Raw genomic sequence first — 60,948 nt, 5'->3', positions numbered from 1 at the left:
ATTAAAGGATCAAAATGAACTCCATCTAAATGCAGAGGAAACACTGCAATATTGATTTGCTCTGAGTTTTATCCTTCTCTTACCCAGCACATCTAAATGGAAAATAAAGCAGTCAGGGACTGCTAGAGGGATTCACATGGCTGGAGACAGAACAAGAGAACTGCAGTGCTCCCAAGGAATAAACTCCAGCATCGCCACCGTGAGGTTTCTCACAGTGGGAAGGACCAGTCTGTGAATGAGGGTTGTATGTCAGTTTCTGTGACCCCCTCCTGTCCTGAAATTACCGATGTTTACAAACAACGCTCACGGAATGTCAATATTGGTGCTTAAACAAAACCAAATCACTACGCGAGAAGAAACAAAGTAAACACGAAACAAAGCACCGCTGGAAACAGCGATCGTCGGTATCAGCGCCCACACCACCAGGAGACCTGGAGGGAGACAAAGGGGTGAAGTCTCCTCCTCTCTCTGTTACACAAACACCCTCACACCAGCACCGCGCTACAAGGTGAGGAGCAGGGCCACAAAGGAGACTTCCACAAACTCAGAGCCTGGCTGGGATCATTCCGGGAGGTCCCCGTGTCCCCCACCCCGTCCTGCTGCCCCTCAGTGCGCCCCTCCCGGGACTAACTCAGCTGAGGAGAATCACCCCCCTGGACGCGGGGTTAACCCATTCCTGACAGCCTTTCGGTGCCTCCAGCACCAGCCCGACCCGGCGCCTCTCGGACAAAGCCGGCTCGATGCGAAGGGCACCAAAACGCGCCGACCTCAAGGGCTGCAACAATTACCTCAGGACGCACACGGGAAGGGGGGGGGCACAAACCGGCGGGGTCTGGCGGGAACGCCCCGCGCCTCAGCACCGCTCCGTGGAGTGAGAGACGGGCGAGCCCCCCTCGGCCACGCTCCCGCCCCTCAGCGGCGCGATGGCGGCCCGCCCCCGGCCACTGTCCCTGCCTCCTCGGGGAGGCGGTGCAGGGGGGCTGCCCCTCACGCCAACAAACTCCTGGAGAGGCGGAGCCGACCCCGCCAGCCCAGCCCAGCCCAGCCCGACTCGGTCCGGAGCTCACCCTCCTCTACCCCTCGCGAGAAGAGCAGCGTCCGGTCCCGCCCCGTCCCGCCCCGCCGGCAGCGCCATGGTGCGGGGCGCGGGGGGATGGTTGTGGTGCTGCCGTCTGCTGCTCCCCCCGGGGCCGGGATCCCTCTGGGCTCTGGGCCGGGTTCTGTCCCGGCCGTGCCGCACCGGTGGGCGGGCAGGGCCGGAGGGGAAGGCAGGGTACGGGCTCTGGACGGCGGCGGACGGAGGGATCCCGGTTCCACGCGGGGCCCGCGGGCTGCGGAGCTCAAACCCCTACACCCGCAAGCAGGAGGAGGAATGGCGGCGCCGGAACCGCTCCACGCTCGCTTACATCGCCGCCGCCGCCGTGGGCATGGTGGGGATGTCCTACGCGGCCGTGCCGCTCTACCGACTCTACTGCCAGGTAGCGGGGCCGGGCCCGGGGCTTCGCTGCCCCACGAGGCGCTGAAGGGCCGGGTCGGGGTGGGTCACTCACTGCCGGTCCTTTCTGTCAGGCCACGGGTCTGGGCGGAACCACGGGCTCAGGCCACAGCTCGGAGCAGATCGAGAGCATGGAGCCTGTGAGGGACCGGGTCATCAGGGTGACTTTCAACGCGGATGTGCATTCCAGCATCCAGTGGAACTTCAAGCCACAGCAGAAGGAAATCTACGTGAGTGACCCCGATGTCCCCCTCACCCTGAGGTGACAGCGTCAGGTTTCACTCTGCTGGCGAGGCAGATCCGTGGATTTGCAGCTCTGGGCCCCGATCTGGAGAAAAAAAGAGACAGCCGAGGGAGGACACGTTAACCCGGGGGTTTTATGCAGTGCTTCCACCTGGGAGTCTTACATGGAGCCAAGGCAGGGCTGGTGGCTCCTCCTGCCAGAGGGCAGAACTTTTTATTTCTTGGTGTTAAAGAATGGTTGCTCCCCTATCATCCAATCAGGTTACCAAAAAAAAAAAAAAAAAAAGCTATTAAAACTATATTTATCGATACACTTTATAATACAAACCAAAAAATGCGTGTATATATTTAAATATATTGTGCTGTAGCTGTATACCTAAACCTGTAGCTTTTCCCTCATCTTGCCCCTGTGCTTGTAGCACTTTTTATATTTAAAACCCCCCATACATTTTAAATCTAACTTTACAACTAAAAATAACAGTAATTATCAAAAGCAGTGATGCTTCCTAATTGGACTCCAAGTACAGTGCTGAAAGACTGAGAACCTAAAAAATTTAATGTACACCATATTCTGCATATTTAAAAAGCTCTGTGCTGCTAAAGTGCTAAGAATAATAAAAGCCTCATTGGCAAAGTGGGCAAGGTAAAAAATACACTCATGTAACAATATTAATGCTTTTAATGCTGAATGAGAGTAATTGTATGTAAGCAAAAGCTTTGTGAAGCAACCCATTTGAAACAGCAGGAGAGAAATTGAACTAATAAAGTCTGCAGAACACTCAGACATGGAAGGCTGCAGTGGATTAAAAAAAATAATAATAATAATGACTGTGCAATTACTTCATACAGGTGGTACCAGGAGAAACTGCACTGGCATTTTATAAAGCAAAAAATCCCACTGACAAACCAGTAATTGGAATCTCTACCTACAATGTAATACCCTTTGAAGCAGGACAGTATTTCAATAAAATACAAGTAAGTGTGAACAAAGAAAAGATTACATTTTCTAATTCATAAATTAACTTTACCTCATTTTAATCCTGGATACCATTCTTTGTATGCTAACATCTTAAGAAGATACCTTGATTTTTTCAAGGTGTTTCATTCTTGGCCTCTCTTCAGAGCAAGCTGAAGTGTGTGTCCAATGAGAGTGACTCCCAAATATATGTTATTTAGTATCACTGACTTTGAGGGCAGGGAGTAACAATGTGAGCAAGCCTGGTGAATTTGTAGTTTGGACACTTCATTAAAAGCTAATTTTTCTTCCTGTAACACAAAAGGAATACAATTGCTGTCTTGTTGATTATATGGTTGATCCTTCCCAGGATTTTAGGGATGTTCAGAGGATAAGAGTTGATTTTAAGAGGAAGCTTTCATCTTGGCAGAGAGAAAGTTTACTGTAGTTACTGTCTAACTGTTGTTTTTTCTAATCCCCTGTGCAGTGTTTCTGTTTTGAAGAACAGCAGCTAAATCCTCAGGAAGAAGTGGATATGCCAGTCTTTTTCTACATTGATCCAGAATTTGTAGAGGACCCTAAAATGGCTAAAGTTGATTTGATCACCCTCTCTTACACCTTTTTTGAAGCAAAGGAAGGACAGAAGCTACCACTTCCTGGATATCAGTAATGCTCAATCTCTATACCATTTGACTTCTGCTGCCCTACTAGCTGTTTGGAAACTATTTTTCAGTGGAGAGAAAAGCTGTAGGAGTACTGTGGAATATGAAATTATTTTATTAAATCACCATGGGTACATGCTGCTGTTATAAAAAGATGTATTTTTTTTAAAGAAAACCAACACATTTTATGTATTTGGAATATTATTTCTTAGGGATAGTATTTTCATTAGAAATAGAAGGGAACATGCTGTTCCTGGAAGAGAGGGTTTTTTCAAGCCATATTTATATAAGATGAGAGATGCTACCTGAATACTGCAAGGCAGATTTCTAAACCCAAGTGTAAATTGAGATATTAATTTAAATAGAGTGAATAAATCAGTTTCTTAAGCATCTAAATTGCATTGCTGGCTCTAAAGAGTAATTTCAATATAAGTTCATTTATAAAGGTATAAACAGATCAGTTGCTGAAATCTCAAACCTAAACAAAGTTAGACTGCATTGCTCCCTTGCTCCTACAGCAGGACAGGATGATTCAGATGATGATGCTCTCAAATTGCTACTGAATCAGTAGTTCAGTTGGTAAGAGCATCAGTAAGTTCATTTTAGATCAGGATGATCTAAAACTGTAATTTAAAGGTAAGCATGTCAACCCTGTGGTATGGTTTCCATTTAGAAATACCTCATCTTCAGATTTCCATGCTGTGCTCAACTCATTTCAAATATCTGTTCTGCTAATGACTGCACAGAGGGCTGCACACAGGGCACCCCTACACAGAGACAAGTTTAGGTTCTGTATGAAATGCTTTAAAGGGAAAGGCAGGACACAGCTGCTCTGAATTACAGGTTAAAGCAACAGCACAGGAGTCTCTTCAGAAACCAAAAGGAATTAACCCCATGCAGAGGTTAAGTCTGACAAAGCCTGCCCAGCAGCCTGCCAGTTGTTCAGAGGTACTCCTGGGTGCTCTGTTTATCAGAACAGGTAAACCTGTATTTATGCAACTTTTGGTCATTATCTGTAGGGTAGGGATAATAACATTTCATTATAGCTTTGCAGAGGAGGAGTGAGTTGCAGAGCCAGTTTAAGTGCCCTGCTCATTTTCAGACAGGAATTTGTAACAGCCCAGTATCTCTATCTGCTAGGCCAGTTCTTTCTACCCCTTTCAGCAGATAAGATCTGACAATATGAGACTAATGGTTGTTTGTTTGGGCTCTAAAAAAAGTAATGTCAGACGTAACTTCCAGTTACTTTAGTGTCAATTTTATTTCTATACAATAATTTATAAAGTGCTTTTCTGAAAATAAATGGATGCTACAATTAAAATGCCTTGTTATACCACTTATATTAGCTGTTTAAATAGATTCTGGATGACGTTCATGTCTTCACTGTGTATTTATTAAAGTTCTAAAACTTTTCATTTTTTCATGTCTCTTGTGCATTTTTTCCATCAGGACATGTGGAGCAGCAGAACAAGTGAAATAGATCTCTGGGAAGATGGCAGCAAGCTTTGTAATTCCAATTATACCCCAGAAGAAAACCCAAATAATTTAATCCAGGCTAGGAAAAAAAACCCAAAACTTACCTGGGTTGTCTTTAGTCCATTGTCCTTTAGAAAGTTGAATTGATTATGGGAGTTCTCCTCACATTGCCTTTTTCTGGCCACATGCTTCAGAAGAATATTATCCCCTGACAAGTGTCATGGGTTTTCCCTGGAGTTTGAAAGCTCAAGTTTGCACAGATACTGAGCACATTCCAACAGTGAAACAAGTTCTCTAGCCTCAGTAATTAGCCATTTCCTTTCTAGAGCTTCATCTATTTGTGACCACTTTGCTTTTTTATAGATGGAAAAGTTCAGTTCACAATCCATGATGGACTACCATCCCGAATAGCATATTGTCCTGGGTTGCACCTCACCATGCTTGAGTTTTAACACTACAGCTAAAGCTGCAGTGAAAGCCTGAGCCACCTCATATCCTACTTTCAGCTGCTTTCTCAGGCTGCTGTCCAAACCATTCCAAATAGTACAATAATAATAATTAAGCATCTTACCTTTTCACTTCTGCTTACAAAAAACCCCAATAAATCCCAAACATCTTCCAGGTCATCTTTTTGATTGAAGGAGGTTGTTCTAATGGCCTTACAGCAAACCACAAAATTGCTAAACACATGCAATGAAGCACTTAAAAATTTTTAAATTCCTTCCCACATACTTACTAAATTCACACTCAAATCCTTGTAGTATTACTTGCATGTGGCATGTCATGGAATACACATATCATCTGGTAAAAGACTCAGAAGTAATGAGGGTTATCTTCTCAGCATTTGCTTTTATTTGGAAATTTATGCTACAAAAATTGCATAACCAACTGAGAACTTTGTATCACTTAAAGAGTTACCACAATGAACACTTAAAATGCAGTATTTCACAAAAAATAGCATATCAGCCATGAATGTGAACTAAGTGCTCAAACTTTATGTGAATTATAAGTTCAGAGTACTGTACTCGTTAAAGTGCACATTTTACATTCAGCATTCAAATAGATAAGGCACTTTAATTATTTAAAGATAAAACTATTATTAACAGAGTTAAATACCTTGAGTAAAATAAATGGGTAACTATTGCTCATCTGCATTGTAGATGATTATTTTTTCCTTCACCAGAACAGCAATCTGCAGGTCAGGAACATGGAAAGAAATGATCGATTCCCCTCCAATATTTACTGAGTAAAGAAAAGCAACAGTGTAGGAATAAACAGGTTTTTTTCTGTTCTGTTAACCATGGATGAGAGCACCTCATGTCCCAGCTCTGATACTTTCCAAGACAGAAATACAACTATATTGCAGGCTTTTAGGAAGAAAAAAAATCCATATTCAGAAAATGACTGCAGGAAAGTAACACTGTCTCTTCAGACATGTATCAAGTATAACTACATATTAGAAATCATATTTTAAAGGCCTCAAAAATACTTGAAAACAATCATGTTAGTCACCTTGAGGAATCCACTGTTGAACATTTAAAACAAATTATCAAGGTGCAGATCCAAGTAACTCAAACTTCATCACAGCTTAGCATTCCAATACTCATCTACTGTGTCCAAATCTAAAACCTGTTGTTATTCACTTGTACAGGACAGGAAGCACCATGCAGAACCAGCATCAGAAAATAATGTGTGTCCAGTAAAAGACTTCACCTCCACCTTCAGCATTCTGTATTCTACTTAACTTCTGTCTTCAGCACAACATCAATTTCTTCATAAATAGCTCTGAAAGAGAAGGAACAGGGCAACTCCTACATCACAGTTGTTTTCATTTTGAAAAAGTGCATTAATAAAATATTGCCCATAAACTGCCATGAGTTTATAGTGTTTCTCTAATGGAGTAGCATCCCATGTTTACACAGAAACAATGAGCCCAGTTTGTGGTGTCTGGTGATGCGTTTAATGATGCATTTAATGATGCATTTAATGATGAACCTCTGCACATTGCCACTCAGTGAATTAAGTTTGGGAACAGGACAGCAAAATGCAAAAGTGCATGTGAGTACTATAATAGTTACATAAATAAAACCTTGTTATCCTACCTCAAAAATAAGTTCTGTGTAGATGTCTGAAATCACACAGGTGATCCAGATGGTCAGTTAACTCGGTCCAAAGAGTGTGGTCTGTTTTCTCACTCAGAAAAAGCCAACTTAGAAGCCTCACCTTTGGAATCTTAAGAAAACTTTACAATATTAAAGAAGTTACTTACTCAGTGGGAGCCAGAGGATCAAATTCCATTACCTCATAGTAATGAGGTGACTGTGGCTTGTTCTTTGATGCAGCTGAAGAATAAAGACAGGCAGTTAAATCCATATTGAAACATAACTGAAATGCCTGCTTGCTACATGTTACATTTTTCTATCTTCCTGAAAGTATACTGAAAGCAACAAGGTATCTTGTTGCTTTAAATACTAAAATGGACAGACATGTCTACTTCCTTTTGTGAACATTTGTTGCTGCTCCTTGACTTTGTATATCCCTACAAAACTTGGGTGGTCTGCAGAATATACATTACCTGCTGGGGATGATCCATTTAATGATGTAGGATGTCCAGCCTGCAGATTTACTGGGTTCAGAGGCACTGGGCTTAAAGGAGTTGCCAGCTGAGGAAATCAAGCAAAATGGCATAAACTGATTGTTCCATGAGAACTGGTTTGACTTCACTTCCATAACTGCCAACTTATCTTTAGACTCTTGGATTATAGCAGGTAAATTCTAAGGTCAATAGTTATCAATGTACTCATATCCTTTCTCTACACAAAGTTCAAAGCACATTTATATAATTCTGTGCAATTTGTTATGTTACTCAAAGACTGCAACATTCACAACACACTTATCTGCTTTTTAGAACAGGCAATATGCATGGGTACGTGGGGGAACCTTCTCATCCTTTTTACTTCATACTGCCTCATAATGTTGCCATAATGAGGCAACATTACCTCGAAGTCCCTATATAGTCCCTATTCTTTGCCTGCCTTTTGTCCTGGGTGTTTGTCTACAGCATTTGTCCTACACTGTGATTGATTTTTCAGTGGTTTTTTTCTGGTGGGTTGTTTAGTTTTGGTGTTTGGGTTTTCACTTGTTTGTTTGTTTTAAAAGGTATCTTATTTGAGATAGGAAGCACACCAGAATAATAAAATGGCAGCAGAAAGAGATCTCAACTTGCTTCACACACCAACAGATTAAACACAAACAATACAGCAACTGCAGACTCCCCTGAGATTGTGCTGGACTCAAGAATATGTTATTTAAAATAAGCATCTCTGGTATCCCAAGAGGAAAGCTGGCCTGGTTACCAAATACAGATGTTCCCTGTTGTCTGGAGAAGAGCCACAGAATAATCTCTGTATCCCCATTTGAACAGTAATCAGAGTAAATCCAAACAGTTCTCCTGTTGACAGCTGCCAGTAAAGATTGATTATTCTGCAGATGAGAGTTACTCACATTGCTATATGTGTGTCCAGCTGGGCTGCTTACGCTATTGTTTTGTGCTTCAGTTGCAAATCTAGGAGAGAGCAATACATAAAAAGTAACTGAGAAACCACCAAAGCTGTAAATTTTGATTGCTACTTTATTTATCTGTTGGTCTGTCTTCACCTTATGCCACAGCTAAGCAGCACAGGCTGGTGGGACAGTGTCCCCTTTACATGAATTAGCTACAAGGACACCTCTCATCCCTTAAACTCTTCTTACTGACCTGTACAATTCATCTTTTTCTCCCTTGCACTGCAACACTGGCAACACTCAACCAGATAGCCATTGCATCTCAAGTATGTTATGACTCTGGAGATAAATTTAGGTCTATGACTAAACAGTGCTGCAGGAGTTCTGCATCTTTAAGCACGTTAAGCAATGTTTAGCAAACAGGGAGGCTTCAGTTATTTTACTGGACTAATGTTTAAAAACAGTAAATCTGTGTTCTCAGAGCTCTCTGTAAATTAAATCAGATGAACTAGAGAGTATTAATATCCCTGAAGAACTGTTACCATTTCTGCAGCAGATATACTCACGGGAATTGCTGAGCTTTTGCAGCAGTTGCTAATTCTATCTGTGGATAAATTGATGGATGGTGCCTGTTCTCATCTTCAGGGTGTGCAGAGAGGCAATCTGAAATTCCAAGTCATAATTAATGATCATTTGAACATTATTAAACAGATGTTAGTCATACTATGAACACTGAAAGGGTAAAATTTTGTTTGTAAGGAATATAAAGAACCTGAAATGAACTGGTGTTTATCATATGAAAGGAAAAATTTTAATAACTGAGAAAGATTTAGATGTCATTTATTTATTTCCTTAAAATGTCATAACATCTCCAGTAGTACTGTATCTGGTAGACATCACTTAAAACTCCCTTCACTATTTCTAAGACTGAAATGGAATTACAGGCACTTACTCCTGGGGAATATTCATACCCTTAACTTCAGTACACAGACTCCCCTAGAGAGGATAAAGAAGGGGCTTCTGCAGACAATAATTCAGGATACCTCAGTTAGGAGCTTTCCTCACTCCTCTGATTATGGAAGAAATCTAAATCTATAAGAGATGACTATCCCTCAACTGCTTCTAACAAGTGCCTCCTGAAAAAACTTAGTAAATCAAGAGAGTATCAGAGAAGTATGAGTATGTTTCTCTCTTCCAAACCTACAGAAAAAGGAAAAACCAGACTGCTTTACAGGTTTCACTGTAATAGAGTATGGAGCATGTTCTACACGTTCAAATTTTAGTGTGGGAAAAATTATTGCTTCCACTGTAAACAAATTACAGGGAACCTCATGCTACCTCACTTGTTTGTTTGTTATTTTCTTATATCCACAGAACATCAGTTCTCCTTTTAAGGAGATTCCAGGAACTTGCTTAACTTCATGATGTAGATTTTTCTCTCTTACAAGAATCTTCTTGATTCCTCCCCTTAGCTCTTGATGATTTGCTTTAGAAACCAACCCTATCAGACCGGAAGGGAAGTGAATTCATCACTTACTGAGGCCTGAGGGAGACACTGCAGAGTCAGTTTGCATCAGGGCTGGCACAGGGGATGCAGCATCCACTGAGAGGTCAAGTAGATCACTGGAGGGAGCAGATGGCTGTTTCCTGTACAGCTAAACATTTGAAAAGGAAGAAGTTGGTTTTTTTGGAATTTGTGTGTGTTTTAGTTTGCTTTTTACGCTTTTTTTTAAAAAGGAACTGACATAGTTTGAAACAAATTGCTGTTTTACAGAGGATAAATTTTTAAAACCAGAAAGTTGGCAAGTATGAGAGAGGAACATGATTTTTTGTGTGTATGAAAGATAGCTAATGAGAAAACAGAAAGCTTTGTAGAAAACACCATTTTCAGCAAGGTTGCCATTTCAAAAAAATCTTAAGAAAACTATTCTAAAAAGCAACCATGAGCTTGTTTAGATACAGGATGGTATAAATCTTCTGATTGATCCTGTACAATTATTTCCATGTTACTTATTGTGTTACTGAGTTTTTATACATCTTTAGGAGACTTGATTTTTTCTTCAGTCCTGTTTTGGACAGGCAAATTTCAAAATCACATTTCCAAAGACACAGAAAAGGGTTCCTTTTGTTCCTCCTGTGAACCTATTAGAATTAAAAATGAAGCCAACCAAAGATTTTAGTAAAACCATATGCTTGAATCATATGGGTTGGTAATAACAGATTATAAAAAAAATTAAAATATGCATTTTAAATTTGGAGACTCCTGACCAATATAAAATGCACCAATTGCATTAGTTGGATTAACTAATCCAACAGTGGATCCATCAAGCAAAACCTTCCACCTGCATAACCAGAATGTAGCAATAGCAGCTTTTCAAGGAAAACAAGATAGTCTTCTACCTTTTTTTAATAATTGTCAGCTGCATTTAAGAATTCACAGCACAGTAATTTCCATATTGAGTCCTAGATGACTACAGAATTAGAGCTTAGCAGAACCTGAAACATGCAAAAGTACTTTGGGCAATATAATTAACAACTGTAATTATCAATCAATAAAGCATAGTCATTAAAGCCATTATTCACAATTCAGAAAAAGCTTTGATGCAGGAAAAAACAAACATCAGGAATAGTGAATTCTGAAAGTGTAAAACTATTTCAGTCTGTAAATGCTTAACAGAGATGAAATGAAAAGAATCATTGTGGTTCCTCATTTTGTATCTGGCAGAGAGCAGTGCTTAGCTGTGGAAGCAATAAACCAGCATGTGAATAGAGCTCTTTCTCTCTATCATTTTTCCTGACCAAGCTTCCATTTTAGATTTGACATTATATGCTACTTTAGTTACATGAATTCACAAGAAATTTTTCAAGTGAGGCTTCAAAAATATTGGTAAGAGTCGTCTCCTGTACCTCTCAACTAGGGAATAAAATTCTGCATCAATCCAAAGTATATTTTTCACCATGAAGAGAAACAGGAATGCTCACAGACCTGCATTCACAGCTCAGCTGTAATTACCTCTGTGCGTTCCCGTTGGATTCTCTGGTTCTCCAAAAACCGAACTCTGTTTCGAGAGAACCTGGGGAAGGTGCAGAGTTAAATGTCCACTCTGGCATTTCTGACTTGCCACTTACAAGAATACAAAACCAGTTATAACTAAAGTTTGATTATCAAAAGACTCCAAAGGCACTGAACACACACTACAGGTGCTTTTCTTTGGGGTTCCTGTCTCTGAGCTAGCATTTTCACTCCCTCTGCTCCAGGGCTCTGGTCTTTTGGTCACCTCTGCTGACCCCAGGAGTTTGGGTTTGGGCTCACTTTTGCAGCCACCCATCTGCTTCTTTCAAAGCAAACCCAAGGCACAGCTGACAATAAAGTTTGTACTTAGGAACAAAGTCTGTGCCTAATCTGCCTGCTGACCAGAAGAGTCTCCCAGTTGAGCCCCAGAAAGTCTTCTGTCCTCAGAGGTCCCCATATTCCCTCATTCCTTCTCAGGACAAACCACACACCTGCTCTGGGACACAGAAGTCTCATTAGATCTGGCATTTGAAATAATTTTTTTGTCAAAGAGGAAACAAAACAACCCATTTGCATAACTATTTATGTACCAGGAGTCATAAAAGTGCTCTACACTGGGTCCAGGGAGGGCCACTCAAGTGATACTGATACTCAGCATCCATAACTTCAAACCCTTTTAGAAGTTAGAGCCCTATGTGGCAGGGACATGAGAGTGTCTACACAAGTGCCTCTGCTATTCAGGATCACCATACTGGGGAGGCCACAAGGAGGAAGGAATAGATGAAAGAAAACCTTTCCAACTGCAGAACACAAATACTGAACTGAAATACAGATGAACCAGAAAGTTGGTAAAGCCACTAGAGGGAGGCATGGTTACATACAAGAGGCCAGTTTGATGCACAGTGGTGACAGCTCCTGATTTAATTTAGACTCCATGTTAATAATTGGAAAGAGAGAATGCAGCCTGACTTGTCTTCAAACAATACTCATGGTATGAAGCAGATGCAGCTAGTGAAAATCAGTTTGTCCTTTACTCATCTCATTGTTCAGAGGCAATTAAAAAGAACAATTCTTCTCCAAGAAACATTAACCAAATACATTTTTATACTTACCAACATTGAAGTGCAGTGCATCTGCACCCAGAAAGACTCATTACATATAAACCATAGCATTATAATACTAAAACATAGCTTTCTGTCCAGTTTCACAATGTCCAATTATTTCCTCCTTCAGTCACCAGGTGAGTCTTTTATAAGGAATTTGTTATACCCACAAATAGTTCAAGAGGTTTGTGGCCTTGCCAGAATTCATCAGTTATAACAAAAATGCAAGCCCACACCTGGCTTCTACAGAAGTTGAAGAGAATTCTATTTTTGCTTTACTAAAATGAAAGCACTAAAACGAAAACTTCTGAAAGCAAGAAGTGAGGCCACAGTTCTTTCAGGGTAGTTACTGTAAAATAGGCCAACACTGCTCTAGACAAAAGATTTAACAATAAACAAAACCTAAACATTGTCAAGATCAGGCCCAAAGTTTGAGCCTTGGCTCTTTGAAATATTGGTGGCATTTTCAGTGCAGCATTTAGAAGAGACTCAAGAACAGATGGTTTTTCTCTCTAAAAATCTGCTAAATTTAATCATGAACCATTGTACTTGACACAATGATCTCTAGAACATTTCTTGGCCACGGAGGAGATGAAACATTGAGCATGAAAGGCCAGTTCCTATTACACCATAATACTCTCCATGAGTATACACACTGACAGATTTTGGGAGATAATAATGGAATTTTGAGTTTAAATATTTTTTCTGTTTTACTCTCATCTATTCACACTACCAGGGACATAACAGGCAATACTGCAGTGCTTCCATGTGTGAGAGAAAAAAATTTTCAGCTGTAAGACAAGCAGAAGAACATGTTTCAATCCAGCTGAGGAAAGCAAGTGACTCTCTTAAGCATGCAATGAGGCAGAATGCTATTCTATGGCTGATTTCTGCAGTAAAGCTGTCAAAGTTGTTCAGAAAAGAGAACAAGTACTCTTTCCTGGAAGCATATATACACTTAACAGAGATAAGGACCATCACCAGAACCAAAGGGTTTGTAGAAGACTGATGGCACATTTGCTGTGAACTCCCAAAAAGGAATGTTAAATTCCCAGGTGATTTTTGTTTACATGGTTCCATCTGATTTCCCCATCTATGCTGCTAAGTTCTCTGATCGCATTCTAATGGGTTTCTGACTTCCTTTGTGACCAGTTTCTGAAGCATTTAGGCAAGTACATGATTTTCTCTTTTGCAATTGTCTTTCTTTTCCAGATTTAAGGATAAAATCTGTCTTCCTGTGAAGAATCAACATTAGATGTAGGGACCATCTGTGTCCATTATGTACACTTATTCAATTAGGATACCAAATGTGAGGAGAGAAGCCTTGTACTTACCTTTCATGTCCCAGGAGGACATTATTCAGATCTTCATTTACTTGTATTAATTCCACTATCACATCTTCATTCTCCACTGCCACCAACAACTCCATGATCCTCTCCTGCATCATCCGACAGGTCTTATACAATTTCTGCCAGAGGAAGGGGAAGAAAAAAAAATAAATTGTAACTGTGGTCTCCCAGTTTGTCAGTTCTGCAGAAAAATGATAAGATACTTGGTGGCTGCAGAGTCATGAGTGACATTCCTTAGTTTATACAAACCACATGCATACCAAACATTGCAAATAGCATAATTTTCATGTCTTTGATCTCTGCAAGGCAAGTTGACAACTCCTATTATCACAGCCAACACTCCTACCCCCACCCAACCCCTACCTCTTGACCCACCTATATTTCTGAAGCTCTATCTGTCTCTAAAATCTAAATTACAAATTGCAAAAACCAAAAAACTAAGACCCCTCTGGGTGATGCAGAGCAAATTTGATTTGATCCTGTTTGAAGCTGATTAAACCCAGCAGGATACTTCAGATGGATGTAATGGATGTGATCCTGCTAAACCTCTGCTTGAAGACAAGACAATAGCAGTCTAACAAACCACAGTGATGCAAGACTTTTCTAGCTCTAACTATTCCTCTAAGTGGGGAAGTTTGGAAACACTTCATCTATGCACTCTTTGGAAAAGCAACATAAACCCAGCAGAATCAGCTAACAGAATTATGAGTTTATTGAGCAGAATTTTGCTTTATTGCCAGTTGAAATGGAAGACAGTTTATTTATGTTCCTCTCCATTGCAGATTTTACATGTTCAAAGAAACAAATTCTTTAGCAACAGGAACTTCTACTCAGCCAACATTACTCAGCCAACATTTTTCCCCCCTCAGTGCATCTGCAAATGCTTGCTGGCTCCACTTAAGGAAAAAAATAAAAATCAGGAGAAGGAAAATTACTCTGCTATACAGAAAATTGCTCTGGTATTATTTTCAAAGAGATCTGGCTTCTCCTAAAAAAACCAAAAAATAAAAAACCAACAAACTTTATACAAATAAATTGTCTTATTTAAAGAGAAATTTTGCACCCCTTTGCCAAACCTGCAATAGGATTACAGTGCACTGTACCTTCTGGTACTGTGTCTTCCTGGCCCACAAAAATATATTCAGTTTAATGCTTGTAATTAAATTTAAAACATCTCCCCACTTTATTACCTGATCTGCATTTAAGAAATGTGTATTTCTTAACACTCCATTACAACAGCCTATATTTTTAGGCTCCTTTCTAAATAGCAATATTCAATAGAAAAGGAAACTGAGACACTTGTTTCATACACAGACTTCCCAGGTTCTGCTCTTACCCCAGTGATGTATGCACTCTTACATTTTGAAAACTGGAGTTTTACAATGATGGACTATGAGCTGGTGTAAACAATCATCACTGATTACAGTGAGTTCATGCTACTTTTTACCAGTTCATCACCTGGGACTCAATTCCTACATGTCCATCCAGTATGCCTGTCTGGTACAGAAGTTTGCTACTCAGTCTGGTTGATGCTGAGCTTTAACTATTCTTTAACTGGTTTAGCACAATACTTTCAGCAACACCAGCTATCTTACACCTTGTCCAAAACAGGGTGGAGAAAAGGAGCCAAACTGCTGCTAAAGAAGCTCCAGTCCTGAAAACATATTGTGGTGAAGCTACCCCGTGGTATTTTTTTATTGAGAGGCTCCAGATACTCAAAAGGACTGAAATTAATGTCTACAACTCATTTAATGCTAAACAAATGACTCTTCACTTAAGGACTCTGCTTTCTGACAACAAAAGCCTAATCTAAGCAGTTCAGGTAAAGCCACGAACAAAAGGGAATATTAAACAGGAATGCTTGATGCTTCATGCCACCAGGTGCACAGGGCAAAAGAACAGAAAGAGTAACAGTGAAATTAACAGAGAAAGAATGAGTTTTCAGTCACTCCCCCACAAATGGGAACTCCACACCCTGTCCTCAAGCTTTTGCCAACAATTTTATTACTGGGAGCGTCAGTAGGAATCCACTGATTTTCTGTGGGCAACATAACCTGTGTGCCCACATGTAGAGGGGCCAGAGACAGGAAAATAAAGACACACTTTTCCTGTTTCACAACCAGAAACACTAACCTTGTCATGGACTAGACAGAGGTGGCCAATTATACTAAACCAGCATATTCTACCAGGGGTATCATTCACGGGGTGGTTAAATCATCAAGGTCAGTTTACACCCTGGCAACCTCCCTGGTGGCAGAAACACTACAGAGAGTAAAGCACAGAAAAGCCACAGATCAGATGTTTGGGTGGTGTCCATAGCTGGAACAACCTATACTCAATCTCTTAGTGCAGGCAAAGCAACCCCTCCATCATCTACTGCAGCAGCAGTTTGCTCTGCCTGTGTTTAGGTGTCTCTGCTCAGATCCTTGCTTCACAGGCCCTTCCTTCTTGAACTTCAAGCTCCACAGATCACTGCAAAAGGGACAGCATTGGAGATGAAAGGAATTTCCAGGGGAGGAAAAACCACTGAGAGATTGTGTCTATCTCCTATCTGGTTCCCTCAAACCAGGAGTGCTGCCTGTCATTAAAGATGCCAGATGGTGGCAAACTGTTCCTATCTCTCCGTATCACAGTATTATAGAATGGGTTGGGCTGGAAATTCCAAACCCCTTGCATGGTGAAGGACACTTCCCACCAGACCAGGTTTCTCCATGCCCCATCCAACCTGACCCTGAACATTTCCAGGGATGTGGCAGCCACAGCATCTCTGGGCAACCTGGGCCAGTGTCTCACCCCCCTCACAATAAGTAACCTCACCTCCAGCTGGAACCAATCCATAAATGCACACAGCTGAACAGAATGACCTCGAAGGAAAGAGCACCTAATAAAGGTTTCTTGCCAAGAAAATTGTCCACTGGACAAAAGCAGCACACTGAAGGCTTGCAAAAATTAGATCAGTTCTCCAACACACTTCATGTGGATCAATTATCAGTGCTTCCTTATCATAGAAGTTCAGATGGAAATTTGGAAACAGAAGGATGTGATAAAAGCTTTTTAAATTCTTGCAAGCCAGTTTGAAACAGAAAAATGTCTACTGACAGAGGTCACTATTAAAATGCTAAAGTAACACAGCATTTTTAGTTCTAAAATAGAAAACAGAGTGTGAGGGAGAAGGAGAAATGACATCAGAGGAGGAAGGCACATTCAGTGTCACATCTGAGCTGCAGTATCGCAATACAGTTCTTCAGGCTATACTTTAAGAACATGTAGATTCACCTATAGCACAGCAAGCTCCCAGTCTTTGAGGTCATGGACATAAAACCAATGCTTCATATTCTTCATTGGCCTTCAGTCTGCCTTTAAGGTACTGGTAATAATAAAGAGAGCACTGAAAACACCAGGACGGATGAGAGGGAGACTGTGTCATCATCTGTTTTCCCACAAGGCAACTGCATTCAACTGGAATGTTCTCAGGGCTGTCTGACAGAACATGCTTAACAGAGAACGCTCCATTATGAAATTCCTTTGCCTTTGGAATTCCCTAGAGCTTAAATTTGCATTGTAAGCTGTATTGTCCTTTCCTGACTATCTAGACTTCAGGGGAAGGTGATGAGAGAAAGCTGAGCAAAACCAGAGAGAGAAACCCAGAAACCTACTGATGGATTACATTTGGCAACTTGAATCCAGATGTCAGAAGAAAGAATACAACACATTTTAAAATCAACTTTGACCATGCCAAACCAGTAGTTCCTACCAATGTACTACTGCATACCTGTAGAAGATTCATATCATCAGGATTTTCAGAGCCAGGAACATTTTCTCTTAATATGGAAGACATGACTCTCACATTCATTTTTGCCATATCCAGTTCACTGTACAGTTTCCCAATCTGTTCAGTTCAAGGACACAGAATATTGTGTAGGTGAACAGTGAATGAGCAGAATGATTCTTATCTCTAACATGTACTTTCTTACCCATCAGGTATAATACAGACTTAACTGGTATTATTCTACTCTGGTGACAGACTGTGAAAATGAACAGCTCAGCTTTTATATGTGCAATACAACTAATCCAAATCTGACAGCACTACTCATTCTCCTTACAATTAATCCCTCTCATTAATGTTACTCTTTTAGCTACCTACAGTCCAAGCAGGAATGGAAGTGAACTGTCCTTTCCTTTCTATTTTTTAGAATAATTTCTTCACACAAGTAAGCTTGGCTTTCTCGCTTATATTAGAAGCAACTTTTATCAATTTGCATAACAAGATCAGTGGACATCATGCTTGAGTAAATTGCTCCATTTTCTGGCTGGGGTACAGCCTGGCATTTATTGAATTCAAGTCTGCCCACTTTGCTTTGGCACACCACCATATCAAACATTTTCAGGAGAATGAACCTAAAACCATAAATATAGAACTATTCCACTTGAACTGAGGCTCCCTTCTGGTGTTCTATCTGCCCAGGCTGTCCAAGTCAAACATGACCACTATATTTTGAGTGGAACCACCCACTTTGATCATGGAGTACTGCACCTGCTCAGGAGTCAACAACAATGTTGGGCCAGTGGGAAGAGGCAGTAAAGAACATTTTCCAGGATTAGCAGAAGATGGTGATGACTTTGTAGAAGGCTGGGATGAAGTCTGTGGAAAGGCAAAAGAGCAGAGCTTGGTTTTAACAAAATAATTGAAACAGACATCCAGGTGAGAGAACTCCAAAGAATCTCTGTCAGACTAGATAATGGCATCAGCTTTCTCATAATCAATGCTCTAAGGGAATTTGCTGAGCCAGGTCTATTTGAAAGAACAAATCTAATGGCTATTTTGTAATGAAATGAGGTTTGGAATTCAGGTATCTTTTAAATGGATTTGGAAGTACAAGTTCAAAGGCCTTCTAGATTGCAAAGCTGGGATGCTTTGTCTGCAGAAAGCTTCATTTGCACTGCATTTGAACTGATTGCTATAAAAAAAAAATCAAATTCAAACTTGATCCTGCACAAGACTACATGCTTCATGTCCTCCACTTCCTACAGACTGATTTAAAATTGTGTTCAGTTCTGCTGTTTTTAACATCAGCATAAGGTTTGCCACTGATTTTGAGTGGAAGATACATGTGGTAGACAGAGCTGTGTCTACTGCAGTTGGTAAGAAAAAAATCTAATGAGAGCATTATTTTCCACACAGCTTCTTTAAAACCACCTTTAAATACATAAGCTTTTGTGCACTCCACTATCCAGTTATCAAACCCAGGATAAATTTTAATTATTTCTGTCTGCACTGACTACACATCTGATTCTGTAACCACCGATCAGTGGTGGCGAACTTTCATGCTTCCCAAAACTCTTGCAAAAACTCCTAACAACAAAAAATCCAGAAAGAAAGACTTTAAAATGAGTACTGTATTTTCTGCTGATGTCTGGTGCTCAATCCATACTTAATATTCTAAATGCTGCACCATGATATCTATGACATATCCTAAATAACAGTTACTGTGGACAAACTGTGTAGACAGTTGAAGAGATATATGGACAATAACATTTTCTTACTGATTTCTACCCCTCTTGGTTTAATCTTAAAGATAGAGGATGCTTGATAATTCTGATTGGTACATTTTTTTGTCAAAATTTTACTCATTTTAGTTGAGGCTTTCAGAAGCTGACAAGTTTGGAGCACTCAGCTCTCGTTCATTTTGAAGTAAAGAGTGTGCCCAAATCTTTTGCACAATTTGAAAGTCTCAACAGAGAGATGCTTCATTTTTGAGAACATATCCACTAATCTGTGGTTTGAGATAAATTAAGCTAAACTACTATATAGGCCAGGTTTCTATGTTGTTATCTTAGCTGTTATAATTGAAACTGACTCCTTCTTGAATGCTTAAGTAGGTTGGTCATATTCTGCCCTGGAGCATTTAAATAAACAAAGATAAAACCAAAACCCTAACACACCTGTAAAATCAACACATCCTGTTTCTGATTTACAATGATTAATGAAGTACCCTTGAGTATCCCCACCTTAGGTCCCCTTCTGCAGGTGTCAGAAGATGGAAACTCCACTCCTTTCTTCAGCAATTCTAGATAAACTTCTTTCACTTCACTCACATCCACCATTCCCTGGAACCCTTGGGCCCACGTCTGGTGTTGAAATTGGAGGGATGAGAAGAGTCACAGAAATGGTCAGAGAAGCAGTTCTGAAACAGGTGGTCCTCAATGCAGGTCATTCCCTCCAGCCACTCCAGCTAACACCATCCAAAGCAACAGGAACCACAAAAGCTCCAAAGCTCTCTCTCATCCCACTTGCTAAGTGCTACACAGCAGGAGCACATTTATAGACTGAGGGGAATGTAGTGTAAAAGGTGGAGTTTGACAGATTTCCAGTTCTCTCCCTTTGTCATCCAATCTGTGCCACTCCTGCACAAAGCAGAAGCAGCAAGAATAAATTCTGCTTAAGGAAGAAGCTCCTGTGAGTCTATTAATGCTGCATTATTAAATGTTTACCATACAGCTGAGACACAAACACTTCCTGTTTGCTCTGGACTTACCATGATAAAGGTCAGAATTTTCTCCTGCATGTCAATTGGCAGATTGTACCTTGGATTCAGTAGTTTCACCAGCTTGTCTTTACAGAAATCTTTCTTCACAACTAGAGACTGGAATCTCGGGCCACAGTTCTCTATGCACATGTCAAGCAGCTGCACACACATAAAGCTTCTGTTAAACAGATAGTAGGAAAAAAAAAACCTAACAAGCAACTTAACTGCTTTTGTTTCCTTTTGTTCAATTTGTTCCGAGGTGCTACAGGGAAAAGTACAAACGAGAATGAACAGATTATTGTCAGCTATCTCACTAAAATGTCTGATGAGGTTACTACAGGGAAACAAGAGCTCACTGTGTGCAGTGCTGTACCTATGCAATACAGACTGAGATCTGTTAGCCAGAGTTATATTATTTTTAACAGAGAACCATGGTCACATTTGTTTCCACATCATAGCAGTTAATGAACACATGGTACCTTAACAACATGAAATCTGTCCACAGCTTAAGAAATTGCTTGCACAAATTCAGAAATACAATTAATTCACTGTCTAGCACGTAGGTACCCTGGTCTGACAGATTCTGAAGAGGTCTACAAGAGAAAATAATACTAACTGCCTTTCTTCTAATCTGCCCTGTTAGTGAGAGACTAATGAAAAAATAGGAAAGAGCAAATTCAACAACTCGGAGTACAATTTCTCCACGCATTTTAAAGGTCACATTGATTTAGAGCAGAATTGCTGTACTGTTCCAATTGTCAGGATAATTGTCACAAAATAACTCTGCTTCCAAAACTCTGCTTGGAATTGTCAGAGTAGGATCCCTGCAAGTAACATGTTTGCCCTACCACATACAACAGTGTGTGACAGTGACATAATAATTCTCTCCTGTACACCTGGCGGTGACTGATTATGAGTCCCATGTTACAGAACAGACACCAAAATCTGTCACTACATCCTAGTCCCTTAAATTAGGCCAATAGAAATCTTGATTGGAAAGTGCAGTCAGTCAGATCAGGTGCAGAGTCAGAACTCTGGCTCAAATCTGGAGTTCTGTCACAGAACCACAATCCCCTGTGTAGAGAAAAAGAGTCACTCGTGCCTTTTAGTCTTCAACAGTATGTTTACTTTCACTCCAAATTTAAAGATGGAAGATGGAAAGGTGAAAGCAAAGGGTAGAAACTAACAAGTATTCAAAATTTCTGAGTTTTTTTGGAACAAAACTTCCCCTGAATCACGCAACAGACAGAATATATTCTCAAAAGGATACAGAGAATTTAAAGAATGCTACTGTAATCTTGAGAAAAGTAGGTTAAATACACTTTCTTATTCAGAGCAGACTATATTTAACTAAGTTGAAATCATTTTAGTAACATTGTCTTGCCTCAGGACTTGGGGATTTTTGCCCCAGTGTGATCAGGAACTTACAGGAGAAGAGTTTTAAAACTAGAAGAAAATATACTGCTAAAATAAAAACAGGGTAGAACAAAGAGACACTAGCAGACTGCTGTGCAATAAACTGAGACACAATTACAGAAAAATCTTGGCTCGAATCATTATTTTTCCTTTGAAAGAGTGCACAAAACACATGCTAATAAGCGAAGCCAGTTGCTTGCACAGCACTTCAAAGATGGTCTGTATAAAACATTTTCAGCCCACTGCATGGGAAATTTGGTGTGCTGCTCCCTATTACTTGTTCCCTATTTAAGGGACTGAGTATTTACCCTGTGAATGAAAGTACACAACTAATGGGCTAGATCCTCCACTCAATTATGCCAGCACAGCCCACTCACTTAGAGCAAAACTAAGCTGGTATAAGAAAAAAAGAATTTGACTCAATTATTTTTCACTTGACCATTCATGAACAAGCCACTTGCATGCTAATAACACCTTTCATTACAATTTCCATATGATTATTTATCGTTGCAAATAGGACTTCACCTTCTGAAGCAGTTCCACTGGAATGCACAGATCCAAGGTGGCCAAGTCAACCACTGCACAACAAAGCCCACAGGACCTCAATAGAAATATGTTTTAATAACAGAACTAGCAAATTAACTTCAACCAAACCATTCAAATTCCTCTAAATGACAGGAAGGCCTTAAAGCTGTTGGAATTAACAGAGCTGCTATGATAACAGAAATCCAGCTGAAAAGGGATCTGCACTGAGAGGAAAGGAGGGTGTGTTGCACAATCAAAGCTCTCTGGTTCATGTGACAACAACACAAAACTAAAAGTATACAAGCACCCTAACAGAGGTAAAGACAAACTGTAAGACTGAAAAAAACAAAGGGTAGAAGTTGGAGGTGATAACAGAAAGACAACTACACTTCTTATCAGTAGAGACCTATATAAAACACTGAAATATAGATTTCTTTAACTCTCACTCAATGTCCTTTTCTCTTCCTCTTTGGCCATGTATGCCATAAAGTGTAATAAAATCGATCAGGACCTTTTTGATTGAGGAGCTAGAGGGCTCTCTCATATTTTTGTCTTTTAGACCCTCCGCTTTGTAAAATGTTAATTTAAGAAAATAAAATCTGAAGGCCACATTTGCCATCCTAAAATTTCCTTACATCCGAAAACTTACAGAATAGTAAAAGGAAAACCAGAAAAAAGCCTAAGGCAGAGAACCAAACACCCAAATGTAAAGCTAACCAATTACTTACTTTAAAATATTTTCCAGCAATGAAATACAGAAATGAAAGAATAGTTCCATTTTAAATTTCTGCCCACTGCTTTGTGTGTGAGTGTGTGAGTAGCCATACGTAGAGATAAGCACATGTTTAATGCACTGCTTCCCCATGTGCTGTTTTGATCCTCAGAGCTGACAGACATCAAACCTGGGGCACTGCAGGATGTAAAGGCTTTTACAAAACCAAGGGAGATCTACAGAGCCCATTAAACAGGTGTCTCAGCCTTTCACAATGTAAACAGAGTTTACCAATCCAAAGTCCATTAGAAATAAGGAGTCAAATAACACACACAAACTTTGTTGGACTCCTGCCTAAAAGTTCTAATCCTCCTCACTCTGATTGGGAAATCGCTACTGCCAAGCCTGATTGCTTGGCTTTATCAAAGACGGGGCATGAAGCAACCCTGGGGCCTGACATGGATACACCTGGATCCATGTGACTTCACAAGCACTGGGTGACTTCTGCAGATGGGAGCATAGGAACTGACTCCATGGCCAACACATTATACAGCTGGCACTCAGCCCCTTTCCTCCGAGTAAATAAATAAGCATCTATTAGCCAGGAGAAGGAAGATGCTGCTGAGGTTTAAGAGGGCTCATTTACAATCAGGGCTTAACATGTGGGGTTGAGCTACTTCAGATGAAGAATTTCACATTTGACTTTGTGTGTATTTGCTGCAAATAAGCTCCTTAAGCAGTTTCAACAGAAAGATTAAATTCTACAATTTCAAGGTTCAGTAAATAAAAGTGCATCAGAATACATTCCAAAAGAAAACGTAAAGCTGTTGCCTTCTTAGTTGTATCTAATGCAGGTAGGAGACATGATGTGATGTAGGATTTCAAAAGCTGGAGGATCACAGAATAGGAAACACAGGCAGTACCTTACAGTTCATAAGAAAAGAGCCCTGATTTGTTGAAATTTGGAAGAAAAGCAATTTTTAAGATACAAGAGTTGCATGGGGGCAGTTGTGCTTTAGGTATTGAAAATTATATCTGGTTCTCCATTTGCAATGACTTGCTGTTCCAATCTGAGCATTTCAAAATAAGAAATAGGAACAATTTTCATGAAGGCAATCAAGAACACAAAACACAAGCACATGGACTGATTTGGGAACAAGGGAGTTAAGAGTTATACACAGCCAGCAATAAGGTCATCAAAGGGAAGGTTTCACACATTCTAAGCTGATGGCAGCACTGGTGGAAAATCAGAAAAAGAAAATTCAGGGGCAGAAGGAGAGGTAAGGATAGGATATCTTATGTAAGAACAAGGAAGAAAGAGGAACATATAAGCACAGAGAGTTAAGAGGAAGAACTGGCAACTATTCAAATAAATGAATAAAATAAATAAATAAACTCAGGGAGAAGAAACCTGCTGTCAGAAAACAGAAGCTGGGCCAAAAGGAAGTGACTGCCTGGCAGGCAGGGTGTGAACAGACATGGAGAGAGGAGCCTGGAACAGCAAAGTGACTGTGAGTAAATGTGGAACTACAAGCACAACTGAAACCTGGTACATGCTCTATCTGTGAGCAAATACAATGAGCTTCCAAATCAGTATGATCATGGTCTTCCTTGGAAATACCTGAAGAAAAGGTCCTTCTCCCACTTTTATGCTCTTAAGAGTTAAACTGTAATGTCACCTTGGGTATATCTGCAGAGTAAATAACTACAGAAAGGCTCCTAAATGTAAGCACGGAGTTCTCAGAACTTCAGCTGACTGTGTCAGATATTCAGAAAGGACCTGGGTGCACAAAGGCTGGAGGAGAAAGCAAGCAGATCCCAAACACTGATTGCAATTGCAGCGGAAACCAGAGTGTTTCTGTTATGCAAACATGTAGGAGACACAAAAAGGTGACTCATGAGACAGTGGAGGAGGAAGCCAGGAAAGAAGTTCGGAAATGGAATGAACTGAAGGAATACATTGGTATGTTTAACACATTTATCTGCATCTCTACCTTGTCAGGAGACACTTGAGCAATTGCTAAGTGACCTACAATTTGACACTATCAATCACCTATCTTAATCACTTCTCAGCACGTATTAATATAGATAATGATTTTGCACAACAAATACCATACCCATGAGTAAGAGTACTCAGAGTATAATGCAGACAGGCCTCTGCAGCCTCAAAAAAGGAAACTGTGAGGAAAATACTTCTAGACAAATAATGAAGATTTAAATCTCCAGCAAGTTAAAATACAACTGGCATGATTCTTCTTATTGTTGATCAAGAGTAAATCAGGTGGGGAACTCTTAGATTTATGACAATGCTAGGAACTTCCTGCTACTGCTTACATTATCAGTGTAGTGGAAAACAGAGAACTGTTTTAACATACTCCAGTTAAATCTTGAATTGACTGAAATCAATCACTTTCCCCAAATTCTGGAATAGTTCAGAAACTGTCATATTCTGGAGGCCAGGTTACCTGAAATGAGGATATTCCCATCCACCCAGTCCTCTAACCTGATTCTTCTGTGGCTTATTCTGTGTCTTGCTTCCCTGTTTAACTGAGCACTGAAACACTTTCATTCAAATTTCTCATTTATACACGTTAATATTTACCTTTAAAAAACAAGTATTGCACATTCCACCATACTGCATACCATGGGTCAGTACCACAAGGTGAGTAACAGAATCCTCAAATGTAGTTTTTACGTAATATCCCAACCTCTGTATCTTTCACAAACAGGTGGGGCACCCACAGTGGGACAGTCACTGCAGCAAGTAAGCTCTATACTGCTTTTACATAGCATGGGTTTAAAAAAACCAAAACTGCAACAATAACTTTAAGAATTTGAGTCACCCAGGACTCTCTGGAACGCCAGGAGAGCATCTGATCTGCACTGTGGCAGTGCTGTACACACAAACAACAAGGACAGAAAACATCCCAGAGAGTTGTGTCAGTGATAATTTGCATGCCACCTTATCGTTTAAAATGTTTTCCTGCTTAGTGTCTAATTAATATAAATATACTGTACTTACAGACAGGGTAAGCCTGATCTCCTTATGGTTACAGTTTTTTGAAAGCTTTTTCTTTAGTGCTTTGACAGCATCTTTAGGCCTGTGACAAGAAATTAAGTTGAAAAAGTTACCAGTGAAGCTAGACTGTTTTTTCTAGTTTGTAACTTCATCTGAGAGCCAAAAATACCAGTCTGAGATATGGCACCAAATTCATCCCTGTATTTACACCCACATAAAACTAGAGCAATTGCCCCATTGATTTCAGCAAAATCACTTCAGCATTGAGCTAGAGTAACAAAGCAGTGAATCAGGTTTGGTACTGCAGACTCTGTGTTGCTCCAGAGACTTGTGCAGAGAAATAAAGTTATTCTGCTCTGCAAAGTCTCCACAAAAATTATATTATTTCACTGTTGTACAGTAGATTTACTTATCTAGCTTTTATTACTATGAAGGGGAAGAACAACTGGCAGCTGTATCAAGAATTGACTGGTACCTATTTTTCAAGTATGATGCAATTAAGAAATAGTCTCCTTGGAGAGCTGTCAGGAGCAGGGGAGTCTTGGCTAAGTTCCAATTTTATAATTGCAGGATGCTTTTAACTCATCTGAGTAATTACCATGTACGGAGGGACAACCCATTCCACCTATGAGATGGTGGCATTTCTAGCCCAGTCATTTTAATTTCTATATATACACCCCATATCTTTTAACTATCTATGTAAAAGGAAAAGGGTGGAAGATAATATCAAGCTTATCACATGTGGGAAGCAGTTTTGCCTGATTAATGTGGGCTATCTATAGTGTACAATTATTATGACCAGCTCAATGCTCATGATCAACAAAACCAAGATGTCCTAAAGTCCCTTTAGGATCTCCCTAGAATCTAAGATGAAGCAAGAGGTATAAATACAATTTTTAAAAAGGAAAAAAAAAATCTGTGAAAACAGTTCAGACCAAATGAAATTAATTGGTATTTGCCACTGTCACATTTTTCAGTTTGAAATCTTGTACTTAATCAGAAAAAAAGAAATGATTTGTCTATTTTTCTTAATCTTATGTCATACTTACTGATACTAGTAGTGCATCAAGTGATGGATGAAAGCAGAGAGGAAAAACTTTCCTTTGCAGAAAGCTGTACTACTACTATTTCACTCTTGCTTCTTTCACTGAAGCACCTGGAAATACTCTGGTCAGGAGTCGGATATTGCATTAAAATAACCATTTGCTTAATTAGATACAGCAGATCTGCTGTTCCTGGTATCCTGTTACAGACTGGGACTACTAGTAGTTGTCTAGGAGGAAGTTATAAGGAGTTCCTCTGTAAGCATAAGCTGTGCACGAGAGGAAATAGTTTATTTTTAAAGCCCTGTTGCATGGAAACGCCACATAAAAACTAACACTGAGGGTCGAAGTGTGCTGTTGCTTATGGCAATGATCAGAAGGGAGTTATTATTAACCTTCCAAGCTCTAAGAACCATGGGTGAGAGTGTGGGATCCAAAGAAATGACATGAAGGGAAAGTTGATATAAAAGAAGACACTTCTGCAGAAACCAATGCATAACTCATTCTCCTGGAGAAAGCTCTTCAGCTGCTGCTAAAACATGCCAGTGCTAGGAGTGAGCTCTTGCAGGGCAACTCTGAAGCAGATCATACATGAGAATAAATTTCCTCCCTCCCCCTTTAACAGGTGGGAACAAGGAAGCACAAAGCAGCAAGGGACTGAGGAAACCAGGACCCGGCAGCTCGGTGCAGGAGGCCACCTGTGTCGGGATACACATGCTGATAGGATGGATCCCACTGGACCAGCTCCCTCCTGCCAGGATGTAGGGTGTCTGAGAAAATGCAGAGTGGGGAGCTCAGATGAAGTTAAAAGCACAGCAGGGTTTTAAATAGACTTGTAGGCTCAGAGGCTTTTTCCAGGCCAGGCTTTGCAGAGCACAGGGGGACCCGCAAGCGCAGGTTGTGGAAAATTGGACTCAGGTGGGAACCCTTCACTGTCAGCTTCCTCTAGCGCTAGTCTGCGGGGAAGGGCCCACAAGTTTAATCCCTGCAAATCCTGCACAAGGCACCGAGAGAAGTAAAACTCTTCCATCAGAACCAAAGACACCAGCTCAGCGCTGCCGTTTCGTTTTGGGTATCTTTTACATACGCGCCGTACCCCGCCTGAGGGATTTTGCCCTTCCCTCGGGCAACACAGGTGCTGCCTCAGCCCAGCACCCGGCGGCTCATTCCCCACAGGAGAAGGGGGCAGCTCACGGCACTGCTGCCCCGGGATGTCCCGGTCCCGCTCACCCTTCCTCCGTCGCGTTGATCACGTCGCAGATGTGCATGAACTGTCCCCACTCCTCCGTCTGCAGCGATCCGAACGTCGCCCGCTCTGAAAGGCCAAGGGGAGCCGCGGTACAGCCGGCCGGGGACCCAGAGCCCCGCTGGGACGGGCGAGGAGAGCGGGAGAAGGCACCGTCCCGCCGAGCCCCTCACGGCCCGGGCGGCGGGGAGGGAACGGAGCCCCCCGGGCGGCGGGGCAGGGCGGAACGCGGCGTCCCTCGTTACTCACCCACCAGGCTGCCCACGGCGGTGCCGAAAGGATCCTTCGGAACCTTCCCGAAAGCCATGGCCGCAGCCGGCTGAGTTGCGCGGCCTCTGAGGGGCAGCAGCCCCGTCCCGTGCCGTCCCGTCCCGCCGGATCCAGCCGCTCCCCTCCCGCCCCGCTGGTCTCTCCCTTCCTGGGACCGGGGCGGAGCTGCCTTCAGGTGCCGTCGCGGCTCGTGGTTGCAGAACACAGCGGGCCGGGCCGGGCCGGGCCGGGCCGTGCGGGCAGCACCGCCCCCGTGGGCTGGCCCGGTTCTGTCCCCGGTGAGCGGCGGGTGGGTGCTAACGGGGGAAGGAAGGGAGCAGCCCCGGTCAGCACTGCCAGACGGCCCACCCGGCCCCTCACGCGTGTGCCTCACCGACGGGGCAGCCCCGCACCCCGGCACTCTGTCCCGGACCCAAAGCACCCACTGACTGCCACCCAGGATCACATAACCACGGCCTCCTCTTCCCGCTCCGTGGACGATGTTTAACGCGTGACAGGATCCCCCGCTCCTGCCAAACCCGACCCTCAGCTGTCTCCTCCATGGGACTTCAAGGCTGAAACCACGAGAAACGGCATTTTTGTAAGACAAAGCTCAGGAACACTTGGGTAGAAGCTACCTAGGGGCTCCAACCTGCCTCCTGGCACCTGTGAATTGGAAACTGAAGTTAAATTTACTAGAAAAGGGAAAAAATGCCTGTCTTGCAGCACTGGCACAGAACAGCATTGGTAATTTTGATAATTTTTTAGGCATATACCTCGGACTTCTTAGAGCAGAACTGACATTAAGGGATGAGATTGACGTCGTGTTAAAACGTTCACTTCAGGTATCAGAACACAGAAAATTGGGCTTTTCAAATGCAGCAGAACTCTATGTACACTTCTAGACAGATACTCGGTGCAATTTGCTGCTTAAACTGATAACACATGATTAATTTATTTTAAAAGAAGACTGCAAAGACAGCGAGAGTGTTGTGCTACACCACTTGAGCATCCAGCACTATGAAATCAGCAGGGCTGATCACTACTCCTGCAGCACCCAGAGATGTTTTCTCAACCCCATGTTCTGTTTCATAGGTTTAGCAGGAACAGATACACAGATCTCAGAGAAGCAGGAGGGGAAAAAACCAAACCAGGACATGTAAGTTACATCCAAAAAGTCATCTTTTGTATTAGTAGGAACCACTAACACGTTTCTGTCACCACATACACATTTCCACGTGTGACTTTCTTGCTATAATTACTATCAATGCCTTCCACCGTGTCACTTATCACAAGTCTGACTGTATCTCAGACCTGATACTTGGGAACAAATGTGGCATGAATGAAAATTAAAGCCTCAGCTGTTATTTTTGTTGACTGAGGGTTGTAATTATTTCAGTATCAAGCAAATACAGAATCATATTAACTAACATTTGAGTACTGCTTAATCAGTCATACAGTCAGAACACGATATAACCAAATAAATTATTTGCCTGACATTAGAATGTCATGAATTAACAAAGCTGTGTTTGCACTGGTTGTAATTGTTCTTCCCCTCACACACTTATCTTGCTTTCTTTTGCATTTTGGATAACTATGGCTCCATCTGCTGGGTAGATAGAACATAAAAGCTGGAGAAAAAAATCATTTTTGTGCATCTTCAAGGAGCTCTACAAAAAACAAGTTATTAAAAGAACTTTTGTACAAGTCGACCATGTACAATGAATATACACAGTTTTTTTCTTAGCTTTCCTATAGTAATTTTTCTTAATTTTTCTTTAGTATGGTGGTGATCATCATACAACTCGGTGAAGTTCCATTTGAGACTGTTTCTAATGAAGACATCCCAATTTTCCACACTTTTGTTGGTCTTGTTGTTTGATTATAAGACAGACATGATCTGTCAAAGCAGAAGTTTATTTATTCTTGGCTGCAGAATTTTGAAAGACATCCTCTAAACTTAAGTGTTTACTTCATTTGCTCTTTAACACCAAAACTGAAATAAAGGCCTATTTAAATTAGCCCTTACTAAACCTGCAATGTGAGTCAGATCTAGTTTCAGAGAGCATATTTTACTGAGCTTCTCAGGGGAATAAATCTGATGAAGCCTTTTTCTTCCATTGGAATTTACTCATTAAATTTACTCACTGAAATCAGCTCCTGATCTAGATCTATAAACTCCTGGTGGACTTCAGGTTCTGCTTGAAACAATCCTGCCTGACTCTTCAGCCTTCTCTGGACAGGAGCCCATGGTATTTATGAGTCAGTGATGGAAGAGTCTCAGAAGAACCCTACTGCAGTCCTTGCAATTTTACTATTACTGCAGATATAGCATTCTATTTAATTATCACTATTAAGAGACATTTTCCCATCATTTCCAAGCACACGTAACGTGTTATAAAAAGAAAGAGGGAAAAGGCTGATTTCTCTTTACAAAATGTTTCAAAAGAGGTGTGTTTAGTGGCATAGTTTGTATCTGCCTCTTGAGGTAACATGTATTATGCCAGCATTAGCAGGCTTGTGAATGTAATTTTATTTGCACTGGAGGTTTGTTGATGCTGCAGTGTCAATTACAAATAAAAAAATCACATCCCTAATTACTATAGCTATGCTGAGATTTTTTTTTTTCAATCTAATTTTGCTGATTTAAAAAGTCATAGTTATATATAATTAATTTAGGTTTTTCAAATCACACTTTTACCTTATATAGTCTCATTCTTATTTTCAAGGATTCAGATACCGAAAACACATTGAGTGAAATACTTGAACAGCTGTCATATTCATAAACTGATTTATGATATTGACTTGTACCTACTGTTATCTTTTATATGAAAATTATAAACCATGATGATTTTTTATTTAGTTTTGAAATGGAAGAGACTCTTAAAAGATCATTATTCAGTAGAGATTAGGAGCAGATTTGCAAAGTATTCCCTTCTCTATCTCCCAAGAGCTGTATTTACTCTCACAGAAGTCTGTTTTAGTGTGATTCTTCCTTGTTATCCAGTACAACAAAGATACAATCAGCAGGATTCTCACTGTAGCTCATTAGACCAGCTGCTGGTTCTGGTTTGTGCTGGTAGCTCCAGTTGAACAGCCAGAGGGCTGAACCACATCCCTTCTGCATCCCCTGCTTTAGCTCATTGCCTTCAGATCACAGCAAACCTCATCAGGAGCTATTCGGGCAAATTAAATTCATGTTTGGGACCCAGTCTCACCGAGACTAAAGAGCTCTCCCCAAATGACGTAATTGCTTTTTAAATTTATTGATTTATGAAATCCGAGCCCCTTTATTTTCGCAGCGTTCTTGGGTTTGCCCGGGGAGGGAAGGGGAACGCGGAGGCAGCGGGGGAGCGGTGCCCGTGGCCTGCAGAGGGCAACCTTGGCCAGGCAATCGCCTGCAGTGGCCACTCCGAGGGAAGAAAGGATGGATTAAGGAAAAGGAGATACCCTATCAGCTATATTGAGGTTTTATCCTACACAGTGTGGGTCAGATGCAGCTCGTTACCATCATAACGCTGTCCTGGTGTTTGAAATTTTAAACCCATAGCTCAGTGTAGCAGTGCAAAGCTCTCAGAGGGCAGATGAGGGGGAGGGATGGGGAATTTTTCAGGGCTGACAAGAGGAGAGGTTTTCTCATTTTCCGTGTGTGTGACATTTTCTGGAGCACACAGAATCAGCACTGTCACGGCCCTGGGACTTCCCTGTGAAGTTGGAAAAATGTGTGTTTCTGCTTCTTCTAAAACTCTGAGGATTCCAAGTGAAAAGCATCTCTTTGAATAACATGTTATGGGATTCACAGCTAACTTGAAACTAAAACCACCTAATTTTACCTAAGGCTGAGTGTAAATTCTCTCAGAAATTACTATTTTACATTTGTTCACATGTGGGTTTTTTAGATTAAAAAAAAAGAAATTACCATATTACCTCCCTCAGGAATTCTACTCTCATGATATGGTATTAATCCAAAGCTTTCCTGTCTCTCCTCCCTTTTCTTTAAGGAAAAAATCCTTTTTTCCCTGGATAAAGTTTGGAGATAAATATTCTGTTGTATATTTAGGAGACTTACCAAAGCCTCTTCTCAAGTTCACCTTCTCAGAGAAAAAGATACATCATCCAGCTCCCTCAGCTTCTCTCCAGAGGCATATTTCCTTTGATGGACTCCAGATTTATAAAGAAAAGATGAAATTATCATTATACTGCAGAATATTGTGAGTCTTGACACAACTTTCCAGGATGAGATTAATAATTAAATGTACCTTACCCACTAGAAGACAGAATCCTCTGCTTGAATCTCACAGGAAAACTTATAAAGAAATAAAAACTCCCTGAATCTTAAATTACATGAACTGTCATTAGCTTTCCCATGAGTGGGATGTGACTGCTGTATATATACTGCTGTGTAAAGAGCAAGCTCAAAATGGGAAATAAATTATGAACTCAGTAATTCAGATTTACAGCAAACCAGAATATGAGAAGAATGTCTCTATCATCTTGTCTGCAAAGGAAAATGGCAAATAACTGTAATTTAAGAGAGAATAACGAATATATGAACAGTCCAAACAGGTCTTTACATTGGAGGCTATTTAAAGAAGTTTATTTTTTAGGGGATCCTTTATGAATTTGGATAATTATATAGCCCAGCTGTCTAATTAAACCAGGAATGCCTTCTGAGTTATGGCACTTTTTTTCTCTGTGGTAGGCAGCAAAACATTCAGGTTACACATGGTGTACACCACTGTGTGCTGCAAGTTTAGTTTGAATTTTTTTTCAGATTATTGAAGTTCATGATAAAAATTTTTCATAATTTACTCTTTGCTGCCATATAGATTTCTTTGCTTTCAGTGAGAAACCTTGGAAAATTCTGTGATGTTAACTGGTGCACTTTTTAAAGTAAATGAAATACTTGACAAATGATGAGGTCTTCAGACAGATGTTTTCATCTATAAGTGTGCTGAAATGTGATGTAACAACAAATATTTTTGTCTGCTGTTTTATACCAGCTCGTATTTTCAGTACCAGGCACAATCTTGATTATTGTGACACCATTGCAATTACAGTGTAGAAAGCCATCCAGGCAGAAACTAAAATCCTTAACCTTTGCAGATTAGCAGCAGGTATGGCCTTTACCAGGAAGGTAATTTTTCTCTTCATGACACTCCCACTGCCACTTGAAGTGCAAATCAGCTCTAGGCAGGAGCTTAGTTCAGCACTGTTTCTTCCAATTTTCATAGTGTTTGGAGAATAACAATAGCCATAGCCAGATCCTTAATGAAATACACACTTAAAGAAAACAGTTTTCAGGCGCTGTGTCCCGATGAAATGGGTTTTTTGCCCACAAAGAGATGTTCTGGCTACTGGAATAAAATATCCAAAAGCTTCACAGTGAACTGATGGGCTGGTGGCTCTGAGTCACCCACAGAGCCCTGGTTCACATCCCAGCCTTCTCCAGCTCATGTAATGCCATGCTGCTCACATGGCTATCTCCTGTCCTAATTAACCAGGAGTCTCAGCTGAGCTCTCTGCTGGATTTTAATTACAGAGTTATTAATTAATGGAGAAAAAATTGACAGATGTTTCAGGTTGGTCGTAGTAAATTAAAAGGCAGGTGCTTGGCATAAAACCTCAGAAATGATTAAACAAATGACTCATGGATGTTTTGCTGTTTTACAGTGAGCAGTCTACACAGAACCATTTACTGTATTGTGGCACAGAATGACTTCTCAGGATAAAACTAACAATAGTGACAGATTTTGCTCTGTCTGGTTTTTAAAGGTAAAGAAGCTTATAAATCTGTGTTCTTAATTTGGCTTATAGCTTTTGCTGGGTTCATTTTAGTCCTCTTGCCTCTAAAAAGAAAATCCACTATTTTCTTATGTTGTCAGTTTAAAAAAAAATGTGTGTTGCTAAGGTAAATAAAGGAACTGGTTGCTCACAATTACTGTTACTTAAACTGAGCCTATATATATATATATATGACATGAAGTAAAAGTCTGATTGTCATTTCTTACAAGGGACAACAAATGCTGCCATAATTTTAGTAATAACTCCAATCACTTGACAAAGCAGCTTAAGAAAAAGTTGGCTCACATCATATAAAAACACTGCAGGAAACACAGGCATGGCCTGAAAAGCTGCCAAGGTCAGAATTTAGGGAAAGCAAGAAGCCAGTGCCACAAATCTGAGCTCTCCATCAATTGTGTTGTTCCACAAGTCTTTACCTAAGGTCTCAGAAAGTCTCATCTATCATGATGGTGTACACAGCCTCTTAGCTGAAATGAGAAAGCAGTTTTTCAGTAGGCAGTTGGTTATTAAAGAGGTTCATTTGGATACAGGTTCTCTGTCTTGTTTTTTTTTCATTTGTTTTTGGTTTGTTGCTTTTTTTTCCTACTAGGGAAGGAGATGTTACAAAGTTTGTGTAATTTGGTTTCTTTTTTATAAACTGAAAACATAGACTACTTATGGTACAATACTCTTCTGAATGAGCCATTTTGTATCATATAAAAAAAAGACAGTGTGTTGTCTATGTCAGGATTTCCTTACTGGTTGTGGGTTTTCTTAAATAAAAAGGCAAGTTCAAACTTTGCTTCTTGCCCAAGTCAATCAAAAAATTATTCAAAGCCAAAAGCTTTCATTTTGAGAATGCAAAACCAGATATGCTGACAAGTTCAGAATTAGATTTGAATGAAAACAGATTCCTAGGGGCAGCTTTGATTCTCACAAATCTCTATTTGCCTATCAGAGATGTTTTGTTGGAAAAATTTCCCACCAGCTGTAGATTTGACCACACAATAATTGCCTCACAGCTACCAGGAGTTAAAAACTTCCCAAAAAACCCCTCATTCCAATAGTGGAGAGGGAGCTATGAGAACCTACCAAAAGACCGACTTCAGAGGCAGTGATTTTCCTACTGTCAGAGGGGAGGATGTAGAGAAAATTTTGCCAACTTGTTAAATGGAAATCTTCAGCTACGTGTAGAAGAAGCAAATAAATGCAGATTTTAATGCTTTAACTCCATGAAAGCTGGAGAAAATCTTTCCCTTTTTGCAAGGGAGGCAAATGCTCATCTGGTTTCTTAATATGAACACAAAGTCTACCCATGTTTGGGGTGTGCCCTCTTCTAAGAAACAAAGAATTGGGATTTGTTTTACTTCCACCCCACTTCTGCATGGTTAGTGACTCCTGTGCAGTGTGCCTGGCTCTGAACTCTGGGACTGCTACACAGTTGGTTTTAATAGTTTGGTACAGATGGGCTGAATGGAGATTTATGGTATTGTTACCTCTGTGTCATGCTGAGCCTCAAGTGCTGTGGAACAGGGGAATCACACACATTTTCCATTGAGTTTAGGCTCTTAGTTTGCATTGCAGTTCACTGGGTTTTGCAGCATTTATATAAACTGAATGGGTTGTACAGTGTCCTGCCAGGGAGCCTGAGCTCACTGTAATTAAGCTCAGTAAGGAGAGAAATTGCAGTCTCTATGTCCCCTGTATCAGAATGGAGCAGGATGAAATTATTGCTGGTTGCTCATCTGAAACTTAAGGTAAAAATCTCTCTGCTTAGAAGAGCTGTAAAACTCAAAATACACTCACAGCTTTGCCTGCTTTGCCACACTGATATTTTTGGCAAACCTTTTTCTGCAGCCCATTTTACCCAGGGAGCTGAAGCTCTGGCATTTGCAAGACCATGCAGCTAGAAGTAATTTAATGCTGTGTGAAACAATTCTCATCATTATGCCTGAAAGGTACAGCTCACCCACTGCAGGAATCCCACTGTGATCTGCAGGTGCAGGGAACAGTTTGGGATGCACTGTGCATGCCCACTGACAGCCAGCACATCCTGCAGGCAAACTGGGAATTGCAGCTTCTCTTCCTTGAGTTTTCCCCACAGCTCTCACTGGGTACCAATGCACCAGTATCAGCAATGTAGAATTTTTTTGTAGAAGAGTAAAAAAATTACTCGAAACATTTATTGTGAAGATAGCTGGGAGGAAGAGCCTCCAAGAATTGCTTTTTCTACCTTGATTAATATGTCAGAGGCCTTCCCATACAAAGAACTTCTCAGTTCATGGTGAGATGTGGTTTGACAAAGCAGCACCCTGCAGCTGGGAAGCATGAAACTTTGATTACTAATATACTGCCTTCCCTCTTGTACACCCATCTTCCTCAAGATACTTGTCCTCTGGTAATTTTACAGATTTTGCCCCTAAATATTTCTCTAATTTCACAGAAGGCCTGCCATACATTTCTCATTTGATTTAATATTTTCTCCTGCTTACCTCTCATTTTCTTTTGGAGTCTAAGATAGTTACCAGACCCACTTCTCTTCCCTCACTTGTGATAGAATTGCTCCTTAAAATCTTTTCCATTCACTTATTCCTGGACCTATGTCCACAATAAGGATTTCTTCCACCATGAACTGAAAGTCAAATCTGGAGAAAAGGTGCTGATAGCAATGCTCACTTGGCCCTTTGCTTACAGAACATCTGCATCCTCTCTTTGCATCCCTGCTATGCAGGTGCCTATCCTGCTGCCTTGGCTACACAGAAGACTTTTTACTCTGGATTATCTCCACATAATGGGCCCCAGACAGCTCTACCTGTAGGATCAGAGATCAGACTATTAACTCTGAAGAGTTCAAACCTTCCCCCACACTCACTTGGGATGCACTCAGATATTCAAACTCTTGGCTATTATAAAAATCTGTTAATTTTAACTGCTTACATGGAGCCCATTGCTACAGGAACTGAGTGCTTTATGCTGCTCAGTGCATTTACCTTCCAATTCCATACTGAGGTTGGGAGGCAACAATAAAAAGATTAAATGTTAGGGACATTAATTTCTCCAAAGTCCCTCTTTTGATGTCTACTTCCAGAGATCTCATGATTGAAACACTCTCAGCTGTGGCTTGACCAGAGGCTGGAAAATCTTGCTTCTCTGTCTGCCCATAAAGTCTTTTGTCAGGACTGAACTAAAGGGTTTGGCCCCTAACTCACTCCTGCTTTCAGCAGCTGTAAGAAACTGGGGGGAAATAGTGTGGATGTAAGCAGGGCCAGAGGATTCTCATTGAAATGTTTAGGACTATGGCTTTGGTGGAAATTATGTGGAATTAGTGGAAATGATGTGAGGATGCTGAGGGTGCCTCCTTAGTGTTCAGCCACTGGGTGCATAATGAGCCTTGCTCTCCTTACACATCAGGTAGGAAGTCTGATGATCATGGCCAGGATCTGAACTTTGTTTAAAGCCTGTTAATTTTTTTTTTTTTTTCATCTAGATATAAGGAATCTACCCAAAGTTACACAAGAGAACCCTGGCAAATTAGGGAATTGAGCCTAAGCCTTTTTTATCTTAGTGTAGCAGCCTGACTGTTATTTTCAGAAGAGCTTCACTACATTACACCAGGTAAGTGTCTGGCTCAATCACTTTTCTGTGGATTACCAAAGAGCAGATTAACTGGAGTCTATTGAATTTCTAAAACATAAAATAAATACCTGCTATAAGCTCTTAACAGGTTTCTCCTAACAAGGTTCTGAGGAATTTCCAACACTGTCTTTTTTCTGTACTAATATATATGCACAGAAATTGACAGTATATATTTCTACACAGTAGTAGGGCAAACCTTTACAACATTATTTAAGGTTAAGGAAAAGCAATGCTATTCTTGACATCCCAGATAAATTATGTTTTCCATTGCTACACACAAATGCACTGAAATATAGTTAGTGTTTCATCTGCTAGGCAAGAGTAACCTCATCCCCTTTCAATTTGGTATTCTCTAACCACCCATGGACGATGGAGTGTTGTGCATTTACCATCAATTTTCTGATTTTGTGGGGAACAAGGGCTGAAACCAAGGCAGACAGAGCCTCTCATGCAGTGGCTTGTTACTTATAATTTCTTTACTATGAGTTCTTGCATACTCCTCAGCTGAACCAAATCCATATTCAACTGCAGCTGACAATACAACACTCACAGCTCAAGGTCACCAGCTCTAAATTGGTGCTTGCCTTTTAACTGGTCTCACCTGAATGGTAATAAGCTTCAAGTAGTGCTTAGTCCTAGCTTTGATTCAGCCAACAGTGCACCATCATCTTGTGAACACAGTACTTGAGCTGCAGTTAGGTGCCTGATGTTCCTGTTGCTCAAATCAATTGCAGAAAATGTGCAATATTGGCTGCAGACTTCTGAATATTGATATATGTTTGTCTGCACACCAGGAAAAGGATCACTCTCTGCTCAGCTTCACATCAGTTGTAGTTTTGTGATAGATCCCATGCCAATGGAATACATGTATATAGTAAAGAAAATTAATTTGGAAATTAAAGGCGAATTGGTTTCATAGCCTCTCTGTTCAACAAAGACCTTTAGGTCTGCATACTAAAATTATTTTTAAAAAAGTCAGCTCCATTGCAAAGTGAAAAGAGCTGAACCCTGTATGGAAATAGTAATGACCTTTGCTGGTACATAGATTGCTTTGCCCAAGGATGTTTAACTTGTTGATTAAGTCACTCATTTTGGACAACTCAGAGTTTGGCAAGCCCTTGGTCTTATGAACACTGTTAATATTTTATGGCTATCAGTTGAGTCAATGTTTATCACCCCATACATCTTTTTCAGTTCTTTCCCTATTTCTAATGACTGACTGTAAATACACTTTCCACAGAAGGTCTGATTTTATATTTTTAGCTAGAAAATCCTAATGCTTAGAGCTTTGCTATTTAAAAGGAAACTTATGAAGGAGCCAGGCTTTACAGCTGACTTGCTGTGGTCTCAGGGAAAAAAAAAAAGAAAAAAAAATTTACTCATCTGAAAAAATAAGATAACTTCACTGATGTAACTTACAAACACTCACTATGAGACTTCAACAACATTTGTGAAACTATACAGTGATCTCTTGGCAAGAAGTTTTCTAACAGCACAAAAGTCAAAGATTGCTTTCAAATTAGGCAGATTTGGGAGCAAGTAATAGATATGTACCAAACTGCCATGGGTGGTGCTGGATTTATTCCCACTGGGATGGCTTTCTTCTTGTTTCATCTCTTCTATGGCCAATTTCATGGCTTATTTTGATGAGTTAGCATTTCCTTTTTATTTTTACCCTTCAGAATTTCCTGTGTCCCCTCACTCTGCTCACATTTTTGCCTCACAAACTGCTCAGGAATTGCCTTGGCAGTAAGACAGGAAAGTGCTATGTGCTCTTAGAATATGGCTTATGGTTCACTGGACATCAGCAAATGCTGTCCAAGCTGGAAACCTTGGCTTGGGGAGGCACCAGTAGTTTCAGTCCTACAATCATTAAACTCCAGCACTGCATGTGGTGCAGTTTTATAGAGCTGAGCCTGGCTACCAGGAGGCTCAGCTTGGCAGAGGTTCGGCCCCTGTCATGAAATGTTATTCATGATGGTGACCACTGGCCATGAAATTTGAGTAGCCAGATAACCGTGGTGTCACACACTGGGAAAAAAAACATCACCTCTGGAAGCAGCTCAGGGTGGAACTGGAAGAGTTATGGTTTTACAGATACAGCTAGAAGGCCCTGCAGGAGCTGATGGGGACAGGAGACTGAAGGATCCCTACCATTAAAATATATAAAAACCCACAGACAACCTTGACTGCCATCTCTCTCTCTGCAGCATACAAGAGAACTAACTAGATTGATCTCAGAAGTTTAATACTTTGCTTGTGCAAAGAATTAAAGCCTCTTAAATGCAGAAAAAAGGTGATGATATAGCATTAGGAGATTTCCTTAAATACACCTTTTTTTTTTTTCAAAAAGCATTAAGTACCTACTTACCTTCAGCATGTGGCTAGATCCTACTAAATCCCCAAGTTAGGTATGTGCTTAAATGATTCAGTAACTTAGATTCTTAAATGAAAAACAAAGCAAAGCAACCTATTTGCTCTGTTTCTTTATCTGTATCTCTGTGTAAGCTGCATGCAGTAAAAGAACAACTGCTCATAAATAGAAACAGGAAAAGGAATTAAAAGTCTTCTAGAATGAACAGATTGGTCTAATAGTGGATTTGTTTAGAACTTTCTGATGATACCAGATGCTGCTGCTTACTAGCAGGTCTCTCTTCTAAAATAAAAGAAGAGCACAATTACAGTGATACATCCTTGCACAGATTCCTGCTGGAAGTCAAATCTGGTGGAAGATTTACTGACTGAGCACAGCAGGCCAGTACACAGCCACAGAAATTTGTTATATTTCTTGCATGTTAAGAATATGTTGCAGATTGAACCATTTCGATTAATTTCCATTCAGGAAAGGAATAATTTCCACAGGATTTAGCTGTGTGAAGAATGAAAGTCCATGTGAAGACACCTTTATTCTCTCAGAGCAAGAACTTATGGCTGCCCTTTCCCTTTCCTCTCTGTCCATGGGGTCACAACCCCTCTGGAGTCCCCACCAGAGCCTCTTCCAGCAATGGAGCACTCCAGAAGCTTGGACACACATCTTCTGCCACTTGCTGTTGCTGTGTTTGTTTCCCCATTTTCCAGGTATTCTCATTTTTGGTTACACCTTCTTTGGACTGCAATGCAGGATTTTCCACCTGCTTTCAGCCCTTTAGGTGCTATGGAAATAATGATGTTTTTAGCCCCTAGATTTTAAGGGGTAAGAACCAATTAAAGGTTACCAAATGCTCAACACTTCCTTACCCTCTAAATGTTGCTTGGAAATGCAGATCTTTTTATTTCAAAACAAATTTCCATGTAGAAAACCTTGTGTTTATGAACAGAAAAATGCTGGAATTTAGAGTAACATTTTAAATTGCCCCTATTCCATGAGAGACATGAAAATGCTCCAATTCTGAAACAAACAAAACTGTTGGAAAACAGTGAGTCTAAAAATTAGTCAACATGGAGATCTGTACATGTCCAGGGCCAGCTTGGCTTCAGAACTGGAGAGAATCTCACTGCATTTACAGCCCCACTCAGAAATCAGCCTGAAATGTGTGCCAAATGATGCACAGATGCAGTTTTTGTGTTGCTTCTGGGACCTGAACTGGCATCTCCATGCAGAACTGGGCAGGTCTGTGTGTGTGGAATGGGAGAGATCAGAGCTCTCTGATGCCCTGTGTGTAAACATACCCAAGACATCTGTATCTTTATCTTGACTCTAGAGATCTAATTTGATGAAGAAACAACAGAAAAAGCCAAAAAGCACAAAACTGGACACAGTTTTCAGTTATAGTAGCTGGTGTTGCTCAAAGCAAGATTAAGCAAGATTAAGGGTCTGTTAACTCTTATTTGCTGAGAAACTCACCTGGTGGGGAGCTTATGTCAAGCTCAGTTATTTCAGACTAAAGGAAACTGAGTTTCCTTCAGAATGTTTGCAGTATAGTGGTTACCTGTGTATGTTAATATTCCCTATATAGTTACAGAGCTCTGGGAGCAGGAGGACAAAGGAGAGGAAAATCCCACAAACCTGAAAGGATCTGGAGACTCTGTCCATGTTAGCACATGTGCTGTTTCTGACTCCCTGGGGCTTCCTGGAGAAACAAAATCCCACCTGTGAGGTGTTGGTCCTGTAATTTAGGGCAGTACAGAAACATTTTAGGGAAATTAGTATGAGGATCTCTAAAAAAGGAGAACTTGCAACTGGAGGCACCAGGGATGCCCTTTGAGACCAGACTGGCAAAAATCCCCCTCTGGTGACAAGTTTGAACTGCACTAAATAAAGCAGAAGTTCTCCCAGTTCTAGCCTAGAAATGGAGCACAAAACCAGACACTTGTTTTCCTCTTGGCATAAGAAGATCAATATTGCTTCTGCTTTACTCCTAGTTTTAGTTATGCAGAAGAGCTGAATAGGCAAATTCAGCTTCACTAGAGCAACAAGGAGAATTTAGCAACAGTTAATAGAGTAAAGTAATGAAAGATTAAACTCTTTCAAGTTTTTAATTAATTTGAAACATGTTTGAAACATAAGGAATTCTTATCTAACCTAAAATATGCCACAAACATAAGAAAAACCTTTCTGAAAAATTCTAGATGACTATACAGAAAAATATATCCAGCAGGAGAAGAATAAATTTAGACTCATCAGGACAATTCAAGATGGAAAGGAACTCTCTCCTGGTTTTGTAAAAAAGACTAGAAACATTTTACTTAACATCAGACCTACCTGTTTCAATGAACTCTGCTTTTCTTCTATGAAAATCCCTTCCTCTGAGGGCTTCCTTCTAAGAGGGTTTAAGTTTGCATCGAGCTATTTTCTGTTGCACTAAGCACACTTGAAAGCAACAGAGACTCAGTGCATTTTTTGCTGCTTATCAATCAGTCACAACAAACAATTTATAGCTGTGCTTAAAAAAAATAAATCAAAATTAAATGAGTGCAGGCTCAAAATAGTTCAGGCTTAAAAAGAAGAGAAGGGATTCTACTCCAAGGTTTTGGCAAAAAAACTAGTTGTGAGTCGGGCAAGTTTTTTATTCCAAGGTTTTGGAAAAAAAAACCTAGTTGTGAGTCAAGCATGTTGAAAATTACTACAACTCATTTTTTTTAAAAAAATAATCTTTAAAATGACTTATTGAGACTTTAGCCTTCAGTTTCAGCAAATTCGGAAGCTGCTATGTTAAATTATCCACTTAAAATAGGATGTGCTGAATTAATTTCATATTATAACACAAGCTGCATTATTGATGGGGCTACAAACCTTCAGGCTGACCCTTTCACTTGCTCCAAAATATAATTCAGATTGCTCTGAAATTTAATTTGCCACATGGAGGGAAAGGATAAAGTTAAGTATTCCAAATTTGGGCTACTGTATTGTTAAAGACCCCAGTATTTTGTCCCTACCATCCCAAGAAAAACAAACAGCAAAATACAACACTGAACAAACCCCACTGCTAACACAGACATCAAAGCTACCGAGCTTTTTCTGCATATATTTAGGTGATCTGGGTGGGGTTTTCATTAGACCTTAAAATTATTTAACTTGGATCCCCAGACCCTGAAAAAAGTTTCTGCAAGGTCTCACCTTCAACTGAAACTACCACAAAGTAATAAAATATGGAGCATCAAATTATTTTACTAATTTCTTTTCCTCTTAGCAATTAATTTTGTACTTCTGCAGAGAAGATCTAGTTAGCCAAATATTTGATGGTGCCTACCCACTATTAAGAGCTTGCTGCTGTAACAGAATGGTTAAAAATCTTTTGTTTTTTTCCAGAAACTAACACACATTTTATTCCTTGCATATGTTTTGATGCATTTTCTGTCAGGATTAACCTCAAATATCCACCTCTCTCACATCCCTTGATAGTTTCCTTTCCATGGCCTATTTTTATTTTTTTTTTTCCCTGCCACTGATCTGGATTTCAGCTCAGCTCTTGCCAAGCAGAGCTGCCACTCTCCCATAACACTAATGCCACTTCTGGAGTGGGCTCGCAACCCCCAGGATTTTGCCTGTGTGTCTGCCTGGCTTTACTTTCTTCCCTCCTGTCACCCATTGATCCATACATAGCCACACACAAGTTTAGCTTCAAGGGAAAAACCCAATCTTAGCATGGACAGGAATAAAGCCTTTATAATCACTAGCAAGGGGCTTGGAACCAGGAGTTTTAGAAGGCAGGCCTGAAATTGGAGTCTTTGGAATAGTAATGATATTGGACTTGGTACCTGCATCCCAACATTTTGGAGTTGTTTGTTTGTTTTTTTTTCAACAGAGACAGATGGGCAGCTCTAGCAGGAGATGCAGAACACCTCTGAGATGGTACTTAAACAGCTTCTCAATCATGAGGATTTAAGCCAGCATTCACTTTTCCCAAAAACCTTTCTTTGCAGAAATCACAGTGCAGTCAGTAAGGTATTTCTTCTGCAGATAAAGCAGAGCAGAAGGCAGGGTTAATTATATTGCCTTGAGCCACAGAAATTCTCTTATTCTTTTCAATAACATTTCAGTTGTCTGGGGCTATTTAATGCTCTTCACAGCTGCTCTCTCACTGGTTCTTTGGGAAGTGATTGGGGAGATGGTGCTGGTGCCATGGCAGGAGTTTGCTCTTCTAACCTACGCTTTAGCTTGACACGAGTGGTAGAATATAGATCACTATTAGCCAGACAATTTGCATATTTCCCTCATTATCCCTCTTTCTAATTGTGATAAATCCTCCTTAAATTAGCTTTAAAATGCCAGTGTCTTAAACATTCCCTGTTTCTGCTGGTCTCATGGGATGATTATGTTTTTCCGGCACCAGGAATTACTTCTTAATAACTTAGCTATTTAGCAAGATTAAAATGAAGGCTTGTAGAGATCATGTGTACATTAATGTTATTATAAACAAATCCCTTTCCAGAAATATCATGAAATCTGCAGAGAACCACTGTGTCAACAGTAGCAGCAGAATCAAAGAGGGTTTCTTTTATGGTGCTGTGTGTAGGGAAGATGTCTTGGCTTGAGTACTCTTTGTAATTTAAAAAAAAAGATTATAAGTCCAAGCAGCAGCAGTGCCAAGCAATTAATGAAATTACTCTGTTGGGAGGGCTCAGTGTACACTCTTAAATATGTTGAAAATTAGCTACAACTCCTTAAGGAGTCTACTTGGAACAAAAGCCAAATTTAAATCCTGAAGTTAATATAGTAATGTGTAAGAAATCTTGAGATTGCTGCTCCACATGTTCCCTCAGCTTATTTCTTCTTTTTTTTCTTTTTTTTTTTCTTTTCCATAATATTTAAATTTAGCATTTTGCTTGTGCACATGTTCTTTTATCTCTTTATTACTCTTATTTTAATATTTTATTCCTCCTATCATTATTTCAAATACATTTAAATATCATAATCTCCCTGAGTGATGGCAGATAAAGCAGAATTGGGCTGCATGCAACACAAGATCTTGTTCAAAGCAACCAGATGCAGTTTGTGCTGCTCCAGGCAAGAGCAGCCCATGTTACCACTTCTGATAACTTTTCAGGGAAAGGCAGGAGAGTTTTTGGGTGCCCTGGGAGTAGCTGTTCTGCAGCATCACTCAAAACAACTTGAGTAGCATTAACAATGGGAGAACAGAGAAAAATCCAGCCCCTTTTTGAACCAAATTAATGAACTGTCATTTGGAATTTGTGGTGCCTACTGACCTTTTGAAACTGTTCCCCAAGTAGCTATGGGAGGATTTAACAAGCGGTCTGGATGGAGCTGTGCTGATGACCAGGAACCATACTGGCATCTGACCAATTCTGTCTGATTTAAAAGTATCTGTAATGTAGTGACTGATGTAAAGGAGGAAAAGGTTTCTGCTTGGGTATCCATGAAGTCCTGTGATTCCCCAAAACATCCTTAAATAAGTATCCTTTTTAGAAAAGAGACAAAATTCTTTTTGCCTTTTCCTCCTTCTGTTTGGGTTATAATATGCTAACTACAATAGATTGGCCACTTTCCAATGCTTCATTAAAACCAGTCTCTGTGTTTCATTAGCATCTGTCAGACATGGTTTATTCCTTTTTCTTTCCTCCTACCTCTGGAGAGCCCTGTGTGAGACACAGAGTAGTTTATTTCATGGGCTGCATGTGGAGTTTCTTTTTTTGCTGTGGTGGTAATTTGGGTTTTTTTATGTGGTTGGGGTTTTTTTGCTGCTTTGTCAGTGAAGAAAAGATTAATTCTGAGATGCCTGGTGGGTTTTGATAGGGAAGATGGAAAGGGCCGTGGTAATAATTCACTCGCAGTACTTTGCAGCCTCAGAGCAGTAGCCAAAAAGGCTCTGCCTCCTACAGCAAAGAGGTGAAGTTACCTTGCATCAGAGGAGGATTTGTGTGAGGAGGAAAAATTCTCCCTGATGAAATTCTTAGGTCCAAGAGCTCAGGATATTTTGCTGATGGCCATGGAAGGCAGCTCTACTTGGACTGGATTTTCTCTAAGGAAAGACACTGCAAGCTACAGTGGGTTTTACCATCAAACTAAAAATATATTTTGAAAAAAGCCAAACCATTTTTTGTTTTCTTTCCTTGACTAACTTAGGTCTGTAACAGATCCAAGCAGTCTTTCTTTTTCCTAGTACTATCTCAAATCCCAAGAAGGCTGGAGAACCGGGAAACCTGTGTAGGTGGTGGGTTTTGTGCCAGAGACTGCTTCACTGTATAAACCAGGGTGAAATTATCTTGCAGTATTTCAGACTATGACCTTTCAAGTAGACAGACCCAATGATTTTCAGTCAATGCTCCCTCTGCTTGATTTAGAAGCCCATTCAGCAGGTAAAAAGGCCAGTTCATTGTGGCAACTCATTATTACTCTGTGCTGCTACATCCTGATAGATAACAAATCTGACCTTTGCTACAGAAATAGGTTGTTGTGGGCAGGAAAAGTTCACTTTGAGTGACACCAGGAATGGTAACTTTCCAGCAGACAGAGGCAGCTTAGGGGCAGATGCGAGGGGTAAAATACTGGAAATACCTCATCTCTCCAGCTAGAGCTGCTCACCAAGTCTGGCTTGGGTCCTATCTCCCCATCAAAGTTATGAATGTTTCAAACCTCTTTTATTTACTTTGCAGACCTCATCAAATCTTAGAACTTTTATTTTGGAAACTATTTCTAAACACATTTTAATCCACATTGAAATAACACAGGCAAACACACCAAATGTCCAGGAAATAAAAGAAATTTGATATGGAAAAATGCTATTTGGTAAATGATTTTATATTGTTGTCATCTTACAAATGTTTATATTGTTTTGTGCCAAGCCAGTAATAGTGATTCATTATAAAAAATTGGAACATTATAGATTCAATATGGAAGTATTTGTCTTAGTGACAGGAAAAGATCCTTTAGGTCTCTGAGCCACTTCCCTGCAACTGCAGGGAATGGCATAGAAGACACATAAGCTAAAAATATCCCCAGAAGCTCAATGCCACTCAGCACTGTCCCCCTGGATTTACAACCCCCCGATGATCCCACACTGAAATGAAAGCTGTCAGGTAAAGAAAAGCCTCAAATGCAGAAGCATGGAGAAGGCAGTAGGTCCTGGCACAGAGTTTGTGAGGTTCCATAAAACAAATATTCAGATCACAAATGGGTAGTAAGAAGAAAAGCCCAAACTGATGGACAAGATATTAATGTCCATGTGTGTTGTCTTCTCTGGAGGGGGATTTAAAAACTTAAAATCCTTTCTAGCCTTTTTCACCCAAGTCACCTCAGTGCCCTTCCTGCTGTTCTATAACACACAAAGAACAGAAAATGTTGCTTCAGGTCTCCATGGAGCACACCTGGGGCTCTGTGTGTGTAGCAGGAGAAGCACCTGGGAGTGGAAGGAGCTCCCTTCAAGGACCAGATGGTGAAATAATTTCCTGCCATAGATATTTTACTGTGTTTGATTAGAGTCTTATTAATCCACATAAAAGAATGATAGGCTTTCAGAGAGCACATCAAAGACTGTGTATGGAATATATAAAAGTGGGAGTTGGAGTGTACAAAATCTGCCTGTCATTAAGCTATGTAAATAACCAAAGCAAAGAGGGGTTGTATTCACTACAGATATTCTTGCAGTGTCAGAACTACATTGGAAAATGCCCTGAGGTATCCTGAGAAATGAGATGCTATAAAACTATTTGGGATCATGAAAAAATCTGGAACATAAAAACTTTTAGAAAGTGCAAAAAATTCAGTGACTTTGAGAGCTTACCTCTTCATCTAGAATAACTAATATGAAGATGGGGGTAAGAAAGAAAGATGAAAGTCAAATTGAAAACCTCTGGCTAAGAAGAAGGAATGATTTCAAAACTTCATGTTCTTTGAGAATTTTGTCCAAATTTCCATGTACTCTCCAGTGAAGGAAAACCTACCCCTTTTGATGGCTCAGAATTAAGTTACATGATTGATTTCCAGATGGTAGCAATCAGGAAGAGTCATGCTGTTCTAAACTAAACATCATCTTAACATCAAGAATAGCTTAGTGTCCTTCAAGGACAGCAGATTGCCTGGCAGAACTCTGTTGCTTACCTGAAAATGCCCAGGCAAGCTCTCAGAGCTGCACTTAGCTGCACTTCGCTGGTACAAAAGATGTCCTTGAACAAAAGCTTGTGTCCACGTCTGCTTCCTAAATGTTGTTGTTCTGATGTTTTGAAAAATGAAAATGAACAAACCCAAATCTGTGAAATGAACAGAGGGAAGTGTTGACCTTGGTCCATTGTCCCACCAATAGTTTAACTGAATTTTGTATCCAGCTTCAAATCAACTAAATGTAAAGAGACTTATATCAAATAGCCAGCTCTCAGAGTAATCTCAGTAAGAGCCAGTGCAATTAATAGAAAACAATATTCATTTGAACCATTTAGAGTGCTCTGGAGCTTTTAAAACTCTTTGCAGTGGCAAAGAGAAAACTTTGGGTGTGGATGCAATCAGCCAACACAGGTCAGTGTTTGCATCTCTACATCTTGAAACAGGACAAGGCAACAATCCTGCTCTGAACTCAGTGAACTCATGCCCAGATCCTACTCATAACAGCATTCAGTAATTTGCCAGTCATGCACCATTTGTTCATTGTGGTCTTTAAATATTGTCTAATAATGAAAAGAATTGTAAAGAGCATGCTGTGATTTTAGAAACTGCTACAGACTCCAGTGGGTGAATAGAATTTCTAGCTGGCCTGTAAAAAACCCAAAAGCCAGGGTGTTACCTGGTTTGTCTGTGGACCCATTTGTTGAGGGGATAGATGAGAAGAAATTCATGAAATCTTGCTTTCCAGGCAGGTGCTCCAAACCACCAGACACTGTTTCTTCACTTCTGAGGCTTCCAGCCAAATGCATCCTTAGAAGTACTGATAAATATATCTGTATTCCAGTCTCCTGGGTCTCAGGTTGTGTCCCTCTCTAATAAAAAAAATGCATTTAAAAGTGTTATATATGAAACCTGCATGTCTGATTGGAAGTATAATGACAGTGAATTTTGATATCTGTCAGCAGCTAAAGGTGTTCTTAGGGGCCAGATCCTAATATACGCAGCCTCAATCCTAAACCTCAGGCATTCCTCAACTGCCATTTGAAGGTAGTAACAGAAACCCATGTTTTAATTTACAATATTTTCAGTGCCTGTTCTAACAGCCATTATATATTTGAGAATGAACAGCTGAATCCATCATCCTGTCTGCAGCTTAATCTCTAGAGGTATTTTACCTGTACTTTGCTGCTTTTCTCTCCCTCCAGCACAGAATTGCTATATTTTAATCTTTTATAACCAGGCTGTATATTAGCAATGAGGACATGAACTCATTAAACCATTAACTCATTGGGGGGAAAATACACAAAGAAAGTGCATCCAACTCCCCCATCTATTTTGACATTCCATTTAACAAATTGAGTTATAATTTTAAGAGTGAGGAATCCTAGCTCTGAACAACTGCAAGGAGAAATGAGAAGAAAAAAGTAAAGATGTCCATGCATCAAGTGTGGTTTAAATGATGTCAGCACTGAGTGTCAAAGCACTGAGCTTTATCTCCCACACAAAAGACCTGGAGACTGAGATGCTAAGGGACAACTCTCCTCCCTGTGCCTGGTTGGACACCACAGCTGCTGCTCATGTTTCTCTCAGTCACTAAAAGACCCCAAAAGCTTTCACACACTGGAATTACTCTGCATCTGCTGCTATTCATCCTCTCTCTTAACCTGCTCAGCCCAGGGCCATGGCACCACTATTTGCTGTCAGGTTTGCTCTCAAGTACACAGAGTTGGGCAGCCCTCCATTTACTTGGATACCAATGACTTGAGGCTTCAAGGGGCCAATGGGCACACAACCTGTCTCATATTGCACTGCAGTCAATGCATCACGTGGCAGAAAACCCATCACCAGGTACATTAAGGTACACATTTTTTTCATGCTGCCAGATGCAAGAAAAACATGCTTTTTTTAAATTTTTTCCACAGCAACTTGGTAGAGTGACTGCAGGGAAAGGTGTGACAAGTCCACACAGTGTCAGGGTTTCTGCAGCTCCCATTGGAAAGCCTGTACCATGCTGAACTGGGGTGGCACTAGTGATAGACAGCAAGGAGCTTTTGAACTCACCCCAAAATCCTGTGACTGTAACCATGCCTGTAGGGATGGCTTTGCCTTCAGGGGGAGGCAAGAAGCCGCTCTGGGGAGAGGCAGAGCAGGAGCAGAAAGACAAACTCAAGGCCACACAACACAGGGGAAAGCATATGGTGTGAGGCTGCTTTGCCTGCAAAACTTGGTCACACTTAAAGATGTCATCTAAAAAAGTAAGCAGCTATTAGAAAATCTGTTAAGGAACCATACTTAAGAAGGACTGGGAGTGTGGCTACAAGCAGAGCACAGGGAACAGCAGCCACTCAGCTGCATCAGCTCAATGAGGAGCAGCACTGCCTTGACACATCCCTACACATTTCCAGAAGGGATCTGGCTTGCAGGGGAGCCATCAGTTTAGAGAGGCCTCAAGAAATGTAAAACTGAAACCAAGGAGCTGCTAACTGGAAGACTTTTTTTTTTTTAAAGAAGAAATGAAACAGCAGAATCTGGTGGAAGTTTTGATGTTTCCTCTCCAGTCCCGTGCTAGCATGAGCACTAAACAGATGTCCCAAATTCCAAAGAAATGGCAGGTTTGGCACCTCTTCACGGTTAGCAAATTTAATTATGGCTTCAAATGCAATAATGGAACAACCTTGCTTGGCTATAATTGGATCTGCTCTTGGTGACAGCTTTCCTTCCCTCACTGTGCCATCTGGGGAACTGCAGAACAAGGTGCTGCATATGTTCCTCTTGAATTATACTGGGTTGAGTCAGGGTCAGATTAAAATATTAGAGAAAGGAGGGGAGGGACAATAAAAAATGAAAAGTAGGGATAAACTGTGTTTTCCTGCAACTCTATTTTCTCTGGCCATATTATTTGGGATTCGATTGGATGTGAGCTCCAATAAAACAACTGCTTTAATTAGGAGAACTCCCAATCTGTCTGAAATAACACTGTATTCCAGGCAGAATATCAGGAGAGGCAGAAGAGCTGGCATTCTCTGAATATAATACACTCCTGACATAGCACAGAGAAAGGAAAATAATATACCACAAATAGGCTGGGTGAAGAGTTTTCTTCTTTCCCAGAGTCGACAACATTTCAGAAGACTTGGAACAGGATGGGAAAACCCTTCCTGTCAACTGGCACTACATGTTTGCAACACCATGGCAATTAGTGAGAGGAAAAAAGAAAAATAATGCCTATCCTGCTACTTGGTTACATAAAATATCCACCTGAGGCAGGCCAGGTAGCAATATCTATGAGTGCAATAGCCTGATATTTCCATTACAAGACTGTTTTCTGTTTTTCTGTAACTTTGCCAGACTTAAACCATCGAGGCTGAAATTTCCCTTCCTGACTTACTGTCTTAGGCTGAGTTTGTCTGAAATGTTTCCATGGATGCACATTCATACCTAATTGGGATGGTTGATTCTAGAATAAGAAGAGGCAAACTATGAAATAATTGCTTCAACAACTTCATAGCCTCAGAAAGAATAAATAACATTATGGTAATTCATGGGGCATCTCTCCTGCCAGAAGAAAACTTGTTATGTGCAAGGTGGTTGCTACTGAAAAAAGTGTAAAACTGCTTATCCACCCAATGCCAGCAATATACACAGGTAATATTCTAACCTCACTTAATTTTAATTTAGTAATATTCTGACACACAATCATTTTCTTGCTCCTGCTCAGGCTAATGGGACTTTTCCATTAAATTTATGGAGTCTCAAAGCCTCTGGTTTATATATTTCTTTAGAATTGTGTCCCCCTGTGACATCTCTTAAGGCACCATGAATTACAACCCACTCATGCTATTTACTATTTGAAAACCTGGATTTTTAGCCCTGACATTAATGAGCAGTTAATTATTCTTATTTTCCTTTTTCAGTCCTTTCTTTTTTTTCCTTAATAATTTTAAATTATAATTATTACACATTTAGAATAAAACATGAAATTACCCCTGATAGCACTGAGACCAGAATCAACACAGGAGTCAAGCCATACTACACTGCACAGCAGTTATCTCCAAGAGCAGAGCAGTTGACTCTGCAATTAAATAATGTTGCCATGGGATCAGGTAGGTCTGGGGAATAGAATGATAACACTAATTACAGAAAGCCCAACTGGAGGACAGTTGTGAGGGACTGCTGCACTGGAATTTGGTCTCTATCAAACCACACCAAAGCAGTTTATAAATATTAATAATGATTTGCAACACCTAAAAGTAAGGAAGAGGGCTGCACATCACAGGGAAGAATAATGAAGAGAGAGAGCTGTTATTTTTTATGGCAATGTCTGTCCAGGGTTACATAGCAAGTCGTGCCACAGCCAAGCACTGCAACCCTTAACTCCGTCCTGTAGTAAAATCCCTTGATGTTGCCCCTCTAGATTTCTTCAACATTTCTAAGGAAATAGGGAACCTTCCTCTCCCCCATGACCAGCCCACACTGCTCTTACTTAAACTCACCCATTCAAGCCAGGCAGAAAAAAAAGAGAAGACCCCAGCTAATGACCCACTGTCATTAGCCCCTTCTCCCCACCAAATTTTTTCCCCCTGGGGAAGACAAGAGCTCTGGGGGCTGGGGATGATGCTCTGTGCTTTGCAGACACATCCCTGGCCATGCAGAGTGCCCAGTGCCATCGGGCCACCACTGAACAGGTACAGCCAGACCAAGACAAGACAGCAAAACAATGCTGGTCCCTCAGATTCCCCATTTCCCAGAGTGTTTGGGGTTTTCCTCACCCACAGCCACAACACTCTGAGAAGCATAAGAAGCAGGCAGCTCTTGGTACTTAAAGATTCTTCTTCAAGTATTTTAAACAGCATCTGGATGGAAGATTACCAGAGACAGGAATAAGTTTTTCTGTCACAGGGGACCAGTCTTGGATTCATGCCCCTATCCTTCCCCAGTTTACATCAACAAAAAGAATGGGAGAAATTTCAGTATAAAGTGGACTCACAACCTGAACCAAAACAAATAATGAAAGCAAAAAAAACTGCAGTTTTGAGCTGAAGCTCCTAATAACTGTGTGCATCTGAAAACACTCGCAGACAGCTCTGTAGTGAGATAAGTTGCATGTTAATATTGTCCTTGAAAAACCATGAACAGAATGCTTAAAACTCAGTAACCAGGAATAAGGGCAGAAATGTGGAAGATACATTTCTTCATTACCATATCAGGATCTATTATGCTATAAAATAATTCAGACAGAGAGGAAAGTCTGCAGTAGTGTGCTGGATGCCAGTTGGAATCCATATTCATCCTTTGTGAGTTCTTAAGAGCAGAGACCTTTGCTTCAAGACTCAACATGTGGCTTCAGGCCTGGATGTCTCAGCTGCATCATGGTGCCAGGTCTCTGCCTGGCTTGTGCCAGACACCACTGGTCAAGTGTCCCCAAAATGCACAGTGTGCTGAGGAGTGGGACAACTCCCAGCTCTGCTGCCATCTACAAGTACAAGATGGGGGACAAGAGACCAAGTCTCATGTTCACAGATGTCAAAGGTCTCCACAAGACAATTTGTAGGACTGAAGCTGATGTGTGGGTACATATAAAATATTCTAAAGCATGTTTCTTCCTTTGAAGAAGCATTTCCTACCCGAGAGCTATCACTGATGCCAAGGCTACCATGGGAAGTAGTTTTTCTTTCTTTGATTGAACAGAAAAGTTCTTGGGTATGGCTGTTCCCTGGGCTCTTGGGCAGCTATAAATTTCTGCTCTGGCCTTTTTGTGTAATATTCCTGGAAAAAAAGACTTGGTAAGAGACAACATAAAGGTGACAACAGCAGCTTTATACTTGCATGGTTCTCAGCTTGCAGCACATTAGCTATTTGCTCCAGCTCTGTGCATCCCCTGCTCACTGCCAGCAGCACTGAGCACACACCAAACTCTGTTTACTGCACCAGTGGAGGAATTGCTTTGTCTCTCTCCTATCTTTGTTCTGTAAGCAGCTAAAAGAAAAGGACTGGGATGTTATCAATTAAATTTTTTTTAAAGCTATGATTCTAAGAGTTGGTGCCTGTGTTATTTCTTGACTGCATATCAGTCAAACATGTCAATGTGACCTTCTCCAGCATTTCCTGCAGCTGAGATGATTCCAGAAACATTATCAAGGTTTATGCTACAGCTCAGGACCTTCATGCCAGGTCCTGGACACTGCAGTCTCTAACTGGGAGTTAATGGGACATTTCACTAAATCTTGAGTTCAGACAAGTCTCAGGGACAATTCTGAATGCAACACACAGTGTAAGGGATTTACTGTGTCATAAGAGGTGCAGAGTCAGCACAATTAGATTTTATGTTGGCTGTATGTATATGGAATATGAAAGAACCTGCTTTAAAACTGAATCAATTTCTAGTGTATATATTTACTGCAAAATAAAAATTAAGGCATTGTTTAAAAGACCACAGCCTCACATTCAGATCATGGATTAACACCCTGCTCTTTCCTCAAAGCACTGTGTGTAGTGTGCTTATTTATTCAGCAGTGGGAGGATATGCTCCAGCAGTGAAGGTAATACCAATAGGCTAGAAAAAAAACCTCATAAGAAGTAGGAAATGGTTCTGCTTCTTGAAAAAGATAACTTCTGATATTTTCCCTGTACAGCTCTGTATCTGAATCTTCAGTGATCTAACAGGTATTAACTTACATTAAAGCGCTCCTTGTCAACCATCTCAGCTAATCCCAAGACCTACTTCCACTGGAAAAAATACTGTTCAAATCTGTTTGCATTTTATGGTGTGGCCATTACAGTGACAAAGTTCATTATCATAGAATCATAGAATCATAGAATCATAGAATTGGCTGGGTTGGAAGGGACCTCAGAGATCATCGAGTCCAACCCTTGAACCACCGTTGCGGTTGCTAGACCATGGCACTGAGTACCACATCCAGTCTTTTTTTAAATATCTCCAGGGACGGAGAATCCACCACTTCCCTGGGCAGCCCATTCCAATGACGGATCACTCTTTCTGTAAAGAAATTCTTTCTAATATCTAACCTAAACTTCCCCTGGCACAACTTAAGTCCATGCCCTCTTGTCTTGTTGAAAGTTGTTTGGTAAAAGAGCCCAACCCCCACCTGGCTACACCCTCCTTTCAGGTAGTTGTAGAGAGCGATGAGGTCTCCCCTGAGCCGCCTCTTCTTTAGGCTGAACAACCCCAGTTCTCTCAGCCTCTCCTCGTAGGGTCTATGCTCGAGTCCCTTCACCAGCCTGGTTGCCCTCCTTTGGACCTGCTCCAGAACCTCGATATCCTTCCTGAACTGGGGGGCCCAGAACTGGACACAGTACTCAAGGTGTGGCCTCACGAGGGCTGAGTACAGGGGCAGAATCACTTCCTTGGACCTGCTGGCAATGCTGTTCCGGATACAGGCCAGGATGCCATTGGCTTTCTTGGCCACCTGGGCACACTGCTGGCTCATGTTCAGCTTCTTGTCGATCCAGACTCCCAGGTCCTTTTCTGCCTGGCTGCTCTCCAGCCACTCTGTCCCCAGCCTGTAGCGCTGCATGGGGTTGTTGTGGCCAAAGTGCAGGACCCGGCACTTGGCCGTGTTAAACCTCATCCCGTTGGAATCAGCCCAACTCTCCAGTCTGTCCAGGTCCCTCTGCAGAGCCCTCCTGCCTTCTAGTTGATCAACACTCCCCCCCAGCTTAGTGTCGTCTGCGAATTTGCTGATGATGGACTCAATCCCCTCATCTAAATCATCAATGAAGATGTTGAACAGAACTGGGCCCAACACTGATCCCTGGGGGACACCACTAGTGACCGGCCGCCAACTGGATGCAGCCCCGTTCAGCACCACTCTCTGGGCCCGGCCCTCCAGCCAGTTCCTAACCCAGCACAGGGTGCTCCTGTCCAAGCTGCGGGCTGACAGTTTTTTCAGGAGGATGCTGTGGGAGACGGTGTCAAAGGCTTTGCTGAAGTCTAGGTAGACCACATCCACAGCCCTCCCCTCATCCACCAGTCGGGTCACCTGATCATAAAAGGAGATCAGGTTGGTCAGGCATGACCTGCCCTTCCTAAAACCGTGCTGGCTGGGTCTGATCCCTTGCCCATCCTGCAGGTGCTGTGTGATTGCACTGAGGATGATCTGTTCCATGACCCTGCCAGGCACTGAGGTCAGGCTGACGGGCCTGTAGTTTCCTGGGTCCTCTTTCCGGCCCTTTTTGTGGATTGATGTGACATTCGCCAATTTCCAATCATCTGGGATGTCCCCAGTGAGCCAGGACTGTTGGTAGATGATAGCGAGAGGCTTGGCATCACAACAACTTGTTGTTGCTGAAATATCTCTGACAGTCTGGGCTGAAATCCTGTATTGAGGATCTCTCAAAGTCTGCAGCCAGGCAGGAACCAAGGGCAAGATGTTGACTTGAGCTCAGTCTCTTCAGCAATCCTAAGCAGAAGACAGGTGAAGCCTCTTGACTCACTGAAGCCATTTCCCTGCTATTATAGGAATATTGCTGCAAAATACATTTAAACCACCCTTTGAGTCTCCCTGACCCTACCCAAACTCCAGGGTTCCCAGAGGAGCCAACTCCAGCCCAGCACCTTTCACCTTCCCAGTGGTCCAAGCCTTTACTCTGGTTTACTGCTTAAAAGTGGAGAGCACCAACACTTGCACTAAAATAGCTTCCACCTTTGCTAAAATGGAAGCTATGTTTGGCTTTTACAGCCCTGGTTGTTATGCTGCTTATTCCATTAGCAGCCTTCAGATTCCTGCAACTGCAAAAGGGAAATGACTTTATTCTCTATCTGGCAAAACCCCCAAAAAGCACCTGGAGGATGGGCCTCATCCTGCAACTTCCAGAGGCAATCTGGGCTCTGGGACTGGAGCAATAACATGAAGCAATTTTTCTTTGTATTGTAGCAGTATCCCATTTGTGTGAGCAGGTCTTGCAGAATGAAAAATGATGATTTATTCTCATTTTAGTAGGAAAAATTCCCTCTTCTCATCAGTCTTTTATAACACAGTAACAGACCTTCTGGAGATAAAGCTGGGCTAACAGCACCTGGTAGAAGTCCTTCACAGGAAAGAAATAAGTTCCAGTGGCTTTTTGATTAAATTCTTACAGACAGAAATGAAAAATTGTACAGTTCCCTGGTGCCTGGATATCATAGTGATGGCTGTACTGGTTATTGGAAGGATATTCATGTCAAAAGCATTTCTGCTGGTCTACTCTATGCAACTTGTTTTACCTCTCCATCATTCCTCTCAAATGTGAGAGAACCAGCCTAAATTATTCAAGGATCTTAGTTTTAAAAAATGGGAACTTACAGAGTTTCAGTTAGCGAGCTAGCTCATAAATTCAGTATTTTAGGTGGCAGCCCTTGGCAGAGAACAGCCACCCCATTAAATCACACTGGGCAAGAAATTGTCATTTTGGTGAATCATGAGAATTACTAATTCCATTATAATGTGTGTGCTTATCAGAAAGTAATTCAGTGGGAGTTTTAGTTTCATCTTTATGGCATCCTTCAGAAGATTATGATCCTTGCTGCTTTCCCCTGTTGTCTGCCCAATTTCCAGGGCAGCTGTTAAAACTTTCAGCAGCAGCAGTTAATAAAGACAAGCAAAGTATAAACCTTGGCAGAATCCATTCCTGTTTTGCTGCTCCCCTGATTTCTGGCATTAGCATCTTACCATGCAAGCTCCTCCACCTTCCTCACCAAGCAGGTATTTATTTACCAACATGATGCAATGCACAGGTCCCAGGGTTGTCCCAACCCTTCCAGATGCTTTTAGACCTGTGTGCCACATTCTCTGTGGTCTTATTAAAAAATAGACACATTTGGAGGTAGTTCAGAAAAATCAGATGATTCCCAAGGACGGAATGGACTAGCATGGGCACATGATAGGGAAGCTCTTGCTTACATGTGGGCTCTCTGTATTATTTACAGAAGTTTGCCAGGACTAAACTTTATTATTAAGGCCTTATTTGAATTTAAGCATGGGACTATTTTTAGCCTAGCACATATGATCACAAAAATGACAATTAAAGAACAGGTATTATTATTAACTACGAACTGTGATTCTTACAGACCAATGGATAAAAAAAAATAATTCTGACAACAGCCACCCTTAAAACAAATTCAAGAGCAGAGCAAACAGTCCTATCTGAACCCTGCACACAGAGAGAGAGTAGGTTCTGGTAGCAAATATTTAATTTTGCACTCAATTCACTCAATTGCTATTTGGTGAGAGATGTAGCACTAAATTCTATTTGACCTTAATTATTCTGAGACATAGAAATGTATGTGAAAGATCCAAGAAATTTTGCCCTCTCAGCAATAGACATAAAATATATAAATCTTCTCAGATGAAATCCATTCACCCCATTAAGGATACAGTAAATGAATGCAGACAGATTTGATGTATTAATCTACCTGAAACAATACATGTTACATATTTCAGTATTAGCACATTTAATGGGAGACTGCACAAGCCCAAAGTGTTGGTAATTTCAGGTCCATAATTTAAAAGTACCTGATTTAATTGAATGTAAAGGAAAAGATTAAGAGCAAATTTGTTCTTTCCTCCACTAATGAAACAGTACTTCAAGGTACAATAAAGAAAAAATTTGGCTACACTCTTACTGCAGTCTGTGTTTGGAAACCACGTACACTGCTCTGGATTCATAAAATCTTGTGTGTGTTTAGGTACTAAAGAAGAAGTTGATGCCAGGTTTTGTCACCAGTATTTGTGAGACAAGTTTATCTGTTTTTGCATTAGCAGATGTGAATTGCTGGAGGCAACTATTAAGCACAAGTAAACGTGTTGCCTTTTAAACACTGTTGCTGCTGTAACAGGACAAGGGCATGATTATAAATATGGCTGAAGGGCTTTCTGTGAATTAGATTAATTATTTCTCAAAGTACTGCTCAGGTATGGCCTGTCTTGCTCCCAGTATGGTCTCTGAACCTTTTGTCTTCACAGAGCCCAGTTTAAGCAGTGAGGCAGGGAATGACTCTCTGGTGCATCTTGCTGTGTGTATTTCTGTTAACTCCCTCTCAGCCTCATTTGTGAGACACTTAACTACCCTTTTACATCCCCCTCATCCTCATTTGTGAGACATTTAACTACCCTTTTACATCCCCCTCATAACAAACCAGAAGATGAGCAGAATAACCTGGGATTGAGCTACAAAGAGATGGACGACATGTCTGCTTTGGGCAATGGAGCATGAGGAAAACAGTTTTAGGGAATATGAGCTTGTGTTTCAAAGCTGCTCCAAGCAGTTTTGCCCACTGCAGAGTACTAAGTCAAGGCACTACTCAGGTCCAAAAAAACCAGGGCTAATTATCCCAAATACCCTTGCATGGCTGTTGTGCTGCTCCTGCAGAAAGATAGCCAGAATTCCTTGCTCAAACTACCAGAAATCAATGGCACAGCAGGAAGAGAGCTGAGAGGTCTTTAATATCAGCCCTGGCTAAAAGTCCCTAAGCTCTCTCCTTAACAAGCACATTAATCCTCTTTTTCTAGTGCACAGCCAAGTGTGGGAGAAACTGCACAACTCCTAACACAAGTAGAGAAAAAGCAAAACATGCCAAACCAGATCACAGATTTATCACTTAACCAACAAACTATTCCAGCTCAGGACATCAGCAAATCTGCCCCCTTGTCTCTACCACTGTGACAAACCTCTAGAAATAAATTCCATCTGTATTAATTGGTTGGGAATTCACAAAGAGTGAATAGTTGATGAAGTTTTTAGGTTTTTGGCTACAAACTGCCAGCTTTGCTCAAGAAGAGCCCTGAGGGGCAGCCCCTGCATGGGGAGGCACAGCCAGAAATCCCAGGTTTCTCTGGTCACTGTTGGGATCCTCCACACCCACATTTCTGTGGCCAGCAGCAGAATCTGACTCTGAACACATGAAGCAGTGACTCTTAATGCCTAGGAGGAGAAATTCAGTTATCTACAGCAACTAAAATAACACTGTGCAGCTTGTCATACCCAGTCCAATTTGTTCCACAGTTTTTCAGACACACCAGGGAAATACTGCATTCTCCAGTTCAGCAAGCTTCATCTATAGTATATATTGCTTTCTAAAGAGCTGCTACTTTGGTGAGGAAAAAGAAAAAAGATTTCAGACTTCAAACAAAACTGTACCACTATGACTCCCACCAACTTCTCTTACTGAATTTAAATCTAAACCCATTTTCTCTTTGAGACAATTGCCAGTCTCTTCTGTTTTCTTAAACTACTTGCTTTGGCACAATTCTGCACTGATTTATACTTGCCTTTGACTTCACTTGTTTGGGTGTAAGTGATGGGAAAAATGGCTCTAAATTTCATTGCTTTAAGCATTTCTTGAATCCACAGATAATGCACACAGACTGACTTTGTAAGTTATTGTCATCTTTGTGTCCTAAAATCATAGTATTTGAAACCGTTATAGCTTTTTTTTCTTCATGCACAAACAAAATCCATACCCTTTCAGGTTAAATTATTTTTAGATGGTGGGATGCAG

General features: G+C 40.9%; 2 protein-coding genes across 2 annotated transcripts; one reads left to right on the top strand and one right to left on the bottom strand.

The window, feature by feature from the left end:
• The first annotated feature begins 1,041 nt into the window (after nt 1-1,041).
• LOC103529157 (cytochrome c oxidase assembly protein COX11, mitochondrial) lies at nt 1,042-4,774 on the top strand. The gene is made up of 4 exons (XM_008494582.2): nt 1,042-1,478; nt 1,570-1,725; nt 2,588-2,713; nt 3,181-4,774. Exons 1-4 carry the CDS (start codon nt 1,134-1,136, stop codon nt 3,361-3,363), a joined length of 810 nt encoding a protein of 269 aa, XP_008492804.2. The 5' UTR covers nt 1,042-1,133; the 3' UTR covers nt 3,364-4,774.
• Nucleotides 4,775-5,698: 924 nt separating this feature from the next.
• TOM1L1 (target of myb1 like 1 membrane trafficking protein) lies at nt 5,699-28,654 on the bottom strand. Its single transcript, XM_030461828.1, has 15 exons — nt 28,538-28,654; nt 28,273-28,357; nt 26,003-26,081; nt 20,337-20,486; nt 19,810-19,929; nt 18,335-18,442; nt 17,573-17,689; nt 13,786-13,919; nt 11,349-11,409; nt 9,873-9,990; nt 8,902-8,998; nt 8,336-8,396; nt 7,407-7,494; nt 7,101-7,173; nt 5,699-6,616 (listed from the first exon to the last, which is right to left on the bottom strand). Exons 1-15 carry the CDS (start codon nt 28,593-28,595, stop codon nt 6,568-6,570), a joined length of 1,398 nt encoding a protein of 465 aa, XP_030317688.1. The 5' UTR covers nt 28,596-28,654; the 3' UTR covers nt 5,699-6,567.
• Between the last annotated feature and the right edge of the window lie 32,294 nt (nt 28,655-60,948).

Source organism: Calypte anna, chromosome 18 (genome assembly GCF_003957555.1).
Source record: "Calypte anna isolate BGI_N300 chromosome 18, bCalAnn1_v1.p, whole genome shotgun sequence".
Taxonomy (NCBI): Eukaryota; Metazoa; Chordata; class Aves; order Apodiformes; family Trochilidae; genus Calypte; species Calypte anna.
The sequence above is the reverse complement of the archived record's forward strand: the minus strand, read 5'-3'. Positions and strand labels throughout refer to the sequence as shown.

Coding starts and splice junctions, on each gene's coding strand:
- LOC103529157 (XM_008494582.2), top strand. CDS start 1,134: ATGGTGCGGGGCGCGGGGGGATGGTTGTGGTGCTGCCGTCTGCTGCTC. Junction 1,726..2,587: donor CACAGCAGAAGGAAATCTAC/GTGAGTGACCCC, acceptor TACTTCATACAG/GTGGTACCAGGAGAAACTGC. Junction 2,714..3,180: donor AGTATTTCAATAAAATACAA/GTAAGTGTGAAC, acceptor TCCCCTGTGCAG/TGTTTCTGTTTTGAAGAACA.
- TOM1L1 (XM_030461828.1), bottom strand. CDS start 28,595: ATGGCTTTCGGGAAGGTTCCGAAGGATCCTTTCGGCACCGCCGTGGGC. Junction 18,443..19,809: donor CCTGCAGAAGGGGACCTAAG/GTGGGGATACTC, acceptor GCCTTTCCACAG/ACTTCATCCCAGCCTTCTAC. Junction 11,410..13,785: donor GTCCTCCTGGGACATGAAAG/GTAAGTACAAGG, acceptor CACCTTCCCCAG/GTTCTCTCGAAACAGAGTTC.